The sequence below is a fragment of the Callorhinchus milii genome, unplaced genomic scaffold (genome assembly GCF_018977255.1).
Source record: "Callorhinchus milii isolate IMCB2004 unplaced genomic scaffold, IMCB_Cmil_1.0 Scaffold7, whole genome shotgun sequence".
Lineage (NCBI taxonomy): Eukaryota > Metazoa > Chordata > Chondrichthyes > Chimaeriformes > Callorhinchidae > Callorhinchus > Callorhinchus milii.
The window spans coordinates 6,064,336-6,136,424 of record NW_024704748.1 but is presented as its reverse complement, the minus strand read 5'-3'; the positions used below and the strand labels follow the sequence as shown (position 1 = coordinate 6,136,424).

Sequence of the window (72,089 nt, the reverse complement as noted above, 5' to 3'; positions counted from 1 at the left end):
TTGATATTCTGGCCCAGGGTTGGAATCAACATGGTTAAACAAAAAGAAAAGAAGCCAACTGCTACATTGTGGAAATCCAGAATTGGTCTATACACGTTTTTTTTTTGTTGTTTTTTTTTTTGGCTTTGACTCATTTTAAGAACATCTTAAGTTTTTTTGTACAGTTTTTTGGGGAGCGGCCTGATTGACCTCAGTGGCCCTTTTTCTGTCTGGTTCCTTATGTACAGATTGTAGCCGCTTTCTGATCATATGGTAGATCCAACCTCTTCCGAGGTGTGAGGATAAGGTCCACAATCAAGTGATCAACAGTGTCTTTTACTACAGTCCGGGCTCCGTCTTGCTCCCCCTCATACGTTCCTTTCCGTTTCCATCTTTTCTTTGGGGTGGCTTGGCTTCTCCTGGTTGATGTCCATAGGGGGCTTGGGTCCTGGGGCAGGGCTGACAATGGCTGTAGGAAGGAGGTTGGCAGACTGAAGCACTGCCTCTGAGTGTTCCCGTGCTTTCATGCGCAGTGCGGCAACGCTGGCTGTGCGATTACTCTGACAACCATACGGCGGTAAGAAAGACAGGCCCATTGGATCTGGCACACAGCAAGAGCAAAGAGGATTTCCTGAAACAAAGGCAGAAATCTCAATAGCAATTTTTTTTTAAAATGCATTCAGCAAACACGTAATATTCATACAATGTATATTAATAATCTAAATATGTAATCCTTGCATCTGATATAGCACCTTATCACCTCTTTGAGACGTCTCAAAGCGCTTCATAGAATATACTGTCAAGTGAATTTACTGTACATTTCGTGGGTGAAACGTGGCAGCTAATTATGGACAGGAGGTGCATAATTATGCACAAACATTCGTGGATCGAGTGACTAATTTATTATTTTTTTTAAATTACTATCCCCAGAAAAGCGATCCACCAATCGACTAACAGCGGTTTTTGATTTACTGCTCGGTAAACTGAGGCGTGTGGAGTAAGGAAACTTGCCCAACTTTGCGCCCTGCCGAGAATCGAACCCAGGTCTCTCACTTGCAAGGTGAATGCTCTAACCACTGAGCTACAGAGCTCCACATTGGGACAACAAGATGTTTTCTTCTGATTAGGTAGGTTTAGCTGAGCTGGTCGATTTGTATTTCAAACTGGTATTTTGCAGGCAAACACAGCAGCCATTTTGCACACAACAACAACAACAACAAATGACATTTGTATAGAGCCTTTCATGCTGGGAGGACGTCCCAAGACGCTGGGTGCAGCAATGTCCCACAAACAGCCCACAGAGTGAATGACCAACGTGAAAAGTGCTATACCAAAAGCAAGGATTATTATAACATTATTATTCTATCAGTTGTATCCCAGATGAGAGTGCAATCTGAATGTGCGCCAACTCATCATTTTCAAGGTTGCATCTCAATGCACAATGCAACTCACCTATATTGTTATTGTTTTAGATAATGGAGCTGTTTCTTTCAGGTTGGAAACTTCCAGAAATGATTCAAGGATGCAAACATTTGTAAATGTCTTCTTTTAATTGTTTCTATTTTACTGCAATAGAAATATTTTACTGCAATTTTCCCCCCTAAGATACAACTCGCCTACAAGCACACAGTCACTACATTTACAGTAAATCCTGTCAAGTGCTTTGAGATTTCTCAACAACATGATAATACACTACAATTTGCAATACAATAAAGGGATAAGGCACTATATCAAATAGAAGGATTATTATTGCAATAAACACACCGTAGGAAAATATGTTCTTTAAACGCACCGTTATATTAAAGAAAGTCAATCCCTGCACAAATGTGCGTGAAGCCTAAATTCACACTGAACTGAGGCTTGCCAGATATACATATTTCTGTACGCACTTAAAGGGAACATATTCAAGACTGAGATTGATAGATTTCTAAATAGAGGGATTAAGGGATATGAGGAGGGGGCGGGTAAATGGAATTAGGTTAGAAGATCAGCCATGATCTTATTAAATGGCGGGGCAGGCTCAAGGGCCGAATGGTCTACTCCTGCTCCTACTTCTTATAGTCTTATGATCTAGGTTAGACAAAACTGCTGATGATTAAAATCTATGTAAAGGAACACTGATCTATTGCACACACATCTTCTTCCTTGCCACTTTCAGTTGCCTGGTGTGAGCACCAGGATTACTTTAATTAAAAAGAGGATAATATCCTTTCAAATTCCTCAGTTAGGTGTAATCATAAATAATTCCTGCATTTGATATAGCATCTTTGAAAACATCCCGAGACATCTCAAAGAGCTTCACTGTAAGTATTTTGAAGGCAAAAATAAAGTAAAGTGCAAAGGGCCTCAAAGATTTACTATAAAGTGTAGTAACTGTGTATTTGTAATCAAATGTGCAGCCAATTTGTCCCACAAACAGTCAATGAATCATCAATTTTATCTAGGACAATTGCTGGTCAGGAAACTGGGAGAAACCCCCTTTTCTTTTCAAATTGTGTCATGGGATCTTTGATGTACACCTGAACAGGCAGACGGGATCTCGGTTTCAAAGTCTCACCTAAAGGACGGCTCATCCGACAATACAACGCTCCAGCCTCAGCATTGCATTGGAGTGGCAGCCTAGACTCAAAGTCCTGAGGTGGGGTTTATAACTGGGCGGAGGGATGATTTTGCCAGCTATAAAGCAGAAAGAACACTTGAAAAATCTTCCATTTTGTGTCAAATTATTGCACTGAACTGAACTATAACAAACTTCTAGCACCCACTGAGGCAGGTATGAATTCTGTTCCCTCCCCAACCAAACATATATATAATTATATATAATAATAATTATTTGGTCACTCCATCCACGACTGTTTGTGGGACACTGCCGTGCGCAATTGGCTGCTGCGTTTCACCCTCAAAATATTCAGTCAATTTACAGTATATTCTGTGAAGCTCTTTGGGACATCTCAACGACGTGATAAGGCTTTATATCAAATGCAAGGATTATTGTTTATTATTATCAATTTCTCTCAGTTTCTCCATCGAGGCTGAAGTTGGCAATCTTTTGTGGGAATGCTAGTTATTTTGAAAATACTGTAATACTACTGTGTGGAAAACAGAGAGGAAGCCAACTGGAATCTTGATCCCAATTTCCATCAATTTGTTTGTCAAACATGGCAGTGCAGATATTTAGAAGCATCTTGTAATTCATTTCAGAGTTTTTTGGAAGCTTTAATGAAAGGAACTAAATATTCTGTCCTGTCTGGTCAAATAATCTAATACTGGGATCCTCAAACAAAACGATCTCTGATGGCTGGACTCTGTACCTGTCGCTTTCCTCAGATTTGGGGCAGTTTGGGATATTGTGAAGTGACCACAGAGTCAGTGTGTGTTTTGAATGTTCAGCTGTCCAGAGTGCGGGGCACTGTGGGCTTTGAATCAATCTGTTCATTTGAGAACATCAGGGTCGAGCTAAATTTGGCTGATTAAACTCCCCTCTTCCCCAAATCAGAAATCTGATAGATGGTCCACAGGAGTTACTTGTTTAAAAGTTTGCTATTCAAAGAAAGGTTCTGAGAACTGGGGGTTTCATTGTCCATAGAATTTAAACACAATGATCCAATGGGCAATGCATTGGAAGCAACAACCACGACAGATCCTGTTTCATGTTTCATTGCCGTTTGAGTTTATATTATTAAACCAAAAGTGAGTGTATCTCTAAATACATATATATATGTATATATACATATCACATATACATATTTAAAAAAATCCAAATTATAGCTAATATGAAGCGAAGAAAATGCACCCTTAGAAAGCATCTAAATATTATCTCAATTTGGTTTATTTCTCTTTGTCTTTGTATTGGATGAGTACAGAAAATTAAACCAGACTACTGTCACATCTATGGTCTGCTGGAATTGAACATGCAGCGGTCAATTCAGATTCCTTTGCATGGGGAATGTTATCTAATTCCCCAAGTCTAATAAAGCTCATAGTTCAAACTACCGTGCCTGTTTTAGATAAAGTTCAAATTCAATGGACGAGTAAGACTAACTAAACATAAATTCCAAACCAGAGAACATTGGGTATGTCATCGGTTGAACATTATATAAACATAGCATAATTGAGAATTAGTACGAAAACTGCTTGTACAAATTCAACAATTCATTCTGTGACAATTTGCTAAAATTAGTTCACCACCTGTGGCTTTTCTGGTACTATTGTTCCTTATTATTAATACTTTACTGGATCTTTGCTAAAATGCCAATATATAGACCATATGTTTCCACCTTGAAACATAACATGGCATTAGCTAAGTTGCTGTTATTCATTCTCGCTGTTATTTACCTAAATCAAAGTGTTTCTGCTTTAAAACAAAAACAGTGACACTTCAGACTGGAATGTTTACTTCTACAATTAATTGGGGGTTTAAATTACTCAGTATAGTTATAGTTTAGGCATATATATTATATACACATATATATATTATGTACATTCAATTTCTGTTGCAATTTGTTACAACATCCTCAGGATATTGCATTATAGAGTTACATAAAACAATATGTAATAATATAAACTCAACAGGCAATACTCTGTATTGGTGTTTATACTCTACACAAGCCCACTTCTCCCACCCAGCTCCATTTCCTTCTCCTTCAAGTACACCTCAAGTTTTCTCTTAAATACATTGCTGCTACATGATTTAACCACAGCTTCCCGCAATGAGTTCCACATTCTCATCCTCTGCATGAAGAAGTTCTTCCTAGATTCCCTATTATATCTTCCACTGATACACCCTCTTCTTTTGGGCTCATCAACAATCTATCAAAATCCACTTTATCGAATGCTTTCATAATTGTATACACAAGACTGCTTTGTCTGGTACTTCTTCCTTCGCTAATTTCATACAGTTTCAAACCGAAACATTCCCCACAACAACAACTTACATTTATATAGTGGCCTTTATGCGGGTAACATTTCACAACAAGCCACATAATTACTGTATTGAAAACTTTTACACTCCAAAACAAAATCTTCTGCGTACTCAAGGTGGATAGATGTGTGACATTTATAAAGAAAACCACACCAGAGGAGGAGTAGTCAATTATTCATGATATTAATCATAATCATAACAATAATCCAAGAATTTGATATAGTGCCTTACCACATTGTTGAGACGTCTCAAAGCGTTTCACAGAAAATACTGTAAAGTGAATTGACTGTGTTTTTGAGGTCAAAATAAACTGGATGCAGAATCCTTTCCTGTTTGTACTGAGCTAGGAATTTTGGACACCTTCTTGTTTCCAAAAAGTTAACCTGAGTTACTCCATTGGGTTTTTGATCTTTACTTTAGCTATAGCCTGATCTTGAGCAATAAGCTTAGACAATAACTTCCCATTTCCATCTCTTCCCTATCTCCCAAGATCCATCTAGTCTTAGCCTGTGAGACCATTTTTACTCTTACATTTTTAAGACAGCATAATTTGTGATTTTTCAAATAACAGGTTTAATTTTAAGATAAGAAAATTGTGGAAAATACTTAATTTCATTCTTTATGGAAAGCGGAAATAAATGTCCATGGGTAGGTGGCATACATCTGTTAGGGTGACTACTCTTAAGCATGGTGATAGATTTCTGATCCAACTAGCTTCTCTAGTACTGCCAGCATCAGAAATTGTGGTGAATTCAATTTCTTGTTATATGTGTGCCCTGATTTGATTCACAAAATATGATCTGGTTTGGATACTCTTTAAAGCTTGGTGATGGGTTTCTGCACGTGTCAGACCCCAAGCCTGATCAAAAAAAATATTAATCGGGAAGTCACTTTTGCAATTTTGGTTCTTTATAAAAAGAATTGTCTTCTGAATTAAGACCGGATTTGAGAATGTCCCACATTTCAACTGGGTCTCAAATTTTAAACCAAAATAGTCTTATAAGCTAGGAAGAGGTGGGATTTCTGGCTTAAGCCATGCCATGACTGTTTTAAGGATGCAATTATTGTTCTGCTGAACAAGTAGAACAAGACAAACCATTATATTACATCACCAGTAGCTGGAGTATAAATACCTAATGAATAAAATATAAATCTGCCTTTATCTTTATGGCACACTCAATCGACAAGAAAACTTGGCAAAACTTACTTAAACTGCAGCTATTACAGTAGTCTTTCAACAAAATGTTAACTTCTAATTCCACCTGGATCCTTTAAACTTTCAAGTGAGATAATCTAGAACCTTGGGTGTCTGTGTGTGGGTGGGTGGGTGAGGGGGGTGGAGGGGGGTGGGGGTCCTTGAATCTTGACTCAGTGCTTACACTTTCTGTTTATAAATCGTAATGGTTTAACTGTGAGTGTGTGAGGCAGCATCCTTCCACACAGAGTGGTACCGAAGTGCAACCGGTGCAGCGTTTGTACACATCGAATTCCCATTGATTTGGGAAATAATAATAATAAGCTTTGCATTTGATATAGTGCTTTATCATGTTGTCCATTACTGCCCAGATAAGCAGGCGTGTGGAGCACGGTTTGGAAATCGGAGTGTTAGCATCAGATCTGCAATCCCAATCCTTACTGCAACACCCCAGCCCCAAACAGCAACACACCATGTGCTGTGACTGCAAGTCAATTAGCCAGTGACACCCCCAACTATGTTTTTGATTGGAGATCACTACCAGCAAGTACATGACACAGCTCTGAGCCAAAAAATATGAGTAGCTGTTACCTGCCACCCCCCCACACACACACACACACATACACAAACGTGCAAAAGACACGGTTGCTACAGATTTGCACTTGAACAACTTGAGTGAGATAACCAGAGCCAAGGTCTCCCTCACCTTTTAACGTGGCGACTTGGGTCAGCGCCTGTGCGTAAGTGGCGGTGTTGAGCAGCGTGCTGGGTAGGCAGGAGGGGAAGAAGGGAGCTGTTGGCCCCACAGACCTGTTCAGACTGAGAACACAAGTTGCAACATGAGTTGAGAGCAATTTTGAAATCCACTTTTTTTTGTTGTTGAGATTTCTTTGTTTTTGGGTCTCACTTCCCTCCCCACCATCCAATTAATCCAATTTAAAGTGCATTGCTCCAAAGATTGTCATCAGACCATCACTTACCCTTGCATGTCCACAGACTCCTTTTTGTTCCTGTTCTGTTCTACCTGAGAAGGAGAGTTTAAGTTCCTGACTGGCGGAGATCCATCTGCTCCAGTTTCTTTGCCTCCTTCCTGGTCACAATTGCCTCTCTCAGTCTTTCTCCATTTGGCTCTGCGGTTTTGAAACCACACCTGCCCATCGCATCAAGTCACCAAGCAAACCAAGTGTATTAGTAGTATTGCTATTATTAATAATAATAATAATAATAATAATAAAAGAAATACATGAAAACAATATTCACGTTCATTCCAAATTCCAAGTTCGTTTCTTTCTCTTTCTCTCTCCCTCTCTCCCAAACCCACATGGCAATGAATCCTGATTTAAATACCCGTCCCCCCCCCCGCCCCAACCCCACCCCCTCCAGCTCAGCAATCTCACTGACACCACCACAACCTAATGCTTTCCAACCAGAAATCTTGTAGACACATCAGTACAAAAGTCACCTGAACGGAATGATATTTCGACTGAACGCTGTTTGCACCCAATATCATGCGTCGAAATGGGCAATGAAAGCATTGCATTTGAAACCTTTTTTTTTAATTTCTGTTGAATCTCCCCACTAACTTCTCAGCCCACATCCACCCGCAGTGTTTTGAGTGTCACCTCTGGGGCTGCCTTCTTCTTTTCCTCTTTGGAAAGTAGACCTGAGCGCTTATCTGAGGAGCGATGGGCGTGGGTTTAATAGTCACTGGGTACACATTGCGACCGAAAGCAATAAATACATATCAGAATTATACGTATTAATTTAATCTATTTCCCCACCACCACCCCCCCCCCCCCTAATTCTGCCCGGATCCCAGAGCGCTGAGAGACAGACCACTCTCTCCCCATCTCTATGTGCGCGATTTTAAATTGCAAGGCAGCTTCACAAAGATATTAATGACTTTATAATCATGTAAACTTGGGTCAGTTAAGTGTAGACCAGATGCAGACAACTGCTTGCATCATAATTGAATGAAGGTCATTGGATATAACAACATTTAATTGAGCAATTTTTCATTATCATATTTTAATGACTTTCCGCTGACAGTTAGCCTACTACCGAGTAACATGCATGATGAAGTCGTTTATTTCCTATTTAGTGATTGTTTGACAACATCAGCTTCGATTAAGGCTCGGCTTTCTAACGCATTAATCATATTTTAGTGGCAAAGGCTTTCTTTCGCCTGCAGATGTCTGCCATGCATTTTGTGTGTGTGTATTTCTGTCTGTTTTGTGTGTGTTTTGTGTGTGTTGTGTGTGTGTGATTGGGGTTGGGGGGGTGGGGGTGGGAGGGGGGGAAAAGGAGGAGAGAGAAAATGAGAGTGCTTTTGTCTCACAGGGGGTGGGGGGGGGGGGGAGAAAAGGTTTAAAAAAAAATTAAAATAGTCATTCAAAAAAAAATCAGGCTGTAATGTTCGCAGGTAATTGTCTCCATTTGCTATCTCACCCCTGCACCTTCCAGCACAAAGTCGTGATCTACCCATCCTGAATGTCTGTCTAATTGCTACATTTATCTTAATTTGCAGTGGGGGGTTTTTTAAGGCACGGGGGACCAGGCGACGTTGAGTGAGCACTTAAAAATACGTCTAAAAACAGGATTTCATTCGAAAATAATCATATGCCTCTGTGCGAACGCCGATTCATGTCCAAGATTTAATAAGAGCAATCCCCCTAATCCGTTTACAGAAGAATAATATGTTTACAATCCCTAATTTAGAGCTATGAATTCCATTATCTCTCCGCATTCATTGGGTTTTAAACGATAGCGACCGCGACCCCAGAGGAACTGAAGGCAAACTGTTATAATTCGTACAATTAGATCTCACCTCAAGCAATTCCGAAAGGCTTTATAAATGTACATGCTTATTAAAAAAAAAGTCCCAATTTAAATGTCCATCCTTTGTGCTAAAGAGGAGGGGGTTGGGGATGGGATGGGGGGAGGGGGGGTCTATAATAAACCAGCAACTCGATTTAAGATAGATTGATACTGACTGACTGCGTTCAGCAAAAATAGCCATTGGATTTGGTTCAGGTTGTAAGAACCAGTTTGGAAAGGTTTTTTTTTCCAAGGCAAGGAAATGGATGTACATCGATGTAATTCAGTGCCTTAGAGACGCGGACAAATTAGTGTAGAACATTATCACTAGTTAATTATGAATGACCGATTAATCAACCTAATCTAATATTCCACATTATGTTGACGTTATTAAAGTGCATCACATAAATGACAGATAGTCTTTCATTTGTTTTTTTTTATCTCCGGCCAAATGTGCACTTTGCACTGATGGCATCAAAATAAAAAAAAACCCCTCGATGGTTTAAGTCTCTCTGTGCATCTCTTGTTAAAAGAAAATTTACCTGAACCCGCGCTTCCGTGAGGTTAATCTTCATAGCAAGTTCTTCCCTGGTGAATACATCCGGATAGTGTGTCTGTGCAAACACAGCTTCTAAAGCTTCTAACTAGAGGAGAAAGAAATATATATATACACATATATATATATAAAAGAACTTTATGCACATCACTAAATCAACACGCAACGAGAAAGCAGAGTTGCCAGACCTTATTCTCTACACAGTGCGTATAATAAGTATAATATATTATAATAAATATAATATTTGTTATACCGTATCTTGTATTTACTTCGTTAAAATCTCTGCACGTTTCATCGAGAAGCACTGTATATTGGCAATGGTCAGACATTGACCCTAATCGCCTGAGCTTTCAAACATTAGCCGTCAAAGTTCGAAGAGGACCTGGAAAACTTTCACCGACTGAATTGTTAGATTGCAATGTGAATTGTTAGACTGTAATCTCAATGGTTAGACTGTATTAGATTGTATTGTACTGAATTAGATTGTATTGTACTGAATTAGATTGTAATGTAAATGGTTGGATGATAATGTGAATTGTCAGACTGTGATATGAATTGTTAGACTGTGATCTAAATTGTTTGACTTTAATACGAATTATTAGGCGGTAATATGCATTAGATTGTAACGTGAATGGTGAGCTGATAATGTGAATTGTTTGATTATAATATGAATTGTTGGACTGTAATATGAATTGTTAGATTATAATGTGGATTGCTAGATTGTACCATGAAATAGATTGCAATGCGAATTATTAGACTCGAATGCTCCTTTAAGGACCAATTGCCCTGCAATGGGCCTCGTTAATGCAAATGCCCTTTGAATAAAAATCACTTTGAACGACACGATTCAGTGACAGCAGAAAGCAAAAGCAAGGAGCAACCGACCTGCTGAAGGGTGAACGTTGTCCTGTTTCTGCGCTGTTTCCTGCGTAGAAAACCATCATCGAAATCACTGGTGCTGTGGCCACCAAAGTTACCAGAATTCACTTGGAGAAAAGGAAGAAAGAAAGTCGCAGAGAAAAGAGACAATCTGATCAAATGAAAACAAGATTTGTTCAATCGCACCTTCAAAAAATATGTGTTTGTACAGTGTATATATATATATATACTGTGTTTGTACTGTGCAATTTTTAATAATAAAATAATAAAAAAGTCCTGATTTTTCAGCCACTGGTACCATGTTGGCCACAAGCCATTATGTGCATTGTGAGCTTCATAATAATAATTATGAAAATAATGATAATAATAATAATAATAATAATCCTTGCATTTGAGATAGCGCCTTATCATGTTGTTGAGACATCTCAGAACGTATGAAGTGGATTGACTGTGTGTTTTGTGGGGAAAGGCACGAGCTAATATTATTATTCCCCCCAAAAAGCTAGTATTATTTTTTTTAAAAAAAGGAAAGAATCGCTTCCATCTGCCAATATGCACAAGTAGATCGCCTGAACTTTTCACCTTGTGTTGGACACCTTAACCTTAGAATATGTTTGACTTAATGTCAAAATCGTGGGTGCAATTTTGCTTGAAAGAGTGAAATAACCTGCAGAAAAGATCATCGGTCGAAGTAAAACGCACACACGCACACACACAGAGGAGATCATTTAAAAAAAATGTTTGTCCTCATACAAGTGGAAATAAATCTTCATCACCTATGTCAAAACCCGGCCGTCTGGTACAGGCGAGTCAAAGGGCTTTCATTCAAACGCTCTCTGTCCCTCAATCTCTTGTTGTTTTGCAATTTGTTTGCAAAATAACATAAAAGATTAATGCGGGCCGTTTGGCGAAGGGAGGAGCGTGACGACGTTTTTAAAGCGTTGATTTGAAGCATGACACTAAACATCTGCGATGGCAAAAGAAAAGTCTCCTTTTACCCTCAGGCAAAAGTAAGGGTTTCTTTTCTCTCTCTCTCTCTCTATCCACAGAGGGGAAGCAGGTGGCAAAATGCTGCCGGGAGTGTCAGTTTCTAACACACACACACACAAACACACACACACACATACACACACACTCACTCATACCCAACACACCCAAACACACACACACACATATACACACAAATATAAACAAACACACAAATATAAACAAACACACACACACACACAGACAACACACATACACAAACCCACACTTGCAAACACCTACAGACACGCAGACACACAATCTTACTCAGTAGACCATTTGTATTGGGAACTCTATTGGCGACTATCTCTTTCGAATGACTCAAATAGCCCTCGAGATACATTTTCGGCAACTGGTCAACGGTTTCCTCTCAAGTGTTCAAATACGTTAAACTGAAGTATTCGGTGACCATTTCGGCAAAAGTCGTAAATGGACAAATTGAAGCATTGAATGCAACGCATTGCACGGTCCTCTGCAAAGGGGGTGAAGAGCAGTCCCTCAATTCTACAGTCAGCTAACACTGCCCTGTGGATCAAAGGTTATTCAGTGACATCTGAGACCAGATAGAAATAGTGAAGGAGATCTTCTGTGTATGTGGTGGTGGGGAGGGTGGTGGTGGTGGTGGGTGGGGGTGGGGGGGGGGGGGGGGGTAGTGCTTGAAGCAGGTTTTTTTTTGCTTTAAGGTGTGCTGCACCTTAAATAATGATGTAACGATCTGACAGAGTTTAGCAGAGCGTGAGGAGGAAAGAGTGGTTTGCTGTTCCAAATTCCGACGTTTGCGGGTCTGATTTAATTCCCAGGCACCGAGGCAGAGTCTAGACCGAAATATAACTAAGATTCATATAAGTGTGGTGCGTGTGTGTGTGTGTGAAAATGCATTGCACGGAGTCAGTCGTTTGCATGCGTTAAGAGAGACATAAATCTTACTTACAGGTATTAGTACGACAGCACTCCCCATCCACCTGCGGAGGACAGTGGAAATAAAACATCGTGGAAGAGAGGGCAGCAAAACCAGGAAAAATGCACTGCGTATTCTAGGGGTGTGGGGGGGGAGAAAATGGTCATATTTAGCCTTTTTAACACACACACACTCACACGCACACACACGCACACACACAAACCCACGCACACACTCGTACGTTACTGCAAACTGCGCTTCATTTTGTGTGTGTGTCCCCCTGTGCTGAAAATGCGTTCCATTGGCAAAAAAAAATAAATGTGCAACCATCACATCGAATCAAATCAAATCACAAGTGTCGTGCTCCATACCTGCGTGTAAAACTGAAGCCAAGAAAAGTGAATTGAAAGAGAGAGAGAGAGAGAGAGAGAGAGTGAGAGTGAGAGAGAGAGAGAGAGAGAGAGAGAAATGAGAGAGAGACGTGTGTACAGGGAGACTTGGAGCTCTTACTGGCAGCGATGGTCCAACCCTCAGCGTGTAAGTGACCAGATGTCTTTATCTGTCTGCAGCATGTTCAGCCTCTCAGCAACTTGCCTTTATAATCTCACGCATAATTGGCCTTAATCTAATTATTTCCAGCATTGTCTTCTGTGAGTAACTTGGATAGACCCCCTCCGGGTCTATTTTTTTTTTGCCAAAGTGCACACGTGGTCTGGAGCGTCATTTCTGAGCAATATAATTTATTGTCCACCTCCCCCCCCACCCTCCACACACACACACACACATGCACACAATATCCCACACACAATTTTGTTCTGGAGATAGTTATTATGCATCCTCCTGGACCATCCTCTGGCGGGTGGGACCACTTTGTGTGCATAAGGCAGCCCCTTCCTTTCCTCTCTCCCCCCCCCCCCACACCACTTCCATACCTGGCACGATTATACATACTATTGTCATATTTAAAATCAATACACACCCCCCCCCCGATTGCACATCACAGGCTCCAGCAAAGCGCTGGGGGAAAAGTGGCTTCAATACCCCCGCTGTCGTACAAGCAGATTTTGATTTTGCTCACAGTAAGGGGTACTTCGATTAATGCCGCATTTCCCCTCGCAAACGGCGTGCGAGGGGGGCACTTAAATTACTTTTTAAAACACATTAGAGACCCAGAGCAGACAGATCGAGCTCTGGTCGCTGCCTCCTGCAAATTAGCCTTTAAGTACTCGGTGAAAATTTCAAATCAGGGGCGCGGGAATGGGCTAATTCGCGCAAACTGCAAAGAAAAGGGAAGCATAACGGTGCGTAATTGGTTCTGTAATAGCATTACACAAGGATAATAGCCCGTTACGGCCCCCTGCACTATTAAGTGTTTCCCCAGCGTAAAGCTTTTATGATATTAGGGGGGGAATATAATGATATTTTGGTTATTAAATGCGTGTAATTAATTTATGCATCACTGAAAATAAAGTTGGTATTATGACCTCTGCAAAAAGGCTTAGCGCAGAGCTTAAGATTCGAGTCAGACAACTGTTGATGGAGTAGAGAAGCGGATGTGTGTGTGTGTGTGTGTGTGTGTGTGAAGAGGGTTTATTATTTTCTCTGGTTGGGATGCACATTTTGAAGTTTATGGTTCGTCGGTTGAACAGAAGCCTCGTCAGTGTTTTTTGTTCACAGTGGAATATCAGACAGGGAAGCGTCCAGTGGATGTGTACAGTGGAGCAGTGGCCCCGGAGTTTGCTTGCACTTAGGCTCATGAATCTTTACCTAATTCACGCTGTTATTGACTTACCAATCAGCAAGCTTTAACGAGAAGTACAGCATGATTTACAGCTCAATTTTATTTTCCCAGTCGAAACGAAGAAAATGATGTTTCATCGTGGAAGTGATAATTAAATAACAATAACGATTCCCTTATTTTTCCCCCTTCCACTAGTGCTCCAGAACACACACACACATAAAACACCACACACACACACATAAAACACCAGTCAATGCAACCAGCCTCGGAGTCTTAACAGCAAACAAACTGGGAGAGCCCCAACCCAATCCCTTACCTGATCAGACGAGATATCATCCCCGGCAAACGGAGTGGCTTATTCTCTGCTGGTGCCAGAGTGTGATGGTCTCATCAAAATAAACGTTGGCAGCGACAGCTTACCAGTCTGGTAAACGTTATCTCGTTAATGCTTTAGTTCCCGAAATGTTATCTGAGGCGGTCAAGTACTTTATTCGTTCAGCAAAAAAAAAGGTGCGATTGATTGCCAAATTATACCAGGTGACTGCTTTCAATTCCTGCCCTGGATGCTCTCCAGAGGGAGAATGTCCCTCCAGAGGGAGAATGTTAATTGCTTCAGAGAACAATGATCAGCACTTTAAAAGAGTCGCCGAATAGAATGGTGTTGGGGGTTTTTCCCCCCCCCTTTCTTGTTCTTTCTCTCCTTCTCTCTTTCTCTCTCCCTCGCTCTCTTTGGCGCAGAAAGTTAGTGTTGGGAGTGCATGCAAATCGCTTTTAATTTAACCAGTGTCGGGAATGAAGTGGCGCATCCCCAGTCTGGACAACTTTTGAATGGACCTGTGATGCTTCCAACGCAGTGTTGGGACTGACCTCCTTTTGATAAAGCACTGTATCCTCAAACCCGCTATAGTTAAGGAGGAATCTCATGGACAGTCGCCTGCATTGCGCTTTGCACAGAACCAATGCAATGTTTCTCGTTCGAGTCCGAATCGTGTGTCTGTCCTGACAGAAAGTGTCCCCCACACCCCCCACACGCCCCCCACCCCCACAATAATATAATTCCCAAAAGGCACACAGATGCCGAGTCCATTCAAATTTTGGAGACTGGGGTGGATGGATGTCTGTTAGGTAACGGTATCAAGGGATATATGGGGCAAAGGGGGGTAACTGGAGTTGAGGTACAGCTCAGCCATGATCTAATAGAACGGCGGAACAGGCTCGAGGGGCTGAATGGCCTCCTTTTGTTCCTGTGTTCCTATTGACAGCACTCGGATGAACTAAGAGACGCAGCGACGTTGTGGAAGAGCTGCGAAAGCGTTTGGCACAACGGCAGAACGAGTTCTGAAAATGTCACCTTTAAATTCAATTGATTTCCCTGCCCTTTTTCTCCAGCAAAAGCAGATCAACTTATTCCAGGATTCCGAAACATATTTCTTCCTGACTATATAAAACATAGAAACTGATATTAGCTCTGGGTTTTTTTTTTAACCCCCCCCCCTCCCCCCCACCAAAAAAAAATGAGGAATGATAGTGGTGGAGACAGGTGGTGCCTGATGTTAGTGAACAGTAACATATGCTGCGGTGGTTTGTCTATGTTTAGCATCGTTCATATCAGTGCATCGTTGGGGGGGGGGGGTGTGGAGTGGGAGGTGGGGGGTGGAGGGGGGGAGGGTTCCCTTTAAATGTCCAATATCATCAGTCACACACACACACACACAGACTGGCACTTTTTTACTCCACACCACTTGCCGGGGAAAGGCAGGATCAGAGAATTAAAGAGTGTTCACAGAGTCGGGTACTGTGCCAGCAGTGAATGAGCCAACACAAAGACAGCCACCAACCAGCCTGCAGCTCAGATCTGGAGCCTCAACTCAACTGACACCCAACTGGACTGGACTGGACTGGACTGAGTGACTGACTGAGCCCGCCCCGGGCTTGCACAGCATCTCGCCCAGCGAAGGAAGAACGCGTCGCCTTGCTATGTGTTGTCTGCACCATGGTTTCTTATCCTTTCGCTTCGTTTCCACTGGAAAACACCAAGTTGCCTTTGACACGCACTTTTTTTCTCTCTCTCTCGCGTGGGAACATTGCATATGACAGTCAACAGACAGCAAAAGCCGAATAAAAGTCCCCCCCCCCCCCCAAAAAAAAAAAAAAAAAATCCCGACTAAGTTATACACCATGTAAGTATGGGAAGCTTTCACGTACCGATTGTGTGTGTGTGTGTGTGTGTGTGTGCATTTATTTTGCTGCAGATACATTTCCCTCAAGTTTTACGTCGTGTTGTTTTAATTGAATTAACATTGCATCCATCCACCCTTGCTGCACAGTTCAGGGGCTTCAATAATAAATAAGCGATGACCTCATGTTACTTTATTGTGATTTGTTAATCCGGTAGTTCAATTCTGTTCTAATAAATAAATCATATTTTTTTTTCCTTGACAGTGCGAAATAATTAATTAGTGCCGGAGTCAGCCTTGCCCAGTGTATCCGAGCAGGATAAACCCAAAGTGAATGAACAAGCATCAGTTTAAGATCCAAGGATTGATTGGGTTCCTTTTTTTTCGTTGCTGCTCTGAAAATAAAATCTGTCTGCAAAAGTTTCTTCTAAGTCATGCAAGGGACTGATCAGGGCTAACTTTGGATACAGATTCAAAAATTTCTAGATTCAGAGTAATGTAATAGTAATAATAATAATAATTGTTATTACAATAATCCTTGCATTTCATGTCACGGTGTTGAGATGTTTCAAAGCGCTTCACGGAGTATATTCTTGTAACGTGAATTAATTGCGTATTTTGTGGGCGAAACGATTTTTACTTTGTTTTTTTAAAACAAAATGCATTCTTTTTCTGGGTTTTTTTTTGTTGCATAACTTCGCACAATGAAGTTTTGTCTTTAGAAAATAAAAATGCCAGAAAGCTGAACTCTAAGGAGATTTGACTCGGCAGTCGAGAGATGCTGAGCATCACCTGAGGAATTCGCTTCGGGTGTTGAGTTGGCAAATTATTTGATTTGTTTTAAAATTTAAAATTTTTAAAAATGTTTACCTGGTAAGTGTGTGCCCTATATTATTAATGTCCGTGTATCTGTAGGGAATGGGTTCTGGATTAAGGAATGCTTCGATCTATTGAAGGAAACATCTTCTCTATCACAAGATAAATGATGAAATCTGCCAAAACAAGGTTCCAAACATGTTTATAGTCCACGGTTCCTGCAATGGCTGAAGCCAAAGGCATGTGGCTTTGGAAGTTGAGACCATATAATACATTTACAAGGGAACTGGATAAATATTTGAAGAGGTAGACTGTAAAGGGGTCTGAGGAGAAAGCGGGGAATTGGGATGAGAGTGGTTGAGTTAGCAGCAGATTGGGCGAGAAGGGCTGAATAGGTCTTCTCTTTCGCTGTGGTTCTGAAAATAAAATCCCCATGCCATGTTGTGATAAAAGTCTGTATGAAAACTTTCTTCTAAGATGTAAAAGAACGTGATCTCCATGATTAGGATGCATGTTACATTTCCTGAGGTCTCAAATCTGGTTGGCACTGTGGAGAAACAAGTGATATCTGGTTGACAGAATTGTCCTCTTCTAAACAGTGCTTTGTGTGAGCGAAATAACTTGATTTTCTGTTAGTTCACAGAAGAAACGGTCTAATTCATTCCATCAACAATCCTTTTGTGTCGAGGCGACCTGAGAGAGAAGGGTCCTATTTATTTACTTTTCTGCATCTAATACTAGATAGTGCGGGGAATAAGCTGTGGAAGGCTGAGGAGAAAATATAAAGGGTAAAAAAATCACTCGGTTAGTTAAGAGTTACAACAATTCCTGCAAAGTGGTATTGTCAGTCGGGTCCATCAATTTGGAATCTGATTAACTCTTTCCTCCAGGTCAGGGCTCACAGTAAACTTGCACCTCAACTCCCACAGAAGAAATAAACGCCCAATTCTCGTTGCTGTGTGCTAAGTGCACTCCTTTTTATCCGGTGGGCTACGAACACCACTGGAGATGACAATGAAGACCACATCTGTGGCAAATATCCGCCCCAAGTAGATTGACTGAGCAGTTGTTATTCATTATTGATAACGCCAGTTGATCTTAATTGAGGATATCTCATTGATGCTACATTGGTTGTTTTCGTGGGATCAGTAGCTACATGATGTGTTAGGGGCTTCTTATACAGAAAAGACCTGGAATATTTACTGGGGGGGGGGAGAACAACAAATAGAGGGTTTGTGTTGTCTTGCCAAACCGAATGCAAACTGGATGATTGACCACACTGATCTTTGCCCTTATTCTCCAAGCATCCGGCTCTCCTCAGTTGGCTCACATGGCAATGTGTAGACATCCATTACTTCTTAATTAATTATGGATAAACAATTAGATCATCATCTCTTCAAAATGAGAATTAATTCCTGTCCACCCCCGTCCACCCCCCTCTGATTTTTTCATGATTTAAAAGGGAAAAAATGATTTGATGTCCAATACAGACGTTAGGCGACTGTTACATGCGGACTCTGTAGGAGTGAAGTGTTATTGGAAAATATGTTTATCATCCAAATGAGTTCATTGCCGGTTGGCGAACCATCGCTTTCCCAACGTTACAAGAGGTGCAACTGAGATTCAGAGAATTCAGTTCGGAAATGGAGGAGTGAATTGAAATCTCCCCCTTTTTTTTGGCTACGTTTCCCACACTCAGATTTATTATTAAAAGCTAAACCCTGGAGAAAGAACAGGCGCACATGAACAAAATTATAATTAGGAATGACAGATCAATAAACGGTAAAGACATCCCGGATTTCATATAAAAAAAAAGATTTTATTGCTCAATAATAAATTTGCATGTGCTCTTTAATACAGAATGTGTTGGGTGGAAAATACTTCAAGAGATAATTTATTAATTTAATTAACAGTAAGATATATTCAACTCATATTCAACTAAATTGATACCGGATAATATCTGCATAATGACCGCTTGTGCATTACACAGTTCCACAAAGAACCTGAAGAAAGAAAGAGTATTAACTGATGTATTATACCGTTCTACAGATATGAGATGTAGTGCAGAAGAATCTTCCTTCACTTCATATTCATCATGAGAATTTAATGATGAGCCCTGGTTAGTGGCAGTCCATAGCAAGGGTCTGTCTCTATGGCACCCATTTACTCTCTTGCTCTCTGTGCCTGTAAGGAAAATATCTTTCTTTTAGGTAAAAGCACTCTCATATTTCCTCTTTTGGTTTCTCATTATTTCTCTTTGGCTCGGTCCCTTTTCCATCTCCTGGCTGCACTCCCACTATTAATATATCTTGGGTCAGCTTACTGGCACTGACATGTAGGCTACCAGACTCTTGCAACATTAGAGTAATGACTGCTCTTTCTCCCAGTGTTACAATAGTGCAAGTCCAGAAATCATTATCAGTTTAGAATTGACCTTGTAAGTAGCAGGAGTGCACTGATAGAATCCACCTAATTAAGAAATATATTTACACCTTATTTTTCCTGTCTCAACAATCTCCACTTGTCATTCATGTCATGGTTCTTTGTGGGACATTGCAAATTGACTGCAAAATACACAGTCACTACAATGTGAAATAAATCAGGTGAAGCATTTTGAGGCATCTGGACAATGTGATAAGGCGATATATCAAATGCAATGATTATTATTGTGGTTAAACTTCATTTTAACCTGTGATTAAACTAACTGCACATTTGAATATAAGGAAATTGGGAAAATAAAACAGTCTTTATTCTGCTTAATTTCCAACTACAACTATAAAAGAGTAACAAGATATCACCTGCTATTTTACTATCAACTTGTGTGTCAGTTTCGTGTTTGGTTTGCAATTTTATTTAACCTGACAAATAAATTATTTGTTTAACCTGAAATCTGTGCTCAGTAATAATTTTTGTTGACTGTGATGGATTGACAAATTAATAGGCGACTGACTATTGCTTCATCTGATAACATCCGTCCGTCCATCCAGTCAAACCCATGCAGGGCAATGACCCATATACAAAGATGCCTTTGCATTGAATAGGACACAATCTGCCTATGGGTTGTGCGGGCTAGCCAATATCTAATATGAGAATTGGTTTAAGTGACACCGATACTGTCACAGCCTCCTAACACCAATTCTCTGGCAGAAATGTCCAGATGGTGTGTGTCCATTACGGAACAATTGCTGGAGTTATTGCCAATTATTCTGGGGATATGCCAATAAAGTGTTCACCCTGCAGCTTTCTTGTCCATTTTTGAGGGAGCTGAATGGTGGATTGGATGCTGGTAGATGAAAGGTTGCCTCCAATACCAAGGCTATTGGGATCAAGGCAAAACCGTAATGAGCTGAACAATTCTTCAAAAAATGGTGATCATTCCAAGGAAGTTGGCCAGGTCTGTTGCAGAAGTGCCTACCCAGTCTTCTTTTCAAGGATTGAGCTTCCAGAACCCCAGAGCCATTGGAAATACAGTTCAACGTTTTTGCAGATGGTGATAAAGAAGGGTGCATGTATTAACTCCCAGATAGTGCAAGACCTAACAAACATGCAGAGCAACCATACATTGATTCAATCTGACTCGATTTGTTTCCCATTCCTGTTTGGTTTATACCATTATTGGACCACAGTTTCAATTTCCATTGCAATCCAAGTCATGGACGTTTATCTGCATAAGGATTTCAATAGGCAAGCGCCTATTGATATACATTCAATTCACTTTACAGTATATTCTGTGAAGTGCTTTGAGACATCTAAAGACGTGATAAGGCACTATGTCAAATACAAGGACTATTATTATTGGAAGTACTTACTTATACGTGGCTATATTAATAGTTGAATATGATTATATGTCGTAATTATATTATATGATTATATTTTTGTAACAGAAGGTGCAAATTGTTCTTCATTTATTAATTTTACACAGAATATGTTTTCTTTTCCCAATAACCTGCTCTTGATTTACAATTCAAATATAAATTATATTACCATTGTATGGAAAGTTATTTTACTTTATACAGTGTTTATATTCAAGTTGTACAGTTAAAACGTTTGTTCCATCTTTTCTGATCTTCTCTTCAACCTACTAATCCTAAACTCTGATTCAAACTCTTAACAAAGAACATTTTATTCAGGTGATTTATTGTTAATTTTCCCCAGATTTTGGACCTGGATACGATAAGACTGATCTGTGCATATTAGAAAATCAGTGTATATATGTAAATCAAGACTTACAATCACACAGTTTAGTTAGTGCATTGGAAGCCACAAGTGATCTTGCAGAACGTAATAAACAATAGACATGAACAACCGATAGGAATCTGACATTCTATTAGAAAACACTGTTGATTGGCATGAGAAAACCAGATCATTCAACCCCAGATGGAGGTCGGTCATTCACTAAAGTCCAATGCATTGCATGGACTCCATTTATCGTCCAACTCAGTGTTATGACTTTAATAAGTGATACACCACTACAGGATAGGTCTTGGTCTATACCCTGAACGTATTCAATTATGGTGCTATTCTGACTGATCTTGGGACCATGGGGTTTATAAGGTTAGCCCCGGATACATAATAATAATCGGCAATGTTTTCTCCTCTGAATAAATAAGAGTGATTGGTACATTAACATCTTAAAACGGCGTGTAGGAAACTGGCTAACGCACCAGAAGGGAATTAACAAGCACTTAGTCCGAGTTTTGAAGTACAATAATATGGTCTATAGTAGACATTTATTTAAAACCAACAACTGTGTTAAACTTGTGTGACATTAATTCCACTTCATAGGAGTTTTACAAACTACAGTATAATAAAGATCTGGGTCTGGCTCTAATAAAAAAAATCAGTTGAACCTTGGTGCTGTCAAAAGAATGGTTGAGTTAAAGAGTTGACTTAAGATATTCAAAGGTGATTTGAATGTGGATCTTATAATAAACATCCTCAGCTCATCTTTAAAGCAGCCTTTCCTCGCTACTCACTGAAGTTACGTTGAAGTACAAATATGTCTGGTGGTTACAACAGAGGAAAATACACTCCAGTGTCAGTCACTGTGGGCTTTTTTTTCCCCCCCAGGGTCTGTCTCTGAGTGTCAGTATCCATCACATTTCATTTAAGAGAGAAAAAAAATCTCGAGCTACCCTAATTCATTTTGATATCATCATTTGATATAGCTGAATGGTCCATGAAATACCAGCCCCCATATTAATAATTGAACGGTCTATAATTCAGATGTATCACACATTCTAATTACAGTGTATCACAATATAGTGGGGACCTACCATGTCTGCCTCAGTGCGACTCACTCCAGGTTACACCCCATTGTGCAAGTCATTCATCTAACTTTGCATCAGAGAATGCAAACGCCCACCTCAACGGATGTGTAGGTGTTTGCAATTTTCCGCAAGATTTCGATTGACTGGTTTACGAATCCCCTCCCACCCCCATCTCTCGCCGACACAAGTTCAGAATCCAATGTGATTCCGAGTTAACTTATTTATTTGCACGATTGACTTCCCCGGTGCCAAATCAGTTCAAAAAGTTGCCTAAATGCGATTTCGATCAGCCGCATGTAAAGTGCCCATCCCTGGGTTGATAAGGATCAACGTTTGTTTTATGTTATCAGTGCATAAAAACTTTATTTTTTAATCACGCAAACCTTTGGGGTCAAAGCTTTGAACAAGGTTTCCTTCTATCAGTCCGAGGGTCTTGGTAATGTCATTGGTATCTGTCACTGCGTTTTGAAGAGCTCCAGTGTGTGTCTCAGGCGGATTGACATTCAATGGGGAATCTCCCACCTCAAAGCCCCCACGTAATCTCTCACTTTTCCTCTCACTAAATCTTCCAGTGAGGGAGCCCTGAAAGGCACAATCAAAAGCAATATGCAACCCAATGCCAAATAAAGCCCAGGCTTTGGTGGCCTGGTATCACAGTAACAGTTGCGAGATAACACACTTTCTGTAGCACAACACAGATCAATGGCTGATGTCTTCTGATGTCCAAATAACAGGGGACCAGTCACCAGTCAGACCCCTATGAAGACTCGGGTCGCTGCTCAAACCCTATGAGAACAATGCGTGCCTTTTAAAGCAAACTATTTTGACGACGTGGGGTAAATGAACAAAACACGAGGTGCCCAGTGGGACTTGAATGAACACCATTAACTCAGAGGTAATAAGGCTGACTAAACAAAAGACTTTGCGGTTTGAGGTGCTGACGTTGAACATCATTGTGAATGGGAGAGAGAGCTGTGGCAATCTTCCCCAGGTTAAAAGTATTTTTTTTAAAAAATGTTGAGGCAAATACTATTCCTTGTGGAAAAATTCTGTGTATCCCGAATCGTGTATCTTTTACTCAGAATTTTGCATCTACCATGGATAATAATAATCTTATCAATCTTCGGATTTGAAACCTGTGCCTTATCACGTGTCTGAAAGCACTTCACGGGATTTTACTGCAAAGTGTAGTTACCGTAGCCATCCTGACACATGGGAGCACTCTCGCCTTTGAGCTAGAAGGTAGCGGGCTTAAGGCCCACGTCGGGACTTGGAATCACATAGTCTAAGATGCTACTGCAATGCAGTGCTGGGGGTGTGCTGTGTTATCAGAGGTACCATCCTTTGAATGAGATGTTAAACCGAGGTCCCGTGCTTGTTAAAGATCCCATGGCACTATTCAAAAAGAGAAGGGAGTTTCTCCCGGTGTTTTGGCCAACAATCCCTCAAATAAGATTGGTCACTCAATCCATGGCTGTTTGTGGGACATTGCTGTGCTTGCCAACTGGCTGCCATACTTCGCCGACAAAATACTCAGTCAAAATCACTTTACAGTATATCATGTGAAACGCTTTGAGACATCTGGGCGATTTATTAAGGTCCAAATCAAATGCAAGGATTGTTATTATTAAGATTTATTACCGTCAAACACGCAGAAGTTCTGCTTACTTTGCAGCTAACTTTGTACCCATCCATTCTTTCTCACTGAAAAGAAGACAACAATAAATTAAGTCTCCAGTGAAAGGCTTGTTTTTGAAAGCAGGCACCTGCAGTTTATCACAGTGCACGGAGCAGAGGTGAACCAAGACATGTACCGGAACAAAGCATCTGGTTTATTAACATTTGTTGCTTTTTTTCCTGCATGCAGCACTTTAATAATAATAATAATCCTTGCATTTGATATAGCATCTTATCATGTCATTGTCACAGAATATATTGTAAAGTGGATTGACTGTGTATTTTGTGGGCAAAACACAGCAGTCAATTGTGCTCAGCAGTGTCCCACAAACAGCTATGAAGTGGTGAGTGACCAATTTTTTTTAAGGGATTATTACTCCCAGAAAGCAATCCGCCAATCGACTAACAACCGATATACAATATACATTTAACCAAATATACTGTAAAGTGGATTGACTATATTTTGTGGGTGAAACTTTAACACTGCACCTGTCTGGTTGAAACAGACGCAATCATTTGTCAGCATGAATAAAAATCTGAAGCCGCGCAGTGAATATTTGCAACAGCTCCGCTGGAATCATTGTCCAAGAGAAATATCCAAACCGGTTCATTGTTTCACCGCCTCAGTACAATGTACCTCAACCTGATTTTTACATAGAGATGATGCTTTGCATTAAACGTACACAGAACCAGTTTTTGTCTCGATCACTGTGCTGACATTATTGACTTAATATTGTGTGCAGCACTATATGGATCTTAGTGTACCCTGGCCAGATATTAGTGTGTGCAATCTATTTCAATGTTATAGCAGTTTGTTACACTGAGGATCTGACATAGATTGTAAAGGAGAAAAAATGATAACGGTAAATGGTTGATATAATTGTCAAAGAGGCTGTTTACAGACATTATTCCTATTGGGATGCATATGCCCCGGTTAATTTTTTTTGCTCATCTCGTTTCCCAGGGAACCTGATAGTGTTATCTGTGAACTGCCAGCCCAGCCTTTCTTTATAAGAGAAAGCAAACAAGAGAACCTCATCGCTGATGCCGATTAAAATACAAATCTGACACTTGCTGCTGTGTGTTTTTTTAAAAGGTAAAAACAAATCTGCTTTTCACGTCAGATTAAGCATCCGCTTTCACTTACAATAAAAGCTATTACAAACTCATCAACATTTGTGCTGAAAAGATTTGATGGTATCTTAATAATATCCATACAAATTCACACAATAATAATAATTCTTGCATTTGATACAGCGCTTTTCACGTCTTCTCGACATCTCAAAGCGCTTCACAGAATAGACTGTAAAGTGAATTGACTGTATATTTGTGGGCGAAACGCGGCAGCCAATTGCACACAGCAGTGTCCCACAAACAGTCGTGGATTGAAAATGACCAATTTATTATTGTTTTCTGTTTTTGAGGGATTATTATTAGGCGTGTGGAGTAAGGAAACTTGCCCCAGGTTTCGCCCTGACCTGCCTGGAATTGAACCCAGGTCTCTCGCTTGCCAGGCGAGTGCTCTAACGACTGAGCTACAGGACTCCTATTTAGTTATTTGAGTTTGATTTTTTTTGTGTGTGTGTGGGGGGGGGGAGGGGGGGTGGGTGTTAATCCAATAATTTGTGGAGTCCTGTAATGTATTGGTTAAAGCACTCCCCTCACAAGTGAGAGGACCTGGATTCGATTCCTGGGAAGGGCAAAATCTTTCCTTATCCACACACCTCTGTTTACCTACCAGTAAGAAGGAATCTGGTTGTTAGTCGATTGGCGGATCATTTTTCCAGGAATAATAATCCCTTCAAAATTTAAAAAAATGGTAATTTGGTCACTCAATCCATGACTGTTTGTGGGACACTGCTGCGTGCAATTGGCTGCTGCATTTTAACCACAAAATATACAGCCAATTCACTTTACAGTATATTCTGTGAAGCTCTTCAAGATGTCTCAAAGACGTGATAAGGCACTATATCAAATGCAAGGATCATTATTTTTATAATTTATCAGCATTTTAATTTGAATAATGAAGAATTGTGTGTTATCACATGCAAGGCAAAACAGGTCTCATGTCTTAAGTAAAGGCTTCAAACAGCCAGTGCTCCTGTTAGAGTGGATAGTGGTTTAGTACCTTTACAGTGGTAACCTATAGGCAAACACAGCAAGAAAACAAAGGGGTCAAACTGAGATCTATGCTAAAGAGCAACTCTTCTGCCCTGAGCCATTACCTTGACAATGATTCTTTGAAATGATTATTGAACTCCTATTTCACACTGTTTTTGATTATCTTCCTGAGAGGTACATAGGTCTGGATCATTTTGTGTTTCAACAGAACGAGAGGTTAAGCAGAAAATAGCAATAAGAGCAAATTAAGTTCAAATTCTGTGCTTGTTTAAATCGGAGTAATAAAAGTTCTTACATATATAGGTACAAGTTGTTATTAAAAGTTTCCAAACAAAATTCAATGCACTGGCAAAGATATATAATAATAATCCTTGCATTTGATATAATCCTTGCATGAATAATCCTTGCATTTGATAAAGCCCCTTATCACTTCTTTGAAATGTCTCAAAGCGATTCACAGAATACACTCTAAAGTGAATCGATTGAATATTTTGTAGGAGAGACATGGCAGCCAATTGCGCACAGCAGTGTCCCACAAACAGTCGTGGATTGAAGTGACTAATTTTTTTATATAGCGCCTTATCGCCTTTTATAGCCACGACGCCCCGAGGGTCTGGAACTCCCTTCCTCACTCCCTTCGCCTCGCCCCCCCTCCCTTCCTATTTTCAGGTCTCGGCCAAAGACCTTTCTTTTCAACTGCGCCTTTGATTACCTTCCTCCCCCTCCCCCTGGCTCGGCCCCGGGATCCATCACCGTGAAGCGTTCTGAGATGCCATCCAGTGTGGAGGGCGCTATATAAATCCAAGTTGTTGTTATCATGTTTGGAAACGTCTCAAAGTGCTTCACAGAATATACTGTAAAGTGTGTGTTTTGTGCGTGGTCTTGCAAAAAGAGAGCGATTTTAAATGAACATACTCAGGCGACATAATAATAACAGGAAATATATTCACTGCACTAAAATCTGGACTTGAGGTCAGATTTTCATTTACCACGTTTTTTTTCCAATCATCTTGACACTGGCAACCAGAGATTGATATTGGAGGGTGCAAATTGCAGACTTGCAAGTTGGAACTCAAGCAAATGTCCAAGGCATTGAGTTGCAGTGATCTGTCCATGTGGCTTAGTGGCTTAGGATGTGATTTTCTTACTATAAAATAAAGGCAAAGGATTTTTGATTATGTTGCCGAAGAGGTAAAAGGAATCCGAGGAAATAATTCAAACATTCAATACTTACAGAACTGCCAAGCCAGAAACCATGTATGTGGCATGTTAGTTCTGAATTAGTTTTTACACCCCTGAAAAGACGTTTATTTTAAATAAAAGTGGTAATGAGTGTGTATTAACTGAACTGTGCCCAATTATCCAAATATCAAAGGAACATTTTATTCAATTAGTGCCCCAGTCCAAGTGTATTGTTTAAAATAATTTTTTAATAAAAAAAATCTGATTTTTATTTAGCTGCTGAATGTTTCTGTTCAAATCTTTATCAGTGTCTGAATTCAAAGGGGCAGACTAAAAAGTGAATTTAATTTCATGCTAAACTTTTATTTCACAACAGATTCATTAACTAAAGGGCCCATTATATGATTATAAAGCATTATTTAATGTGTGTGTGGTGTGGTGTGGGTAATGAAGCCCCATATTTTCATTAGTGTTATCTCATGGGACACACCTTAGAAAAGCCTCATAGGCACGCTATTGTTTTTCATTAGGACATAACAATTCCGCTGACGTACTTATCTATTTCAATTCCATTCCTCTTAGCTCCCAGTTTTGGAGAAATGTTTAGAGGTTAGATCTTGGTGGTGTAATGAGCGTAATGTAATTGATAAGTTCTGACAAAATGTAATTACACAGCTTCATATTAATGCATATGCTGTATGTTTCTAGAGGATACAGCGATTGTGAAAGATTTCATTGAGATTAAAAGCAACAACTTGCATTTATACAGCGCCCTTCACGTGGGTTAATGTCCCGGAGCACTTCACAGTGACATGATTTTCTTTATGCCTTAAAACCGACCACTTTAACCAGCCTATGGTCACCTCCCACCCCGTCTTACCTCAGTGCCAGTGCTGGAGACGTGCTGTTAAATTGAGGTTCTATATGCCTGTTCAGGTGGATATTAAAAGATCCCATGAGATTTGAGAAAATCGCCCAGGTAAAATCGGTCATTCACTTCATGGCTGTGTGCAAAATTGGCTGTTGCATTCAACTACAAATAATTCAGGAAAGTGTTGTCTTGACGATGTATTAAGTGCTATCTATATCAAATGCCAGAATCATTTTATATTATCAGAGTCACTGTCCTTTGGATGAGATATTAAATCAGGCAGTGTTCTGCTTGCCCAGGTGAAAGTTAAAAGATTCCACATACCTATGTTATAGTTCCAGCATTCTAGACACTATTTCTTCTTTACCTAATTTGATGATTTAATGCATTTGCTATTTGAGATTTGTTGCTGGTGTAGATTAGCTGCCTCATTTGCCTAAACAAAAATAGTCACCAAACATTAAAATAATTCACTAAAATGTTAAGTGCTTTGATATGTTTTGAGACATAAAGCCATATAAAATGCAAAACTCATTGTTGCACTACAGTATTACTGTATCCATCTCCTCAAATAACCCCTGTAGATTTATTACATGACACATTCCTTCCAAAGTTATGCCAACTGCTTCTTATGGCTTCTGAACTTTTTACACTGCAGATCGATAAGTTTTCCCAGGCTAAACCACCCACCCCCAAACACTAATATAGAAGGGAAAATCAAATCATATTATATTTTAACACAAAAATCAAAATATGAAAAAAATACAATTGAACACCACTTTTGTCAACATTTTATCATGTTTTATTACTGAACAGTGAGAGTTTGGTCATGAGATTCACAAGCATTGCAAAAAAAAGTGCTCACACTTCCCACCAATAACTGTGCGTCCCCTACAAAATTGATTCCTTATCTGTATTTAAAAGCAAAAGGCCTACGCAGTTGTGGTTTGCAGGGTTAACAGGAGCCAAGTGGGAAGAATCCCTGCAACCAGTTTGAATAAAACGAGAGGATTGCTGAGAGGAAGTGAAGGGTTTTGTTGGAGAAAGGAATGAGTTAATACATTACAAGGTCAGTCTGGCTCAGTCACTCTCTCTCACACCTCTGAGTCAGAAGGTTGTGGGTTAAAGCCCCATATGGTGATCTGACTTCATAGTCCAGGCTGACAATCCAATAGAGTGCTCTCAGAGTTTGGAGGTCCTTTGCATGAGACTGAGGTTCTGTCTCCCTGTTTAGGTAGACATTAATGATCTAGCGGCACTAATTGAAAGGAGAACAGAGTTCCTCCCAGTGCCCTAGCCAACAATCCCTCCTGGATAAAATGGGTCATTCACTTCATGGTTGTTTATGGGACACTGCTATGTGAAATTTGGATCCCACATTTGCTTCCAAAATATATAGTCACTACATTTTACAATAAATCCTCTATGAACCGCTTTGAGACATTCTTCAAAGTAAACAATGCTACATCAAATTTGTTATTACATTGTGTAGATCCCAGTACAATTTATAATCGGGCATGGAATTGTACAAGGCCAACATCACAATGAGATGAGTGACTTGTTTTGAAGGAACTTTTCTGAAATATTAGCCCATTTGTATTTGAATCATACAGTACCGATTGTACAATGATAAAGCAAGCAGTACTTTTGACAGTACCCATGTTTTGGTGCGATGGGTCTGGAGTGTCAACCTTTCAGCTACATTCTAACACTAATGTTCGAACTAAATTCTATCTCCAACTGTTATTTGGCCTAACAAATAAATTGGAGTGAATAATGGTTTGTAAGTTTAGGTTAAAAACTAGATATGCAATGGAGTATAAGTTCCATATTCCCAATACCCAACAGAAAGATGCAGAGTTTTATAATGAGGAGTTTCACAATGCTGATAAGAGTTTAATTCACAAGGTTTACAGCACATGAGCTGCCTCATAATTCTTTCCAGTCGGGCAGCCATCGCCTTGAAAATCTCCTCAGTGTTGAGGCAGTAAATGCCAAGACCGTGCTAAACGCAGCACACTGCAGCCCCAAGGCATAGCTAAGGATTTCGCTCCATGACACAAAGCTTACCAATGTGAATCACTGGGAGTGAGATTATGCCCCAAAGATACAGTGATCAGCAAGATAAGCTGGTCAACCATGCCTTTCACTATTGGGTACATCTCCCTGCCTTTGTTAGTTGAGCCCCAAGGAGATTGTGTTTACCTCGTACACTTCTCCACAGGTGAATATTTTTGACCGGGTGAAGGAACAAATGGGACCTACTAGGATTCACACTAAGATCTTCTGGTCCCGAGTCAATCGCCTGAGTTCCCTGAGACGTTGTTATAAAGACTAAGCAAACTTTGAACAAATGCTTTAAACTAGAATTGGATCAGTGCACTGAAGTGAGGACTTGTTCACCACTCTGCACCAGGAACTGCACAGCTCACAACTCAATTGATAAAGAGCAGGAAAGTGCAAAAATTGGAACGTGAATTTTGTTTTGATCCAACGTATTGCTAGAAAAAAAAAGAAAAATTACACCACTAGTGTCGGTAAAATCACTTGTGGCACAATTACAATTTTCCAAAAGTCACTGGCTTCAGTCAGTTAACCTGACCACAGAACCGCACCTGATTTGCCATTTGAAATTTGGAATGTCTCCCTTTTCATCCTGTCCTGTAGAATTGGAAGACGTGTCCTTTTGAGCTAGCTGTCTCAAGTATTTAACTGGAGTCTTAACGCTTAATTCCAGTTTTCATTCAATTGGAAACCAGAGTTTGCATGTTAGTTTCCTTACAGGAACCAGATGAAGCATACATCATTCGAACAATAAATTAACTTTATTTAAAAGGTGCAGTGCCCCCACATTAAAATCTGTAATTTAAATGAATTTTCTGAACTAATTTGTCTTTCTCCTTCCCACCCAAAAAAAATCTGATTCAATGCTGATATTATTTTAAATTTATATAACTTTTGGTTTATCGAAGTTGATGGATAATTGAGCCTATTTTAACTCTGTCAAATATGTCAGTTTGCAAATGAACCCAAAGGCCAAAAGTTCAGTGCTGTGGTTTTAAAAAAAAAGGATATTCAGATAAACCAAAAATATTAATCTTGGAGGAAAAGTTTTGAAGTACAAAGGGTGTCCACAAAATCCTGTTAGCCCTATTACAATACAGAGATACAAGACTACGGAGGAGCTAAAACAAGCTGTCAGAGATGCATTTCACCTTGTCCATCTTATGGCGACAGATCATTATGGCGACAGATCATTATCTGTCATGAAAATGATGGCGCTCACTCACACCTATCCTCCGGACATCTAGATATAGTTAAACACTTCCGAATAGAATTAAGTATTTCTAAATACAATTATCGTCCATCTTCCACAAGTTTCAGTGGTTGGTCTGTGCACTGTCGAGAAAACACCATGGGGGTAACAGGACTTTGTGAACACCCTGTACCTTGAATCACAGATTTAAATCTTGGTGCACTGCACTTTTGTAATTCTCTGTTCTGTTTGAGGTAGGCAAAATATTTTCTCAACTCTAAATCACAACGATCATAATTTTATAACTTACGATAACCTCCCGTTTGGTCTGTCACACTGTCTGAAAAAGGACAAATACATCTGAGAATCCTTTTGCTTTTCGGCTAATTCTAATCACCACAGGAATAAACGGGGAGTTGCAGTTTTTTTTCCAAGATAGTTTCTCTTCTTTTTTTTTAAAAAAAACACTGTCCTGGGTAATTTAAGTTGCGGTTTAAGATATATTAAAACTATTGCATAATTTAGAGAATTGGAGAATTGATCGATTACGTTCTACGCTATGTGTCGAGGAGGTTCATCGAAATGCTGGCTTTAGTTTCCAGGTCCCTTCTCCAGATGCGGTTCTGTGAAAAGTGCACAGGTTAATGAGAAGTTCTCGGAAAATCACTGTCTGTGCAGTTGATAACTTTGCCTGAAACTCTTGTAACAGCTCCTGAGTTGTGGCTTGTCCATCGATACTAGCCTGGAATGCTATGAAGTTCCGCATTTCCACCAGCAGCTCATCGTGCTCGGTCGAGATGGGAGGTGGCCCTGCTGTTGGCTCAGAGTCCTCCTCTTCATCCTCAAGCTTTTGGAAAAGGGTCAAGTAGTTTCGAGCTCTCATCTTGGCTAGCAGCGAGGAGGATGATGGCAATGCAGGGCCCACTTCCGTTTCGGTCGGATCACCGCTGAAATGAGATCTGGCAGCCTTGCTCCTTTCGTCAACTTTTTTCACAATGGCAGCGTCCTAGCAGAAAACAAGATCATCAAAGCAACGTAATCTCTCCGAATTCATGAACAGACGTGCCAGTCAATAAATTAAGCACGTGCATAGAACAGGGTTCAGACTTGAGTACATGAATATTTCTAAATGCTTGAATAGGTTATTCGGAAAACTTTCCACCAACAGTAAGGAAACAAGAGGCATTTCTAATAGGTGAACTGACACTGGAAGCGGAGGTAACCTGGTGCTTCTAAACTGACTCCAGTGTTGTAAACGTCCCAGCAGTAATTTCAGCAAACTTGGGAATTATAGTTTGCTGACCTTGAATCCAAGGAGCTAAAGCTGTAGCTCACGGTACAATAGAGTTGAACAATATGCTGAGTGATTACCAATGTAATTCTAGCAACAACAACAACAACAACAAGATTCCATTTATAAAGCGCCTTTCACGTCAGGAGGACGTCCCAAGGCGCTGCACAGTTGGGTCATGACCCGAGCAGGGGGAAATGGTCAGGGTGAGGGGAGGGGAGGGAGCGAGGAGGGGGAAATGGTCAGGGTGAGGGGAGGGATGGGAGGGAGCGAGAAGGGGAAGAGAGTCGAGAGGGGAGCTGAAGGCTCGGTCAAAGAGAAAGGTTTTGAGACCGGCCTTGAAGGAGGAGAGGGAGGAAGCAAGGCGAAGACACTGGGGGATAGAGTTCCAGAGCCTCGGGGCTGAGAGGCTGAAGGCCCGACCACCGATGGTAGGGCGATTGGGGCGGGGGACGTGGAGCAGACCGGAGCCGGAGGAACGGAGGGTACGGGCAGGTAGGTAGGGGGATAGTAGGTTGGAGAGGTAGGAGGGAGCGATATACACTATATAGTATAGTGGCTCTCTGTACTTGGGTGGTAGAGGTGCTAAACATGGCCTCAGCCACATGTTCATGTATGTTCATATCATCTGAACATCCAGGTATTTAGTACTTGGTACAGTCTAAATATAAAAGCAAACATTGGAGATTGTTCAAATGTTTTTTTGAATCATACCTTGCATTTTTCGGGAGTAGATCTAGAGGAGGGATTGCTGACAGCCACGAGTGGATTTTTCTTCTGACCAAATCTCAATCTGGGATAAGAAAAAAAATGCATCATGAGGTTGGACATTCAAATAGATACAAACATGTGGTCAAATAAAGCTCCAGGGAGTTACCACAGAACTTCTAGCTCTAAGTTGAATCTAACATTATAATTTCATTTTTGCAGCGTGTTCGAAACACTGTTCATTCAGAGATATTCCTGCACTGTACGTTTACTCACAATAAAGTCCTCTCATTGTTATAAAATACGTGCATGGATATCAAGTAGCTTAGGACATTACACAGATAATGATAGGAGGACGACAAAATAATCAAACGGTGTCATAAATCACGAGGGCGCGACAGCCTTCATTATAGTCACATTTTGTTTCCATTCGACTTAATGGGAGAAACAATACAATTGACATTTATGCAGCACCTTTCTTGTCGGGAGGGCGTGTCAAAGCGAGAAGTGCTGAATAAGCACTCACTTAATGTACAAATAAAAATGAGTTTACAGTCCGACCACCAAAGGGCTGTTCAGCTGCATCCACAAGCGGTTGAGTGCAGCACAATGAAATATGACGTTTGACTAAGCAAGGCAAAATGGAAACAAAAAAATGGCACGAGTGAAACAAAAGCTACCCTCCTGTGTAAGCGTTGTGCTGTTGCCAATATCTTACTTTAAAGCAGCTGGTGCTGCTGTCAGCCGACTACTGTGTGTCCTGGTTGGCACGGCAGAAGAGGCACCCAGGCAACGCTGTCTTGAGGCTTTCAGCGCTTTCAAAGCCTCTTGAGCAACTCGATTAGCTTCTGCTTCAACTAATACATAATCAGGGTTGGATGACTCCATAATAACATCATGCTTCATCACACTGTGGATTCCTTTATAAACAAGAAAATAGCACCATTATTACAGCTTTATTATTGCTTTCATCGCCGTTACTGACTCTGCCTTTGAGCGAAGCTGCATTGCAGGTCGCAAATTCCGCACATGTGAGCGGTGCATTCTTCTCAATCATTGATACAATAATGTTAAATACCGGAAAGTAGGTGACCAGGAAACTGCATGAAGTAGCCAAACACCAGATACTAATTGCTCTTTGGGTCACCTTATATTCTATGAAATGCAGTCACAGTAACAGCGCTAAATGGCATAATTACATAATAAGCAGCTCATCTACATTTGAAATCCGATTTCTACATTTTAACTCGTTTAGCTGTAAATTACTACCCAGTTGTTACAAAATGGAAATCTCATGGCTAAACTATAACCGCTTCACTTTTTAACTCTTAAACTACCAACAGACAGACACAAGGCATTGACCACCCCCTCAAAGTTTTCAGTATGCATATTTATCCCATTTATCTCCATTCTCTCTGCCCTAGAATTTAATTTATTTCACGTAATCTACCATTATCTTGCATTTCCTAAACCCTCCTCATTTTGGAATTGGAAACAAGTTGAGAAAAGTCGGCTTTACAGTGACGTGAAAGGCTTTTCTCCCTCAGTCAAATTGGAAGTTCAGACATAGAGCAAAGAGGTCAATTTTCAAATTATTTCATGCATCAAAAGACATTGCTATCCTGACAGCACTCGGGAGTAAATGTATTCACATGGCTGGGACATCAGAAAACCACTTGATGCAATGCGCAGGACATATGTATGATAAATACATGAAAAACATTACCAGACTTCTTGAAAAGCTTTTCCAACACATAATCATCAGTCTGTCTCCTGCCTTCCTTCTTGGCTTTTTCTTCGTCACTGTCCTCCTTTTTCATTTTTTGCTTCTTTAGCAAGTACGGGATGCGTTCACCTTCGAAGAAGGCATCTTTGCCGCCCTTATGCTTTTTGCGCCTCTCCTTTGGCTCACCCTTATTGTGGCGGGCTGACAGAGCTGCGTCCTGCTTGTTACCAGTTATTTGATGTTTTGTTTTGGAACGGTGTTTATGATGGGGTTGACCACCATCTCTCTCATTTCTACTTTCAGCCACGGCAGTGTCAGCGCAATTCTGCAGTATTCCTGAATCCCAAGCAAGGTCTCTTCGATTGTCTCCCGTTACGTTCCATCCCAGCCCAAGGTCTTGCTCAGATATTCCAGCTCGGTCCATGGACGCGGGCGATGCTCGGGCCTCGTGTTCAGCATGATTGGAATCGTAGTTCGCTTCCTGACATGTAGAATCTCCAAAATGTCCCTCAGTGGAGGAAAAATTCAAGCCATTATTTTCTGTATCAGTCTCCGATCCAGTCAGAAGCCAAGCTATTTTGACTTCTGGTGGTATCCGAGATGTTTCAGACTTTCTTTTATGATCCTCTTTGGTTATGTTTTGTGAACTGAGAGACAGCTTTCCTGACTTGACTTTGCCTGACGAACACTGGGAAGATAGCACCTTGAGATGTTTAGTGGACTCTTGATTTGACAAAGGCACTTTTCTCCTTTGGGAACAACCAGAGCTGGCAGTAACTTTCCTTTTATGAGAGGTGGGCACTTGAACATCCGAGCCTGTGCCTAACAGTGAACAAAAATAAATCTCAAATTAATGAAACTTATGTCTCATTGACAGTGCACTCTTGATACCAAGTTACTGTAAAATAGTAAATTCTCAGATGAATACCAGTCACCTGAACTTATGTTAAAACTGGCTTCAATTTCTGTTGCTTGGGAATGTAACTGAAACTTGCGATTGTGGTCACTCTTCCCCATAACCTTTGATTGAACAACACATAATAATCCTTACATTTGTTATAATGTCTTAGCACGTCACTGGGATTCTCAAAGTGCTTCACTGGATTTACTGTAAGGTGTAGCGACTGTATGCCTCATTCTCATCCAAAGGATGTCTCATCTGAACGACAGCATCTCCAACAATGCAGCACATCCCTAGTACTGCATTAGAGTGTCAGCCCGGGTGGTGAGTTCATAGTCCTGACGTGGGGCTTGAACCCATAACCTCCTGACTCAGAGGCGAGAGTCGGATTGCCTGAGCCAGCCAGACATCAGGAACACATGTATGCGCTGAAGTCAGTTAATTGGGAGTAGCTTGGACCTAATGCGTAAATAGGTATGTTTCATTTTGGGGAAAAATATGAAAAATCAAACCAATTGCTCCTTCTGCCTTTTCAGTTTATACTGAGAAACATCCTTGATATATTCCCCAGAAAATTACTGATGCCACGCAATGTTCCAAGGTCCGAAGGTGGGTTATAACTGGATACTTCCCTTACACCCAAGAACTAGTTGGCAGGCGATATACGGGGAGTGAGGAGGAAACACACAAAGGTTCTACTCTGTACACCCTCTGTCTCAGAAACAAGACCAAGAATTTACCACTTGATGAACTACAGGTGCTGAGCTACATCCTAGTGCAGCAGTGCACAATGCATTGAAGTGCCAGCTCTCTGATTCTCTGTCAGTTTGGATACCTGCAAAAATGGCACTGGTTTCGGTCCCCTGAGAACCATCCGGGCTGCTTAGTGTAAAAAGCTCACAAAGATCATTAGACTTGAAAAACCGTCTCTGCTTAGGATCCTTCAATACTCGATTGGTCAGAAACTGCTTGAAGATTTGCCTGTAATCAAATGAGAATTACACAATTCATTTAAAGAATGTGTACGTAAATGCAGAGAATTACAACTTTGTGAATTAATTTAATAATATTTTTTTAAAATTAAAATCAAATGGTTGTTAGTAGGATTAATCTGTGGATTCCTTAGAAATTACTTTGGAGCAGAACAAAGTAACTGCATTCTATGCATCTTAATTATAGGCATAGAACTTTTTTTCAACTCAATAATACTAATATACCCTGGCCATAGTATAACTATATAGCACTTAAATAATCAAATGTCCTCATCTCCCAATGTTAATTTAACTTTAATTTCCAATAAAACAATGAAAACACTAATATTACCATAGATTACAACTAAATAATCAGGTAGAAGCAGTTTCACATTTTCCATAGTGGTCACCAAGATTTATTCTGCCTGACCAATTTAACACATCCCCCTACAAATAACATGGCATCTGGGTCTCACAGATATTGTCCGATGACACAACACTGCTGTTGCACTGAGAGATTTCTGCAATTAGTTCACTGCTAGGACTTCCACAAAACAGGATAGACAACTTGTGAACAGTAAGTCAACAGAAATTTCAGTCTCAAAATGCTTTACTGGATGTGAGGGGGTTGGGCGCTCACTGTTTATGTGAACATAAGTGAAACGGTTATTTGACAGTAAAATGAGAGTCTTAGCATGGCATCAGATTGAACACTGAGTAATGCAATATTTTTACTGCGCTGTTTGAAACTCACTAATTTATTTTTCAAATAATTCTAAACCAATGCTCATTTAACCTCCATTTAATCTGTATCAAGTCAAACTCTAGGGTAAAAGTTGCACAAGGCGGCTGAAACGAAATTATAACGTAATAAAAATACAGCGTTAGTTACAAAATGAAAAAAAATACTGAAAAAAATTGCCAGAATGATCACCCAGTGTGAGATTTAGTCGTCTGGCATGGGAAATAAGAATTTTGCTCGCTTATCTTATTAAAACATTGCTGTCTCGCTATTGCTAGGAAGATAACTGACGCGTAGTTTCTAATTTCAACAGTACAGGAAGTGCTAGGCATCTGCACATTACACAGATGTTCCCCCCCTTGTGGACAGACCTGTGGTAGATCTTCTCTTCAATTGTTCCAGCTGTCAGTAACCGGTAAATAGTAACTTGCTTTTTTTGGCCTATTCTCCAGGCACGCTCCCGGGCCTAAGAGAACAACAGTTTAATGATCACCTCAACATTCTCCTCTTCCAAATCCAAATCCCTTCAAGCCTTGGCACCTCCCTATCTTTCTGACCTGTTTTCTTCTCCCCATTCCACTAACCGCTGCCTCCGCTTGGCTGCCTCTGGTCTCCTGCTTGTCCCTTGTCCCCTCCACCATCGGCGGCTGCGCCTTCAGCGACTAAGCCCCGAAATTTTGGAACTCTCCCTCCCAACCCCTTTGCCTTGCACCCACCTTCCCTTCTTTTAGATCACGACTGAAGACCTTCCTCTTCAACTGTGCTCCGCCACTGTTAAGCGCTCCGAGACGCTGCCCCGCGTGAAGGCCGCTATATAAATGCAAGCTACTGTTGTTGTTCCTCTACCCTTCCCCACTGCAGAGCAAAATGCATCCAAATCAAATGCCAAGAACAAAAAGTGCAAACACAATTCATTTTCATTAAATAATTATACTTCTAAAGTTGTATATTTTATTGGAAATGCTGAGTGTTTATTGCTTGGAAGCATCCGACAAGTGGGGCAAAGGCTCACAGACGGATTACATCTTAGTACAGTGTTGCCGCAGCCCCACTTGCACAAAGCAGTCATATTGCTCGAGTTCCAGCAGTTTTTAATTAAGTTTTCTACAAGCTTACAATCGCTGTAATCGCACATAGCTAGAGCCACACTGCAGTACACACAAATAAATGAGTGGGGTTAACTTGTAGGCAACATTGTGTTGTCCGCCAATACTCATAACAACAATGCACAAAGTATTCAATGTCAGCTTCAGGTCAGACAATTCAAAACCATTAAGATTATTTCAATATTTTGTGGTTTTTACCTAGACTTGAAAGCTAACACACTCTCCCTCCCATTACCAAAAGAGTCGAAACAAATTGAAAACAGCAATGTTAAGAGTAGCAATGTCGTAATAAATTGCACGCAATGCAGAACTTGGTTGTTGGTCTAATGCAACACACATTGCGAAAACATAAATGCTTAATAACAACCATATATGTGTGTGTGCATATACATGTATTATACACACACACGCACACATATACACACGCGAGTTTATGGTGCTTTTTGTTTAATAGTTCAGGGATGAAAGTAGAATTGGTTTGTTCTGACACAAAGGGAAACATGCCTAACCTGAGTATCCGTGCTTGGGTTCCAGTCAGGATCGTAGATAATGACCCTGTTTGCTCCTGTCAAGTTAATGCCCAACCCACCAACTCTGGTGGTGAGAAGGAAGAGAAAAATGGAGGCATTCTAAGACATAAAAGCACATGTTCAGTAAAAATTGCTTTCAGGAAATATGAGGCACAAATGCTGATGTAGAGGCAAAAATATTGACATACAATAATGAATCAAACACGAATTACAAGCTAATGTACAGCAAAGCATTCCCGACAATTGTGCAAATCATCTCTACCTCATTGTATTTAGAAATAAGTGGCTGTCTAGAAGCCACTGCGGTCGTCCCATCCATTTTGACATAGGAATACCCTAGATTTCGTACAAACATTTCCATGATGTTCAGCAGCTGGAATAAAGAAAAGTCAAACCAATTTGTGCTTTGCTAATTTATGGTTACATTTACCTTTCAAGCAAAATGAATAAATGTAAGTGCATGATGCCCTTTCTTTTTAATGTAATATGCATTAAAATATAAGATAGATGGGGCTTATCATAGTGCACAATTTAGTATTTACTATCCACCTGAAAGATTTATTGAGCATAAAGCCAGGGCCTATATTCACTGAGCATCAACAAGACTACTTTTGAGTAAATCCCAGTTTCTTAGGAGTAAATCAAATAAATGCACATCACGTGATTCCAATTCACAAACACAAAACAGAATACAGCATGATGATCTAATGTAGCCAGTGTACCAACTGCGGCAGGAAAATAGAGTTCACAGCACGTCAGAATGAGAATATGGGAATGTAACACACAATTTTTATCTGCAACTTTTCCAAGCTTTCATGACAAGAGACAGGTTGACGACAATCATTAGACTATGGCTGAAATATCTGTATAAATGAGGCTGTATTATATTTTGTAAAAGCATTGTGCTCTGCATCTTTTATTGTGCTATGTGCATAAGATAGAGTGGTAGCTTACCACTCTATCTTATGCACATAGCACAATAAAAGATGTACCCCAGGCTTCTGTTTTCTACCACATCCCAACTCCTCCGTCCCCCCCGCCACCCCGCACAGGTCATCTCCTCCAACTTTCACTGCGAGGAGATGCTGGATTTCCTTGAATCCAAAATCAAGGGAATCCGCTCCGCGGTCACTCCCCCTCCAACTTCCACCCACCCCCCCATTCCTTCCCTCCCACACTCCGACTCCTACCCATCCTCCCCTACACACCTTCGTACCCGTTTCCCCACCCTCTGTCACCAAACTCATCCTGTCCCTGAAACCCACCACCTGCTCCCTTGACCCCATCCCCACTCCACTCCTTATCTCCCAGCTCCACCTCCTTGCCCCACTTATCACAGACATCATCAACCTGTCCCTCTCCTCTGGCTCTGTTCCCATTCCCCTAAAAACTGCCATCATCACTCCCACTTTGAAAAAACCCTCCCTTGATGCGTCGCAGCTATCAAGCTACCGGCCCATCTCCAACCTCCCCTTCCTGTCCAAGGTCCTTGAAAGAGTTGTCGCCTCCCAGCTGCGCTCTTTCCTCTCCACCCATGCATTATTCGAACCCCTTCAGTCGGGTTTCCGTGCTGCCCATAGCACAGAAACCGCCCTGGTCAAGGTCACCAATGACATCTTGACCATCTGCGACCAGGGCTCCCTCTGCCTCCTCGACCTATCGGCAGCATTCGAAACGGTCGACCACGCTATCCTTCTCCACCACTTGTCCTCCCACCTCAACCTTCAAGGCCCTGTCCTTGAGTGGTTTAGGTCGTACCTCTCCCACCGTCTTCATTTTGTTTCCACAAACGGCTTTTCCTCCAGCCCCCGCACTGTCTCGTGCGGTGTCCCTCAGGGCTCTGTCCTCGGTCCCCTCCTCTTCACCCTCTATATGCTCCCCCTTGGTGACATCATCCGCAGACATGGAGTTAACTTCCACATGTATGCGGATGACACCCAACTCTACCTTTCCTCCTCTACCCTCAACTCCACGACCCCCGATGTCCTGACAGCTGCCTGTCCGACATCGAGTCCTGGACGAGAGACAACTTTCTTCAGCTCAACGTGCGTAAAACTGAGGCCCTCCTGATTGGCTCGCGTCAGCGCCTCCGCACCTCAGGCGCTGACAGCATCAGCATCCAAGGCTGCACTCTCCACCTCTCAAAGCCAGTCAGGAACCTCGGTGTTCTGTTCGACCCTGAGCTGTCCTTTCTTCCTCATATCCGCGCCACAACTGGCACCGCCTTCCATCACCTCCGAAACATCGCCAGACTACGGCACTACCTCACCCCTCACGCTGCTGAAACTCTGGTCCACGCCTTTATCACCTCAAGGCTGGACTATGGGAACTCTCTCCTCGCCGACCTTCCCTGCACCTCCCTCCACAAGCTGCAGGTCATTCAGAACTCTGCAGCTCGTGTGCTGTCCCGCACCAGGCTTCGCGACCACATCACTCCCACCCTCGCTCGCCTCCACTGGCTCCCTATCCCTCATCCTCACCTACAAGGCCATTCACGGCCTTGCACCCTCCTACCTCTCCGACCTACTATCTCCCTACTTACCTGCCCGTACCCTCCGTTCTTCTGGCTCCGGTCTGCTCCACATCCCCCGCCCCAACCGCCCGACCATCGGTGGCCGGGCCTTCAGCCTCTCAATCCCTCAGCTCTGGAACTCCATCCCCCTGTGCCTTCGCCTTGCTTTCTCCCTTTCCTCCTTCAAGGCCGGTCTCAAGACCTTTCTCTTCGACCGTACCTTCAGCTCCCCTCTCGACTCTCTACCCCCTCCTCGCTCCCTCCCTTCCCTCCCCTCACCCTGATCATTCCCCCCCTGCTCGGGTCCTGACCCAACTGTCCAGCGCCTTGGGACGTCCTCCCGACATGAAAGGCGCTCTATAAATGGAATCTTGTTGTTGTTGTATGTTGAGCTAATATTCAAGACCCATTAAATCCTGGTGTGGAATACTTTACTGAAATAAAGGTAGTGGGGCACAGATTACAGGAAACTTTTGATAAATTGACCCTGGCTTAAACTGTCACTACCACTTAAGTCATTGTGTTGTCAATATTCAGGCCACATTTATTCATGTACTGCTACATATTACTAAATCATCACTCCAGATAACTCTTCACTGAAACCTTTTCCCTTTGAGTGGCAAGTTATCAGGAGTTTACTGTATACACAAATGTAGTGAGCAGATGGTACAGTGTAAACAATTCCCTCAAAGTCAGAGAGGTTGTGAATTCTATAGTAAGATGACAAAAGGCTAATGTGCATTGGACCTTTTTTGGGTGGTGATGGGGATTGATTTTATTCTCAGAATAAGATAAGTCCTCTGAAAGCATGCTGACCTGTCGTGACTGTGAGAAAAGCAGTACTCGATGCCCTTGTTTGTGCCACAGGCGTAGCAAAGCCTCAACTACGATCATCTTTCCGGAGCGCGTCCAATGCCCAAAGTGTTCTTCCTCAGTCAGATGATCGTCCGTCATTCCCTTCAGGATCTTGGGACCACCGGAGAAGAGGTCAGGGTGATTGCAGATCTTCCTCAGGGAGATCAGACCAGTGAAAATCTGTGTTTGGGTGGCGAGAGTAGGGCAAATGAAAAGACTGGTGATCAGCACCCGGAGGGTTTATTTAATTGTCACAAGGTTAGTACATCTTTGCAAGGACGTAAGAACATGTGCACAACACAACACAATGCAATACTGGATTGTGTGAGTGGGTGGATGTGGCATATTTAAACTACATTTGTGACTAGCATTGATAATAGGCAGCTAGGCCCTACATCACAGCAATGAATGGATGCCCCTTAATTATTAACCAAACACTTGAAGTCCCATTTGGTATCCTTCTGTCAGCAACAGGGAATCATATTAGAATGAAAGAAAAGCTCGCCCCAGCTTCAGAACAAAGAAAGTTTCCAGTTCATAGTTCCTTGTCAAATCTAATCCACGTTAAAAAAAAACAATTTCTAGTTGCATTAATAGGATTAAAAGTCTCTTGACTAAACATACAAGCAAAAAGCCAGACCTGCATTTCTCCATTGAGAATCTGGTAGACTTCCTTGGAATCTATAAAGGTTTGATACACTTGACGCTGTTCCTCTGTCAAGCGACAAAACAGCACCTGAAAAACAAAGCGTCCAAAATGACCAAGAATCCTTGCATTTGATACAAGTTCTGTGTCGAGAGGCTATCTCAAAGGGCTCACTGTAAAGTGACCATTTAATAAACTTTTGATTGTAAATAATCATTTTACAAATCTATATTTTGTGGCTCTGGTATGAACAGCTTTCTGGTATGCACGGATTCTTGTTTCAACATGCTGTCACAAAATGTAACAGTCAACTCTCCTCCCAGAAATATAAGAGCTAACTAGCAGTTAATGTCAGCTCCTGAAGATACTGTCTGCCAGTACTTGAGGTGAGGAAGGGTAAGGATGCGGAGATATTTTTCTTGACCCATCCAGAATGTAGCAAATAAAATTGTCAATCACCAAAATATAAATTCAAACAGCTGGAAAGAAACTGAACTGCCCAATACTTGCATTTTTGAATAATTACAGCATTGGTTTTACATGCGGCAAAAACCACTTCCACGACTACTCTTGAGCAACTCAGGGAGAGTCATTTTGGATTGTGTGAGGATAACACATGAGCATTATTGGACCACATAACTTCTCAGAAAACACTCATAAAACTTTGCATAAAGTTATGATGAACGTTATATCCACGGCATAATGCAGCAGCACTAATGAAAGAGATGATTGTACATTATTGATGAACATTCCACTTCACGATTAGTTCAGTCTATCTTCAGCTGATGCTTTTAAACTAATTATTAGAAAAAAGGCAACCTCTTCAGTACGTGCCCCAGTGGAGTGTGGGTTTGTTGAAAGCGAGTGGGAGTCTAAAGTGAAAGCTCGCTACACCTGGCTTCTGGCGCTCACTAGCCATATTCTGGCACTAAAACAAAAGTTTGCCTTCTGGGTTGACAGATCCTGTGTGCTGCAACGCTGTGGACATCGTTCGCAAAAGATCTTTTGGATCCGAGACTGTTTTGTCATGGGGTTGCGCTGCATTTCAGACACTAATATCTATGGTTGTATGAAAATGAACATTGCTCAGCTAATAAACTAGGAAACGCAGGCACAATTTTACTTGAGATTGCAAGACTCCCACCTGTTCACTTTTATCTGGCAGTGCCAGATTCATCTTTACATCTGCCTTCATTCTTCGCAGCAGGTATGGATTTATAGTGTCCCGTAAAACACAAGCACACTTGTAAGCTGTTTGCACCTGAGAAAAGGTAAGAATAATATTTGGAAGGACACGATAAGTTAGGTTAAATTTCTATCATCACAAACTTAATAGAAAACCTGAATCACTTGATCAGTAATCATTGCGTTCATTCATCGTAACATCAAGCACATTGTATGACTTTTGAAAACTATCTGACAATTAATAGAAATCTTCAAATTGTACCATGTGTAAAAAAATGAATCAAGCTTGCTTCCTGTTGGATATTTTGTTGGCCGAATAAAACTAAGAGATCACAAGAGAGGTTTGGATAAAAATGCTCCTTTGATCTCATCCTTCCAGAATACAAATCGTACTGTCTTCCCATTAGAGCAACAAGCCGATTCTTAAATGTTAGAAAAGTAATTAAAATTACTGTGATATTACAATTAACTAAAATAATCTATATGTACTACTGCTGCTTCTATGCTAAAATTGGCTTTTACCTTTGCTACATAATGCTACTGGATCTCCTTTAAACTACTAATGTTTTGGTGTAATGGGTTATCTTGAAAATAGAACATAGCTGTGATCTCTCAGGAGGATGTGAAATGTAAGTTTTATTAGCTGGGCAAGTCCTACCCTTAGGGAAACAGGCCTTTCATCGTGGTGCAGTGTCTAATCCTGTATCAGCCCAAATGCCATTCATTGCTAATCTGAGTGCTCTAGAGATCAAAAGGGAACCTGCAGGAGGCCTACAACATGCCACACAATACTAAAGATTAGTGGCCACTTGACATTACGAAAGTAGGCTTTAAAGAAAAAAAATTGATCACATAAACTGAAAGTTGTTTTGCGTTTGACTGAACATATGGCAAAGTAATGGATCAGTTGCACAAAGGCAGGTATTAGTGTTCATGGTGCAGCTACTGACTCGATCTACCCAAAGCATTAACAAACAATATCTATGACTCAAATAAGAGCTCATTTATTATGCCGCCAATGAATAGCAACAGCAAATATTGTAGCTACAATTACTGAAATAATTTAAGGCTACAATACTGGGGCACTCTGCATTATGGTCTCAGTCTACAGCTGTTGGCAACAGAACCATGCACTCTAATAGAGTTAGTCGTGTGGTCGGTATGGCAGAAATGCACCATTTTTAAAGCTATCAACAATACTGTGTGTATAGTGGTGCAAGGAGGTTACATGCCTGACATATTGTTTCTTTTCAAAAAATATTTCCCCATTTCTTCAGATTCATCCACCCCTCTTAAGCAGTTGAAATGTGTTTAGAACATGCACCCTTTGGATTCACAACTCCTGACTCTTGTTACTTAAAGCTTCAGAGTAACACTTTTAAAATCTACACCCAACTCGTACCTGAACAGGGGAGGCATTCTGATAGCCTCCCATTGTAATTGGAACAGAAAATTGCTCCATAAAAACTTGTAGCGTTCCTAACTTTCCAGGAAAAACAAAGTCGAACAAAGACCAAAGCTCCTTCAGATTGTTCTGCATTGGCGAGCCCGACAGGATAATACGATGTGGGGTTTGGAACTGCAAATGTTAAAAAGATAAAAATCATTAAACCCTGGAAAACAGCAAAACAAATGTGACAAATAAAGTTTAGGGATTTTAAAATAACTTGTTGAGGCAAAAGAAGCGTTTTCCTATTTAGTTCTAAAATGGGGTCTAACTTGCGAGTTGTTTACTCAGACCCCAATATAGATCCAAACAAATGCGAAAACATTGTTTAAAGGCAACAGCCCCGGAGCTATTTGGTAATACAAATACAATTTCAAAATTAAGGGGAATTAGCATGGTCTTTCTTCATTCTTTCTATTGTGGTCAGCATTTTTGGCCACAACACGATCGCATATTTAGTTCATGCAAGAAATCAGAATACACATGATCTTGGCGCTGAAGTACTGAGCCATTTTCCTGAATCTGGTTGGACGTGATACTGTTCGCAATCCCATCAAGTTGTGTGATTCACATCAACAAATAAAGCAACAATTATAAACAGTCAAAGGGAAAATTGTGCACAATTAAAGGAGACAATTACCGAGTGCAATTACTGTTGCGTTTTGCCAAAATCTGCTGCATGGCATGAAACAATTAACAAGACCCTACTCACACAAGGAAAACGGGACTTTTTTTTTTAATAGGGCCTTAACATGTGTCAACTTCTCATAGTGCTTCACAGGTAATTACTGTCAGGTGTAGTGACTGTTTGTTGGCAATATTGGCACATTAATGCACAGAAAGGTGAGGCAAACAGGAATGAGGTTAATGCCTGCCTAATTGGTCAGGACACCAGGAAGAACGGGTTTCCCTTTTTGAATAGTGTTACAGGGACTGTTAACAGTCAGACTGGACCACAGTTTATCGTTTCATCCATCCGACAATGCAGCGCTCGCTCCCCAGTTCTCTCGCGCACCCTGAACAACCAGTGCTTCCATTGCAATTTTTTATATATAAAACATTGGATATCAGTGCTTTGTCAGTGGCATTTAAACAGTGGAGATTAAAAAGATACAAGTCATAGGGCAAACTCTCCGTGTGCAGCTCACTGGAGATTAACAGTGAACTCGTGTTCACTACTGAAATCTCCAGCGTTCACCACTTGGAGTTCACCAGTGGAGAGAAACTGTTCATTTCATTGCAGCAAGGTAACTTTATATTTTAGATTTGTTGGCTCTCTGGTGAGTTTAAAGTAGCTGCACAGTACACATTAGCAGCATAGAGAACTGCGACAATCACAATGAATAAATCTCTTTAATTATTAATCTGCACAGAAATGTATTGTGACTCAATAAGGCAACGCCAAAATTAAGTTTGCAAAGCCCTGCTCATTCCTTAAACTATGGTGATTACAAGATGGATGATTCACGCAAATGCAGTGCAACTACAGTTGGTTTTGCACAAATTGACCACCGTTTTCACCAACAAAATACAGTCATGGTATTTTACAGTAAAATCCAGTGAAACTCTTGGAGGCATTGACGATGTGATAAGGCACTACATCAAATGCAAGGATTATTATAACTATAACACGTCAGAAATTATAAAGTGGAATGTTCAAAGCCCCTAAATATATACATCAATCTTGCGTAATTTACCCTGAGGTCAACAGAACGTTCCACTTGTAGGGTTATGAGCCGACTCTGAGCCATGATCCTTTAATTATCTGATATAACTCACAACATCATCCAATGGAGTACTTTATGTAAACCGAGCAACATGATTTCAACAAAGTGTAACGTTCAGTTACATTTGTTGACACAAGGTCCTTATAAACCCAGGGATTTCTTTGAACCTTCTGGCTGAAGTTCGCTAAACACATAACTTTGATGTCTGGAAATCTTACATTTTTTAAAAAAAAGTTCATAACACGTTTCACGAAAATCAACCACGCATCAAAGGCACCATTTTTACTACAGTACTAAATTGTTTTTTTTAAACTAAAACTAGAACACAAAATGTTCTCTTTACCTACGCTCTCTTTCTTACCCTACTTTTATCTCTTCTACATTATCGACTTTATGCATGTGCTAATTTGCAAAACTGATTCACATTGTATGTGAACATGTCATTTTCATACACAGCAAACACTTTAATCTGGGAAGTGGGATTTTGATGCATTTGGGAAAAATAACATTAATAGGATACCTGTTTACATGCAACAGTAACGCCAGCATTTGGGTTTCGGATTTTGTGCCCCTCATCTAGAATTGCGTAATGCCATTTGTACTGCCCAATGGACTCCTGCATAATCCGGATGTACGAGTAAGAGGTGACAAGGATCCCGTTACATGCCGCGATTTCTCGAATAAGCCTTTCCTGCAAGAACAAAAGGCTTAGTGTTACAACGGAACATGGACCAAGAGATGCACACAGAATTCTCACTGTTTTGTAATGCACACAGTGATCACAAAAGTGATTATAAATTGTACCAAGACCTCGATCAGCACATGCAATACTCAAATCATCTCCCGCGATTTCAAATTAAGTGCTTGTAAAATATGTAACCTCTCCTAGTTTTTGCAATTAATAAGGGACGTCTGCAATTAGCCTAATTCGATGAACACAGTTCTGCTATCATTAAAAGACATTTTGTGAAAGTGCTGCTGTTATTATTGATGCTCTGGAGACCATTCCCTCCTAGAGGGCAAACAGTGGACTGTTAGAAAACAACAGTCATAAATCACACTGTCAGGTACCAACAAAACAGGTCTTAAACGCAGGCACATGAAGGCCATTCACAGCAAAGAGAGCACAGGAGGTGCACAGTCATGATTTGCTGAACCTGTAATTAATTTAAATTTCCTTCAAGCAAAATTTTAAATAAACAGCGTCTTGTGCTGACAAGCAAGAAAATACAAAAAAAGGAAGCTTCACATTAAATATAAAGGAAGCTGCTCTCTACTATATATAATCTATATTTAAAAAAAGCATTATATGAACATAGCAACCTAAATGGTCCAGCAAGTTCAGTTTTTGCTGATTGTGTGACATTTTTCCTTGACAACTGGAAAGATTCAAGGATGATAGCTTCGGGTATTATTTACAAAGATAGAAAATAGCCAGTAGTAGATCTAAAAAGGGAGTTTAGGAGAAACTTCTTTACTTAGAGGATGGTGAGAATGTGGAACTCACTGCTGGAAACTGCGGTTGAAGCAGAGAGCATCAATGCATTTAAAAGGCAACTTGATGTGTACACGAGGGAGAAGGGAAGAGAGAGGAATGGGAGAAGGGATTAGGATGGATGGAGGCTCATGTGGAGTATAAACATTGGCATGGACTAGTTGGGCTGAAAGTCCTATTACCATACTGTAACAACAACAAAATCACATACGTATAGCGCCTTTCACATCAGGAGGACGTCCCAAGGCCCTGCAGTATATAATTCCATGATCTTTACAATAATCTGAGCACATTACCTCATTCTCGCTATTTAGTTTAAGATCAGTCAAATCGACTATTAACTGAAGGTAATCAGACTTCATCTATACATGAGGTTACCTCAATGATATAAAATATATTTTCTCTGGCATAAGGAATCAGAGCTTGCACTATAGCCACACAATTGGTATGTTTGGAATCCAGATTTCAACAGTTCATCTCATGCTGCTGAAAGTTTGAACTTCAAAAAAGGCCAAGAAATCAAACAAAGTTAATACGAATTAGTGGTCATGAGCATGTTACAAAAGGACTTTCTCACGAGTAGAGTAAATCTGGTTCACATTTCTCTGCTGTTCTTTATTCCTTTTAGATCACAGATAGACACATCACAAAGCTACTTTTTGGAGGGCTGCGAACAATGAAGGTAGTTAAGTTGCTTTATGTTAGCATAACCGTGGCAAGGTCAGTTATTGTGACAAAGAGTGGGTTCATCTAGGATCTGTGCTTAAGAACATTTATCCAAACGGTACACGTCAAGGTATCCCTCTCACTTTGTTCGGTTGTTCCTGAATTCTTACTATAAGATAAAATACCAACGAAGAACTCCAGGTCCCATAACAGGCATCAACAATGACACGACCAACAAAAAGTCAACCAAAATTCTGCTGCCACTGCAGGAAAGACCTTTCACCATATTAACCTTGTGAGAGTGACTGTGCAATTGATCGTTGATCTCTGAAAAGCCTTTTTCAATAATCGATGTAGGTTCCTGGACATCGATTGAAGTGCTAGTTTGCTAAAGGCTGATCATTTTATTCCATTATACCAATGGAATACATTTAAAATAATGGCTGGAGTGGGAAAGAAAGGCAAGATTTTTGATGCCATCATAGGAAGAAAAAATAGTAACAAAAAACAAAAAAACTGAAAATGAAAGATAGAGAAATGTGCAGCTTAAATCTGGAGGAGCAGCTACTATGTGAGAAAGGGTTAACCCGCCAATAAAGACCCGTTTTGATTTAGCGGAGGTAATAAGTGCACTTGGTGGGGTCAGCAGGTGTTTAAATAAAATCTTCCACATTTAACAATATTGTAGGATGTAATTACTATTCACTGCTCATAAGAGCATACAGTACTTCCTTTCCAACCAGCCAATTGCTATTTTCTTATAGTGTCTGCTTTAAAATATTGCAACTTCTATATAAAGTGCAGAACCAAAATTAACTGCGTTCATTCTCCAAAAATTGTGCAAAGAGCCCATTCACAACAAGAACTTGCATTTATATAACGCCCTTCAACCGGGGCAGCATCTCGGAGTGCTTGGACATATTAGAAATCATCTGTTTCCTTCTCCTGTGCTCACTATAAGACTGACAAGTTTAATGTGCTCTGACAATCACCCTAATCTGGACAGATCTCCACCACAAAATCTTAGTTGTCAATTGTGCAGTAGAGAACTGCAGTCTACTTGTATGGGCTGTGAGAAAATAATAGGAAGGCATTATGAATCACTGCACTTGAGAAGATGGCTTCTGAATGTGTGATATTCCTAAGTCTTTAGGCTTCAGGGACAAGATAGTCAGTGTGCACATCTGTTTAACCTTCATAAAGCCAATACAGAAACAATTTGGCATTCAGGATTACATTTCACAAATATTAACATGCTCAAGTTCTACAATTTTATATGAAATTAATATTCTTCTGAAATTTGACAGCACTATGTAAGTAGTTCACCCTTTACAAACACCTGCACCCAACTCTAGGGAACTCATCCATCCAAGTCGCCCCTCCCCACTTTTAAGACTTATCGCTTTGACCGTGTTTTCAGTTATCTTTTCCCCCTCCCACAAATCTCTTCAGTTACCCCTTCAATTCCCTGGCTTGGATAGCCAGATGCCTCGTCAGCTGCGTAATGTGCTTTGAGACGTCCTCCCGACTTGAAAGGCATTGCGTAAACCTAAATTCCGCAGAACCCAGATTCCGACCACCCAAAATACCAACCTTCCTGGTGGTGAACGAACCCGATTCATGAAGAATTGCCACTCTGAATGGTGGCCACCAGGTGTGGAATTCTTTCACCCATTGGTGCATCACGGTCGCTGGACAGACAATTACCACAGGCCCCAATCCCTCGTACCTTTAAATCAAAAGAAATAAAGATGACCCATTCACCTTTAACAATCTAATGCATCACAAGATGATATGCTATGGCAAGAGTGCGAGCTTTACTTTTTTTAATATAAAAAAAAACTTGCTAAATTAAGATATGCCCTATTTTATACATGCCATTGCAGTTTGGTGTAAAGCATCAGTCATATTCAATTGGAAACACGAGATTTGCATACAGACAAAAGTCGCCGCTCTCCAAAGCAGCTCAAGATTCTCCTGGGCAGGACGGAATACGCTCCTAAGATAAACCTAACAGCTTGCAGAAGCAAAAAAAACCTCACAGAGGTACAAGTCTGTAGAGGAACTAAAGTACATCTGCATAATGCAGTCTTTTTAAGCCCTGACTGACAACATCCAAAGATATTCATTACTGCATTATAAGCTGCGGACACGGTGTGCTGCCAAAGGAGACTTTAATGTAAGATTTAATAAACTGGGCTGACTATTCATATGTAATTTGAAATTCTGTTAGCAGAAGCTATTGATATTGAGGCATAAGTGAGTTTGCAAACAACGCTACTGTGATGAGTAACTTCATACAACTTATCGACCCACAGTATCACAAGCTTCGCTTCTATAAAGTGAAGTTTCAATGTTTTGCCATTCATTAAATGTGTTACATGTTTAATTTCCCTTGCCCTTCAGCTCCTATGTCTCGTAAAAATTCCCTTTGATGGCCCTACTAAAAGAATTAAAGGAATATTGTAATTGAAATGTCATTAAAAATTCACGATTCCCTCCTACAACAGCAATACAACTGATGAAATATTAATTGAGCTACACAGACTGACAGTCTGCAGAGGGGCACTTGCCTGTAATTTAAGCCTCGTGTCCTTATCTTGCTGTAGCTCAGGCCTGCCAAGAAGGCAATTATCTGGATGGTCTTGCCCAGTCCCATTTCGTCTCCTAGAATCCCCCCCGCCTGCTGGCAGTGCAATTCCCAAAGCCACCTAACACCTGTCTGCTGATACCTGGAAATAATCAAATGGGGATGTTTTACAAAACAAACATAATGGAAAACATTCATAAATGAATCATCGAGCCTAATTTCAAAGTCAAAGCAGAAAGAGAACATGCTGTAAGGCTGTCTGTCCTGCATTAGGACAATACCCATGTACATCATGCAATTTTGATGTGCCCAGACAGCAAAAAGCACAAATTATGAATTGTCTGAAAACAAAAAAAACACTACAATGCTTGAAAAGCACTTAATTTTACAGATGAATATACTAGACAGAAATCGGTTTCGCAGGCTTTCTATTTTAGAGTTTAATTTATCAATACTTTAAAGCAAATTATGGATCTGGTAATCTTACATGGAGTATTTTCAAACTTCAAATGTCTTAATAGGTTTGAAAACTAACCATCGAATTTTGGATCTGAATATTGCACAATCCATTTCCATTCCACTCTGAAACGATTATTAATAGGTTCTGCATCAATAAAAGGACTGAGCAGAACTCAAAAGCTCTGCAGAGTTCTTTCCCCACAGTTACACGAGATGTGCAGCTCTGTGTGCAGTGATAACAGATATGTGCTGAAAAACACCATCCTGGGATGAAACTCTATGTCATCAATTGACCCAGACCACATACTATATTTGCATATGTAAACTAATTAACTCAAACACCTCCCTCCCCTTCCCAAAGGCAATCACTCTATAACTTCTAACAAGTACATATATGCCAGGCAAATTATAACAGTTCTGGTTGTTTTGCATGAAGCCAGTGGAACGTCCTAGTCATTCTTTTAACATAAGTTTCACATACTTGTACAACTTTCTCCAAAGAAAACCGGGGACCTTGAACCCCTCATCAAACTCTGCGTCGCTCTCATCTGACCCACCATTTTCTTCGCTGGCTCGGCATTCCTCCTTTGCTTTCAGTCGCTTCTTCCTCCAGCTCCTGTGTAACAAGAGACTGGGTTACCGTGATTCAGGAATTATATGAAAGCTGTCAGTACAGCAATGCCCTCTGCAGTTCACAACCTGTTACCTTGCCAAAGAAAAGACAACTCGTTTAGCTTTAAAAATAGCTTTTCCTAAAGGTGCCTACCCTTCACTGAGGGCTAGCCGCCAAACTGGTATGAGAGTAATTAGGCCGTGGACATCTCTATGGCCTTCCACTGCCTTTTGTGCTTTGGTGCTTTAGCAGAATCCATTTTCAAATGAATGGATCACAGCTTCCTCTACTCAGTGGCAAATTAAGTTACTAACTTTGAAAATCTCTTTCAACCATCAGAACAGATACATGGCTATCCAGAAGCAACTCTGCATAGCTTTGCTGGAGTTGCAAATCTACTTTCTTCATCTGAGATATTCTCAATTCCCTTTCAGACTGCGGACACCGAATTTCAACATTATCTTATCTCACACAGATCTATGCTTCGATAACGGACAGAGCGGAAAAAAATATTTTTAGCCCACAGGGTAATTGACTCCAGTGACACAGCATTTACTGCAGAAGCACGTTAATGCCTCACAACTGGGCGATACAGTGCCTCACAAACTTCAGCTGTGAGTCAATGAATTCACAGCTCCATTAGTAAAATACAATGCATTTCAATGGCCAGGGGAGAGAGGAGTGTTCCTCCTCTGTAAGTAACACAGTATTCTGCACTCAGAGCACTGGAGAATTCACTCAAGTGGCTATTTTTCATTTGTGAGCTTCGGCAATGAGTGTCAATTGGTTAGTCAACAGTGGGGTTCATTACAGCAAGGTTACTGAAGTGTGAATACGAGCGGAAACATTGGCTTATTTTACCTGCATAATTTTGAAATGATTTAAGTACAGGCAACTCAAATAGGAATTTAATTTATTATCAGTTGTTTATAAATGAGAATCATGATTTAAAGGTCGCTGCTGAAGTCACTCTCACTGAAGCTTTCACCTATTCCAGGACATTACAATTATGAATAATTTTCCTTACGAAAACAAAGCGAAAATACGTATTACAGTGTCAATTCTGCCATCCTCAACTTCGATCTCAAATAGACTGGTTAGGCACTTTTAAGTCAGAATAAGAATTAAGGTTACTTTGACATCAGCTAATGTTCGAAACTGTGAAACAGTAACGTATTACCCAGAATTTGAGGCTTCCCCTATGCAGTTCTTTCAGTAAGAGTGTGGGTTTAATTTCCCTTGTCATGTCATTTCTAGTTTGTGTTGCGTGCTCAGTGAATATCTTTGTGTGAATGGTCAATAAATTGCCAAGGATCATACTATACTTTTTTTTAAGCCTGTCCATGTTTTATTATGCATTCAAAACCATCAGATTAACTTGTAATTAACTTTAGTGCTGTTTTATAGAGCCATAGAACTTTACAGCACAGAAGGCGGCCATTTGGCCCACCGTGTCTGCACTGGGCCTTTGGAAAAGCAATCCATTCAACCTCATTTATCTGCCTCTCACCCCCTCCCGCTCCCTATACCCCTGTAAATTCCTCCTTTTTTAAGATATCTAGCTCCCTCATAAAAGGTGGATGTGGATTTAGTCTTGACCACTGTTCCCAGCAGGACATTCCACATGCCAACAACCCTCTGTGTGAAAACAAAATCCTCCTAATCTCCCTTTTGGCTTTTTGGGGAATTATTCTAAATTGAGGCCTTGTTTTACAGAAAGATCACAAACAACATGACAAGTGGTTACACACACACAAAATGGTTATTAACATAGATGCTTTCAATGGTCTTTCATAAACAGTAGCACAATTTGCTGCTGCGTTTCGCCCACAAAATACAGTCAATTCACTTTACAGTATATTCTGTGAAGCGCTTTGAGACGTCTCAAAGACGTGATAAGGCTCTCTATCAAATGCAAGGATTATTATCATTATTACAGCGTACTGTGCTATTTGTTAATATTTAACAAGAACTGGATTCTGCTTCCAATGTTAGTCAGAAAAGTTGGAACCAGGCTGAAGGTGGCGTTAGAGTAACAGATCTATTCTCTATGCTGCTCAGTCATCTCTGTCCAACAACAGCCCCATCTCCAGGCAGTGGACTGGTGTTCAATGCTTGGTCAGACTGTTCATATTTACTGCATTTTCCTTATTGCATACTTTACAGTCACTGCACTTTACAGTAAAGCATGTGAAGCGCTTTCAGATGTCTCAACGAAATGAAAGGTGCTATATCAAATGAAGAATGGTATTAATCTGGCGCCTTACAGATAGTCAACAAGTAATATGCTGGAATCATCTGTTCTAATATTCATTTGATTTAGGTGTTACATTTACAAGACCAAGACTACAGTATCTAAATCAGTTTGTTGTGAATTCATCAGTTTAATAATAATAATCACCTTATAAGCACCTTATCACTTATTCGAGACGTCTCAAAGCACTTCACAGAATATATTGTAAAGTGAATTAACTGTATATTTTGAGGAAAACGTGGCAACCAATTGCTAGATTCGTAGCATGAGTGGTTTAAAATGTCAGGCTGAACAGCACCCCTAGGTGTCAGTGCCTGGGTAGGACACTTCATCAAATCTTAGGCTCTGTGCTCTTCTATTTAAGACAAAGGGACAAAACTGAGTGTGACACATGTAGAAACTCAGCACCATGGTTAAGGGTATCCAAATCAAACTAAACCGAGAATTCCATGCATCCCACCCGACACACAGAAATCCCAGTGATAGATTGTTTGAATGGAATACACCCTCTCTGCCTCGAGGGAAGCATCCTGCGTTCCTAATTCTGAAAAATTCTACTAATAACCCTTGCATTTGATATAGCGTCTTAACACGTCTTCAAGATGTCTCAAAAGGCGCTGGTTGGCAAGAGCCAAGGCTTGGGGATCCCAGAGTGTGCGTTGGGGTACTGCTGGAGTCTAACCAGTTAAACCTGCATAGCTTGCCACTGATATGACAGCCAAAATATGGTATTGAGCTACAGCAATGAAGAACTAAAAAAAGACACAAATGGAGGATCTAAATTAATAAGGCAGTAAGGTAAATAGAATTACCACTTTGAATCTGTTGGCAAAATCGCAGTCTGCATATTTTATTACTCATCACTAATTACTTATTACTAATGAAAGAGGAACAGAGTAAAGCTTTTTAAAAAAACAGCGCCAAACAAGTAGACTCCTAAAAGACCAATAAGCATCAACTTACACCAGCGAAGCTAATCATTTTGCTTCATTTGCATTGTCTGTTGCTTTAAGAGTGTAATCTTCTAACATTCATTAACAGAAACTGCACCACTACAAAAAGGATAAGCACCGAAATTTGATTTCTAAAATATTAGATTTGTGGATCCACACAGCACTGTTAATATAGTTAGCATGTTAAGGCAATATCGCATCCATTTGAAACAACAGTGTTCTCAACTGATTTCACTAATTCAGTATATTAGGATATGCAATGCAATTTCATTTCCACCTTAACTTTTATGGCATATCGGAGTGGGTTTAATTGATGAGTCTTAACTGCCGTAATACACCCGTCGGGCGGCACTGGGATCATCTAACAAATTAAGATTGATCAAGGTAACTGCACACTTGAGAAAAGAATTAAAGGTGTGCAGAGTGAGTTTAAGACAGCTATGCTCATCCAAATCCCAATGTTATCATTAGAATGAAGATGCACTTTGATTATTTTTGACCTGCTTTGCACAATTATTTCCGAGAGAACAAATAAATATCCAGCAAATAGTTTGGTCTGGAAGGATGGAAAAAAGAAAAAGAAAAAAGCATTATTTTAGTAATAGACTCTATGCCGTCATAGAAAAGTAAAACTGTAAGTTGCGATCTTAGCAGATGATTTTCACACATTAATATGTTTTGTTATGAGGTGCTGCAGATAGCAGATAAACCAGCAAGTTGTGCTTCTCATTGACCACACTAGACTGCATCCAGTGTAACCACACAGCACGAGTAACTAGCAACGGCAGTGTACATACAAGGCCAGCAGAAGGCACTAAAGTATAAAAGTGACCCTGCTGCGAGAGGAGTTGGGCAGATAATTTTGTTTATATAAACGCAAGTGCAACTCTTAACAGCTACCACAGTGTACTAATGTAAAGAAATGGCTGAACTCGAAAACAACTCATATCGAGCCAATTTTGTGGTCTAAAATGTGGTGGTGATTTTGTATCAGGGACTCCAGGTTGCAAATGGGGATTCCTCCCAGTAACCACAAGTACACCGTGCCGATCAGCAGCAATTCTGTTCCCGAGCGATTTACTTTAACAGAGGAGTTCCTGTGACTTGGCATCAAAGTCCTTATTGCAAAATCTCATTAGAAATTGCAGCACTTTAGACTCATTATCAGAAACACAATGAAGTGCGCTGTATCAGCACCACAGGAACAATGCTGCGTTTCAATTATTAATGCAATCTTATAGAGATGACAGAACATTAAGGCGATTGTTCATATTGCTGTTTGCTCACAACTTGAGTTAATTTAAAGGGTTCCGTTCCTAGGAGGGCCAAACAGATCAATGGGAGTGATTTTTCTTCTTTCTTTCAAGTTGTTAAATGCAGTTTTATTCCAGTGTTCACTGTCCGTTTGTGTCTGTGTGTGTGTGTGTGTCTGTGTGTAAATTTTAAACTTTTGGAAGTCCAGAATGTTATATTTCCTTTAACAAAGCTATCACTTCAACAAATTCATTTGGAAGCTCAGTATTAAGAATCAAAACATGTGATTAGGGAATAAAAGGTACATCATTTATTTTAATGTAACATTTCATCCTCATCACAGTTAATGTGGATAAACAGTGCCTTAATTACAATGCATAAAACCTTGAGTGAAGAAGGAAAGTACGCAGCTGGGATTCCGAACAAATTGCAGCCACTTTGAAAATGTGCATTTTCAACAGTTTCACTGTTAAAAAGCCCACAACATCAAAGTCACTAACCTTAGCAGGAAGAGAAATGTTACATTTGGATTTTATTGATGTTGTTTATTGAATTGCATTGCTTATGGTATTAAGTTACAAGACATGTGTTACTTTACAACAACTTGCATTTATAAAGTTAAATATAATGCATATAAAATCTCTATTTTTTATATGTAATACATATAAAAATAAAATTATAATTTTATATACTTAACATTTTAATGTTATATGATTTATACTTTAGTAAACTTCTTAAATCAGTTCATAGGCACCATTGTGATTGAGTCCTGAACAGTGACATTTCGCAGCAGCACCAAAATAAAGGTGATTGGCAATGAGAAAATTCTAAACTCGTCTTTCTGATGACCTTTTGTGCTGATAAATTGTATGAGAATTGCTACCAAAATTGGTACTGTTGTTACTGTGAAGGTCACAGATTGATTACATGCATGCTCACATACAATATTCCTGTAAAATTATGAAAAATATAACAAGTTTGTAGCAGCAATAGTCACATGCTCACAACAAAATTGCTCACAAAAAAAATTGCTCACTCAATCAACGTCTGTTTTTGGGACACTGTTGTGCACAACTGGATGCTCCATTTCGCCTACAAAATATAGTTGATTCAGTTTACAATATGTTCTGTGAAGCGCTTTGAGATGTCTCAAAGATGTGATAAGGCGCTATATCAAATGCAAGGATAATATTATATATTATTATTATCCTTCAGACAATTATATCCCCTGCAGAACAGGATGTTACAATGTAGTCTGAAGGAGTGATAAGAGTCCCTCAATGTGGTTAGTCCTAACAGTGAGTTTATGTATACTTATTTAAGTGTAAGTAAAATCGTTCAAAATCTGGATTGTAGATCAAATACAATACAATCAAAGGCTATAAGTTCATTCTCAAAGTATTGATGAAGTTTATAAGCTACTCATGCTTCCGTCTCATCAATGGCTTATAAATTCTTCCTCTGGTGCCTGTTCCTGTTTCCGTCAGATTGCAGATCCAGCCACTGCAAAAGTGTACTGTAATTTCATCAGAAATACAAGAGTTTTGAATGTTTTCACTGCTAATCACTAATATTAAACCGCTTTCACAAAATCCATCTTTTAGGTCACTAAGTGGCAGAAATCTATTAACTCAAGATATAACACAAAACCTAATAGAAATATCTGCTAGAGATGGCTTCTTTCAGAACATTACATTGTCTATTGATCTGCACAAAATGAGGGTTTATCATGAGATATTGCATGGGTCATTTCACAGTACTACTTGATAGTACATTTATGGCATTTTAATGGGTACACGCATCGACCGCTCAACCAAATATCTTTAGATCCTGAAGCCCAGGTACTCATGAAACCAAAGTTAAAGCCGAGGGCACAGGTTTCCCTGGAATGCCAAGGTAAATACGAACATATGATCACCATGGGCTCAACACACTGCAGCCAACGTATTCCCTTTGTCCATCACTTTGGACCAGTAAGAATGCAAAAGACGAGCCAAACCCTAAACTGTCAGGAACGAGACATTTTATACCCACTAGACTATCGAGCCTGAAAATAAATGTTACAAATATGTTTTAGCGTAAGACAGTTCAGACACTGTTACCGTGCCTCCAGCCAGACATTACATACCAGCAAGGTCCTCATTGCAGGACCACAAATTGCGCACATGGGGATATTTCGGCGCTGTACATATGGCTGAAGTTATCAGATTACCCACTAAAGGAGTTCCCTTGAGAACCACTCTGGGAATTTGGAAAGTTTAACCCAAGCGAGTGAACCCTGCTTGATTTTTATATTAAACTCTTCTCTCACAGATGCGTATCATAATCCTAATAGGAAGATTTATTACACCTGCCACTGTCCAACCATGAAACCATTTGCTGTTTCCCGCATGATATTCTGCTCACTTCTTATTTGCAGAGTGTAATAACTCCACTAGTTACACCTCTACCATTCATAAGGCAGGTCTCTCTTGGGCTGCAATAGTATCTTAATAGATTTCTTCAGATTCAAGTATTATGAGCTTCTTTACTTATAATGCTGTACACTGTCCAGCGCCTTGGGACGTCTTCCCGATGTGAAAGGCGCTATACAAATGTAATCTTGTTGTTGTTGTTGTTGTTGTTGTAGTAGTATAATAATCCCTGCATTTGATATAGCTCTTTCTCATGTTGGCGAGACGTCTCAAAGCGCTTTGTAGGATTTTACTGTGAAGTGTAGTGACGATGCCTCTGCAGGTAAATGCGGCAGAAAATGTGGGCATAGCAATGTCCCATAAACAGGCATGAAGCCAATGACCTCAATTTCACAATTTCACAAATCTAGAAAGTTTCTTCAGCACAATGTTCCAGTGATGTTCCAGGATGAACTTATTTTGAACTAAAAATAATGGGAAATCTCTCTACACAAACACTTCTATCAGAATTAGTGGAATAGTAAAGTCGCACTTCTTTAGTGAGTTGCAAAGACCAGATGAACAAAGTTATTATTTTCCCCGGTTTTCACATGAAACTTCAACCTTTCCCTGGTGCGCCCCGCTTCCCAACCCCCCCCCCCCCCCCCCACCCAAAACCATCCATCTAGCTCACCATTACACTGCGCAGTTAAATTGTAAATGAGAGATTAATTCACCAGTGAATCAACATTAACTTGTGACTGGCTCTCTTGTAAAGCCACAACGTACTCACTCAGAATGCTGGTTTTATGTTGCTAACTGTGTCCTCAGCATGTCCCTGCATAAAGATCGAGCCTGCTGCTGGTGCGAGTGACTGCAATTGCAATTTGAAACTCGGTTTGACAACCATTTAATCTGCATGATGTATTTTATTTCACTTTTAAACAGAAAAGCCTGAAATGCTTCAGTTTAGTAACTCCAAACCTGAGGCCTGAAATTCCACTTCTTCTTAGCCTGCAGGACCTTTTTCATCTTGAAGATAGATTTTTTTTAAAAAAACTGAGGAAATTCGTCTTGCAAATTAAGATTGAAATTAAGAATTGTCCACAATTCTGTCTTAAATTTGAAGGCAGAAGCGTTTACAACAAGATTACATTTGTATCGCGCCTTTCACATCAGGTTAAGGCTAGGTCAACCTACTCATCAATAATTAGCATCTTACCCCTCTCCCGCACCTCTCTCCTCAGATATATATTTAATAATAATAATATTTGCCTCTGATATAGCGCCTTATCACGTCCTCAAGACATCTCAAAGTAGTTGAGTTCACTATAGTCTATTAATTGACCATCAAAGTAACCATTATAGACTTAACATGCTGGCTCTGATCATCCAAAATCTGTTCGACATTAGATTGGTCATATGCAGATACTAGGAATAACCTTGAAATCTGTCTCCTGTGCTCAGTTTAGCAGCTGCACAGTTTATTGGACGAGAATAAGATGCATGACAATCAAAGTAGTCATGCTGTACAACACAGTAGATTTACCTACCAGGAGCTCGCTATCTTGCACACTCTCACACTAAAACAAAATAGCTGATTTCCCGGTTATCAGACAACATCACTCAGTGTGTCACTAGAGGTGATGTTGGTGACCACCTGATAACCTGGATTTCAGATATTTCTAGCTCAGTTAGGACAGTGAATGAACCGGTACCATACCAGGGCTGCACTGTAGCCAACGTTGGAACGCTTACACTCAAAGGGAATTTTACGGCAACTCGACTGGAACCTGACCGACGGGTTCCGCTCACCTGAGCCTTTTCTTGTAAAAATCCTCATTTCCATCATCCCGGCATATGTTCACCTTGCGACCCTTTGGTTCATCTTCTTCTGAGCTGGATAAGAAATCTATGTCCTCACTGAGGGAGGGTTGCGCTTTGAGTTGCGCCTTTTTTTTACGCAACGGATTGAGCTGGTGACGATCCAGGAATCCATCTCCCTCGTCATCCTCGTACTCAATTTCATCTGGGTCGAAAAGCTCCTCCTCAGGCACGTACAGCGACTCACCACTGTCGGAACCATCGCCCTCCCGCCACGTCTTTGGACCTTGGGGCCAACTCTTCTCCACGGGAACCCCAGCTTTAAACTTACTCTTGAGAGCTTTGCCCTGCAGTTTCCGCAAGTACTTTTTCAGTTTCTGCTCCCCTCGCGACACAGGGCTCTCTGTCTTACTGGCACTGGTCTGATTTTGATCCTTTCCTGTAGCAGTCATAGCCTTGCCTTGGTTCTTGGCCCCTGCCCTCTTTTTCTTGGTCCCTTTACGAGGAAATGATTTTCTTTTGTTTTCGGTCATCTTGGCCTGGTCAGCTAGATACTTCTCGAAGTCCGATGTATCATTCAGCATTATCTTGCGAGGTTCCTTCCTCTCTTGTTTCTGGGGGATCTTCGTGCCAAAGGGGGTCATCTGACCTGTGCGAATCAACGTCTCCCACTCTGTTTCCTGCACCGGCATCAACATGCTCCCTAAAGACGAAGGGCCTGGTTCTGTTGAAGAGACAATGGGAAACTGATGGATCAAACCCCAAAAAACCCAATCACAACCACTTCACTTTGATCCTTCTGTACAGATATAAAAGGTTCAAGATACTAGCTATGATTCAAATAAACTTTTACACTTTGAATTCCCTGACTAACTATTCATTTTCGTATGCATGTACATAGGGACTGGTCGTATTTCAGTGCTGCATTGAGACTTAGGCTGGCTGGATCAGTTATAAATTACACCATTCTTTTAGTATTTATTCCTGCCTTGGACATTTTACTACCATTAACTACATTATTGTCTAGTGATCACAGGTAGCCATTTCATTGTCGAGTGACCACTCTTTAGGAACAAAAATCAATAGTCAGAAGTTACAATTAGCTTTTTCGTTCCTCGGGAAAATACAATGGGTTCAATGTCGGATTCCCAGCCCATTGATCCAGCTACTAGAGATTTTAAAATTTAAAAGTGGCAGAACAGATCTGCTGAAATGTTGGTAAAAAATTACCACTTTTTAAAAAAAAATTACACTGTGGCAGTTAAATGTAGAATTCAAAATCAATCTTCATCTTACCTTCTTCATAAGGCTCCAGTTCAGTCTCAAGCTTCTGGACGCCATCATCACCGAGTATTGCCTGCAGACGTTTCTGTTTGGCAGTGATCTTCTTCAACTGTTTCTCCTTAAAGAGGGAAACAGAACAAAATGATGACATAACTGGAAAATAGAGCGACTCATAAAAGCCTCCTTCCAACAGCGAAACATTCAGTCTTAATACTGCTCTTCAGAATGATTTGCATCAAATAATAACCCTTATATTTGATGCAGCGCCTTTTAAATCAGGAGGAAGTCTCAAAGCGCTTCACAGAATTTACTGTAAAGTGTAAAGACCAAGCGTTTTGTAGGTGAATGCAGTACCAATTTGCACACAGCAATGTCCCACAACCAGCCATGCATGAAATGAATGACTAATTTTAACTGGGGGTTTATTGGCCTGGACACCGGGAGAAATTCCCTTTTCAAATAGATTGTCAGTGTTCCCCTAAACAGGCAGATGGGACCTCAATTTAACATTGGTACCTCCAACAATGCAACACACCCACAGCACTACACTGGAGTGTCAGCTGAGACTACCCGAGGTCAAAATCCCAACGTGGGGCTTGACTCAGAGGCTTGTCTGCTACCAGCTTAGCCAGGCTGATACATGAAAATAAGGGCAGAAACAGGAATAAAATAGCACGAGAACTAATGTGCTATGGCCGGACAGGTCAGCAAAGCTTTTGCAACAAAAGGTTAAAAAGAATCTAGAGCATACTGTGATCACCAAATTTGGGAATTGGTGCATGATGCTCTAAGATAAGGGGGAAAAATAATAAAAAGGGGAGAAAAATAAGCAAACTCATTTGCACTGGGAAAATGCTTAAAAGTCACAAAATTTTAAAATGTTTAAGATGCATAGAGAGGAGCTGTACCTTGTTTTCCTTCTGTCTTTTCACAGACTCCATCTTTCTGCTCACTTCCTTGCTTGTCGTACATTGAGGGGTTAACTGTTCAATGATTTGATTTATGTGTTTGAGAGACGTTGTACAGGACCTAAAGCAAAGGTAAAGACCACGGTCACTCAATTTCACAACACACGATACGAATGTTTCGGCTTTTGGCTTTGTCAAACTGAAAGCGGTTGTTAAGGATTTATTAAATGTTAAAGTCTCAAAAACAGAGCTGTTCTCTCACACAGAGCTTGTCAACCACTGTGGACTTTATCAATTTAAATTAATCATAACCAATAAATTCTAAAACACTCAAATACTGCGTTAATCTCCATGTAATTTCTCTTTGTTGGCATCCAAATAGATTGCGCTTTCAGTTATGATAAAGAAACATCAGCCTTCCTTTACATACATGCACATGTGTCAACAGCTTTATGTTAAGGGTAAGCTTCATAATAAACAAAATACTGAAAGCCCCTTAGATTTTCGTTTGACCTTCACACTTATTTGAGAATCCTTCTATTTGAGTACAATTACTACCATTTTTCAGGTCTCATTTATAGTTTTCACAGTCTAACAGTACATCTGTATTTCATTTCCTTCAATTTTTATTAAACTTTGACTTACATTTATTGTTACGAGCTTACTTCAAATGAAAAACCTAATGAACTGTAATAGGTATATCAGAATATAATGTAAAACAAAGTGCTCCTCATTTTAAATGTGAAATCAAGGAATAATACAGAATGTAGTGAGAATTTTATGGTTTTTTTGCACATTTCGGTGCTAGCAATACGCATTCAGTAAACACAAATGATTTGTAATACAATAATTTTTGCATTTGATATTGCACCTCATCACTCCTTCAAGACGTCTCAAAGCGCTTTGACTGTATTTTGTGGGCAAATATGGAAGTCAATTTGTGCACAGCAATGTTGCACAAATAGTCATGGAGTAAATGACCAATTTTATTTGGGCAGTTGTTGGCCAGGACACAAGGTGAAACTCCCTCCTCTTTTTGAAGGGGAGGCAGATGGGATCTTGGTTAGTCTTATTGGATCGCCGGTACCTCTGACAATGCAGCACACGCCCAGTGCTGCACTGGAGTATCAGTGTAGATTATATTGGTTCTACGTCCCAAGTATTGTCGGGTATTTTATTGCCATTTACTCATGGCAATATGACAACCTGGTATGATCCAAATATATCGCCAACATTGCTCACAGCGCTTGTGGATACGACATGCTTTCAGGGCCAGTTACTGAGTTTGTCAAGTTATCCTGCTTTCACAAAATTAAACTGGCAGAGTAGGTAAGAACAGCAAAAAGCCTGTTCTGAGTGGAAATAAAGCAATGTGCACCGCAGACATCTGTTCATTATTTAGGTTGTGTCACTCGTGATAGACGTTTGATTTAAAACAAATATATTTTTCTACATTTAGTATTTTTGGGGGGCTGAGAAACAATGAGTTGCCTTGTGGTGTCCTGCTTCACCACAACTCCAGTGTGGACATATGATATTTCCAAAAGGGAAGAACCACAAGGGTACATGATGCGTATAATACTGGTTAGCAAGTTTATTCCATGTGTAAGAAAGACCTAACTGAATTCATAAGAGGAACCAACTTAACATTCCCCCCACCCCCCCATAAGTGTATCCTTTGTCTAACCCAAGTAAGAAAAATAAACTAAGAATATTTAATTTATTTTTACTTGGGAGCGTAATCCAAAACAGGATTATTCACTAACATTTTGTTGGAAGGCTACAATTCAAAGAGGTGTCTGAAATGCTCCAATACGCTGTGCCACAGAATGAAGGGAGATACGGAGGTATAAAAGGATGTACTGTTGTATATAGTGTGCTCTGAAGTTCAAATGATTTATTCCAGATGGGATATAGGTATACTGCCACAATTTTTCAATTTTCCAATCTGTTAGATACACTGCGAGCTGGGTAGAAATGCCCCCAACTAATTTTACTTAAAGCTCTTATAAATAGCCAAGAGGATGAGATATTCATTACGAATATAAAATCGAGGTTCTATTTGTTTGAAACCATTATATCACAGTCCCATGTAACTCATTTGGTAACTAATTTTTAACCACAGTGAAACACTTCAACATATCTTCACTAAATCATGTCATTCAGACATCTGTAAGTTAATAGCCATCACTTGCATTCTTTCTTCCTCTGTTATGTTACCAGCAAACTTTTCTTACCTGAGGTCATCCAATACGGAATGGTACTCTTTCTCTGCATCTGTCCTTTTGGTTGCTTGACTGGCTTCACTAATGGCTCTGTCCACTTGCTGTAAAACTCCTTGCTCCAGCACATCTTGGTCATAGACATCAACCCCCAAGCCTTGCAGCTCCATAGCCTGGGCACTCTGCTCCACAGCCTGAATCTGCTGTCGGTCAATCTGGACCATCTTTTGCCCTCTCCGCCCATCAACAGGAGGGAAAGCATTATGCATATTGGCAGGAGGGAAAGCATTAGATGTTGATGGCTTGCTGTAGTCAGTGTCAGAAGTGACAGAAGCCAGTGATGTGTCCAGACAATTAGCATGAAATCCATTTTCTTCAACAGTCTTCGGGCTAGACGGTGCTTCATTAGCTAGCAGGTCTGCCACAGATGAAGGACTTTGATGGTGCCCAGCATTTGAGGGGCCTGCCTCTGCAAGCATTTTTTATTCAATCTGTTAAGAACAAAATTATACCAATAAGCTGCATGAAACCAATATAGATTGCAAAGTTCACAATAGTTATCTCAAATTTGCACTGAACAAACTATTGTTCAGTGCAAATTTAACCGTCCAGCACCTTGGGACATCCTTCCGATGTGAAAGGTGCTTTATTAAATGTAATTTGTTGCTTTGTTATTCGCAACACCTTTTGGCCATGCGAGTCAACAATTTTTATTTTAAAAGAAAATAAGTATTGACTTATCTCTTACACGCACTGCTGACGCACATGACACCCATAAGCAGAAGCCAAGCACGAGAAAAATATTGCAAATGTACTCGGTACGATCAATCAGTCAGCTACAGTTAATCAGTCACTTAGTTGATCAGTGAGTAATCCCAGAGTCAAGAGCTACATCTGGGCTAAAGCAGGTGGAAGTTGGTTTTAAAAAAAATGTTTTACCATTGATATGAATAGCAATAAGATCAATCATTTTGCAGTTCGGGGTCATAATGGCCCTTCACTGGTGTGGGAGGCAGAGAAGCAAAAATAAAACATCACTCCCGTTGGCTGCATCACAATGCACTTGAGGCAACACTGTACTCTGATGGTATATCTGTAGTTAATGGCAGCACAAGACTCTGCCCACTGAAATGAAATAACTCTCAAACCACGTCATACATCCTCAATTACATAAGTCTGCCAAATACTCACAATGTATTAAAAACGAAGCCTACTCCTCAAAGATAATATTATGTTGTTGCACTCTAAACCAATTGAGCACCTGTGTTTGGTTTGTATTTCTTCATTTACATAAGATGTTTACTGCTTCATTCCTTATTGGTTCCAAATACTTTTATTTTTGTTTTACTAAGTAAGCTACATGGAACATCCATTTTAGCAAATGTTTTCGACATTGTTACTTAAACAGAAAATATTTCATTGGTGGCTGAGGAATTCAAGCTGCACTTTATTCAGTATTGCGTGCATCAATTTTGATCAGCAAAATGTAATTCATTGTGACACAGTCTGAAACTTATTGTAACCAATGTACTATGCAGACAAATATTAACTTTGCATTGCTCACACCTAACGACAAATCTTACACCGAATACTTTATCCGACGTTGACAACTAATAATAATAATAATCCTTGCATTTGATATAGCGCTTTTCACGTTGGGAGGACATCCCAAAGCGCTTCACAGAACACACTGTAAAGTGAATTGACTGTATATTTGTGGGCGAAAGCGGCAGCCAATTGCGCACAGCAATGTCCCACAAACAGTCGTAGATTGAAAAAAAGTACCAAAAGAAAAACCCTGTCAGCCAAATTAACACGGTTCTCACAACAACAACAACAACAAGATTCCATTTATTGAGCGCCTTTCACGTCGGGAGGACGTCCCAAGGCGCTGTACAGTTGGGTCATGACCCGAGCATTGAGGGGAAATGGTCAGGGTGAGGGGAGGGAAGGGAGGGAGCGAGGAGGGGGGAAATGGTCAGGGTGAGGGGAGGGAAGGGAGGGAGCGAAGAGGGGGTAAATGGTCAGGGTGAGGGAGGGAAGGGAGGGAGCGAGGAGGGGAAGAGAGTCGAGAGGGGAGCTGAAGGCACGGTCAAAGAGAAAGGTCATGAGACCGGCCTTGAAGGAGGAAAGGGAGGAGGCGGTGAAGGCACTGGGGGATAGAGTTCCAGAGCCTCGGGGCTGAGAGGCTGAAGGCCCGACCACCGATGGTAGGGCGGTTGGGGCGGGGGATGTGGAGCAGACCGGAGCCAGAGGAACGGAGGGTACGGGCGAGTAGGGGGATAGTAGGTCGGAGAGGTAGGAGGGAGCAAGGCCGTGAATGGCCTTGTAGGTGAGGGTGAGGATCTTGAATTCGATAATTCAAGATAGATGACTTCGTCAACACCTACTGCTATTACAGCTTCGCACTGGATTATTTAATAAAACTTGCATTTTCAACGTGGAAGCTTGTTGAGTCTAAAAAACTTCACACAAAACAACACTGAAGTTCAGTGACCTGCTGAGGTGTAGACAAAGGCAGCCACGTCACCAGCACCTTACAAGAACCATTACATCACCAGCTTTGGGCTGATTTATTACAATTTATTTTAACAGCCGTACATTTAACAACAGTTTCTTAACACATCAAACATTTTGCAAGGCGTCAAGTGTAGTGACTGCGGACAAACACCTAATTTATGCCAACAGCAGAGACAATGACCAGTTAATATTTGTGTGTGGGGGGGGGGGGGGGTGGGGGGGGGGGCGTAGAGGTAGATAAAAGATTTATTTTTGATGAATTCAGATAATAAAGACTACAATTTGAAAACACACAAACACCACCGTAACACATCAAGAGGCTACAAAGCGTTAGTGACCGGGAAAACACAGAGGCTAATTTGCGCCAAACAGCAAGGAGTGAATGATGGGGGCAATAACCTCAATAACAACAATCCGTGCATTCGATATAGCGCCTTATCACAGCTTCGCGACGTCTCAAAGCGCTTCACAGACTATATTGTAAAGTGAACTGACAGTATGTGCTAATGGGCGAAATGTGGCAGCCAATTGCGCACAGCGGCGTCCCACAAACAGTCGTGTGTGTGTGTGTGTCGGGGGGAGGTTAATTTTTGACACATTTGGATATAATAAGATCTGCAATCCATCTGCAAACCAAGCCCTGGCCTGGCCTGGCTTGCCCTGTCCTGTCCTGCCCTGGCCTGGCCTGGCCTGGCCTGCCCTGCCCTGCCCTGCCCTGGCCTGCCCTGCCCTGGCCGCCCTGCCCTGCCCTGGCCTGCCCTGCCCTGCCCTGGCCTGCCCTGCCCTGCCCTGGCCTGCCCTGGCCACCCTGCCCCGCCCTGGCCACCCTGCCCCGGCCTGGCCACCCTGCCCTGGCCTGCCCTGGCCGCCCTGCCCTGCCCTGCCCTGGCCGCCCTGCCCTGCCCTGCCCGCCCTGCCCTGGCCGCCCTGCCCTGGCCACCCTGGCCTGCCCTGCCCTGCCCTGGCCGCCCTGCCCTGCCCTGGCCGCCCTGCCCTGCCCTGCCCTGCCCTGGCCGCCCTGCCCTGCCCTGCCCTGCCCTGCCCTGGCCGCCCTGCCCTGCCCTGCCCTGCCCTGCCCGAGGACACTTTGCCCAGTGGCACTGGGCAGGTGACTGGATGCCTCCTGGGCTTGTGTGAAGCGGCTGCAGCCACAACAACAACAACATTACATCTGTATCGTGGCTTTCACGTCAGATGGACGTCCCCAGCGCCCCCCCCCTCAGCCCCCCCCCCCCCCACCCTCAGCCCCCGCCCCCCCACCCTCAGCCCCCGCCGCCCCTCAGCCCCCCCTTCAGCCCCCGCCCCACCCTCAGCCCCCGCCGCCTCCCACCTCAGCCCCCACCGCTGCCCCTCAGCCCCCGCCTCCCCCCGAACCTCAGCCCCCACCCCCTCACCATCCTCAGCCCCCGCCTCCCCCTCAGCCCCCACCCCCTCACAATCCTCGGCCCCGCCTCCCCCTCAGCCCACACCTTCACCCTCAGCCCCAGGCCTCAGCTCCCGCCTCGCCCCCACACCCTCAGCCCCGGCCTCTCCCCCCACACCCTCAGCCCCGGCCTCTCCCCCACACACCCTCAGCCCCGGCCTCTCCCCCACACACCCTCAGCCCCAGGCCTCAGCTCCCGCCTCGCCCCACACCCTCAGCCCCGGCCTCTCCCCCACACCCTCAGCCCCGGCCTCTCCCCCCACACCCTCAGCCCCGGCCTCTCCCCCCACACCCTCAGCCCCGGCCTCTCCCCCCACACCCTCAGCCCCGGCCTCTCCCCCCACACCCCACCCCGGCCTCTCCCCCACACCCCCGGCCTCTCCCCCCCCCCACCCCCCGGCCTCTCCCCCCACACCCTCAGCCCCGGCCTCTCCCCACACCCTCAGCCCCGGCCTCTCCCCCCACACCCCCCGGCCTCTCCCCCCCCACCCCCGGCCTCTCCCCCCCCACCCCCGGCCTCTCCCCCCCCCACCCCCGGCCTCTCCCCCCCCCACCCCGGCCTCTCCCCCCCCACCCCCGGCCTCTCCCCCCCCACCCCCGGCCTCTCCCCCCCCCACCCCCGGCCTCTCCCCCCCCCCACCCCCGGCCTCTCCCCCCCCCACCCCCGGCCTCTCCCCCCCCACCCCCGGCCTCTCCCCCCCCACCCCCGGCCTCTCCCCCCCCCACCCCCGGCCTCTCCCCCCCCCACCCCGGCCTCTCCCCCCCCCACCCCCGGCCTCTCCCCCCCCCACCCCCGGCCTCTCCCCCCGACCCCCGGCCTCTCCCCCCTGACCCCCGGCCTCTCCCCCCCCACCCCCGGCCTCTCCCCCCCCCACCCCCGGCCTCTCCCCCCCCACCCCCGGCCTCTCCCCCCCCCACCCCCGGCCTCTCCCCCCCCCACCCCCGGCCTCTCCCCCCCCCCACCCCCGGCCTCTCCCCCCCCCACCCCCGGCCTCTCCCCCCCCCCACCCCCGGCCTCTCCCCCCCCACCCCCGGCCTCTCCCCCCCCCACCCCCGGCCTCTCACACTCGCGGCTCCGGGTCACCGTCAGCTCCAGCAGCCGCACACGGTCCAAGCGAGAAAGGCCGGTGGTCCTCCTCCCGGCCCCGGGCCGCGCACTCCCTCTGCCGGCGGGAGGTCGGCGGTGGTGGTGGCGGCGGCGGCGGCGCTGCGCAATTCCCAGCTCCAGGCGATGTGGCGACAGCCTCTGTGTCTGTCTCTGTCGGTGTGACCCACACCCCATCCCTGGGGTTGTCCAACAATTCCCCCAAACACCATTGGCCATTCACCTCGTGGCTGTTTGTGGGACGTTGGTGACTGCAAAATTGACTGCCGGGTTTGATTTTGCAAATCCACAGTCACTACACTTTAAGAGTGAACCGCTTTCGAGGACGCACTCTTGACGCAGCGCCATTGGTAGTGGAGTCCCGTAGCGTAGTGGTTAGCGCAAAGCGCGCGCGCTC

The 72,089-nt window shown here is 41.7% G+C and overlaps 2 protein-coding genes across 2 annotated transcripts; both read right to left on the bottom strand.

Moving 5' to 3' along the window:
- Positions 1-154: 154 nt before the first annotated feature.
- drgx (dorsal root ganglia homeobox) lies at positions 155-12,362 on the bottom strand. Its single transcript, XM_007904568.2, has 6 exons — positions 12,305-12,362; positions 10,354-10,454; positions 9,455-9,556; positions 7,076-7,245; positions 6,802-6,914; positions 155-610 (listed from the first exon to the last, which is right to left on the bottom strand). Exons 1-6 carry the CDS (start codon positions 12,360-12,362, stop codon positions 348-350), a joined length of 807 nt encoding a protein of 268 aa, XP_007902759.1. The 3' UTR covers positions 155-347.
- Positions 12,363-28,905: 16,543 nt separating this feature from the next.
- On the bottom strand, positions 28,906-71,716 carry ercc6 (excision repair cross-complementation group 6). The gene is made up of 21 exons (XM_042336692.1): positions 71,653-71,716; positions 66,660-67,135; positions 64,423-64,543; positions 63,527-63,632; positions 62,222-62,954; positions 53,421-53,555; positions 52,464-52,622; positions 51,484-51,619; positions 48,250-48,420; positions 45,958-46,134; positions 44,515-44,631; positions 43,365-43,460; positions 42,686-42,904; positions 39,620-39,730; positions 39,337-39,456; positions 38,093-38,187; positions 36,844-36,989; positions 35,108-35,929; positions 34,100-34,301; positions 33,388-33,466; positions 28,906-32,388 (listed from the first exon to the last, which is right to left on the bottom strand). Exons 2-21 carry the CDS (start codon positions 67,121-67,123, stop codon positions 31,957-31,959), a joined length of 4,641 nt encoding a protein of 1,546 aa, XP_042192626.1. The 5' UTR covers positions 67,124-67,135; positions 71,653-71,716; the 3' UTR covers positions 28,906-31,956.
- Between the last annotated feature and the right edge of the window lie 373 nt (positions 71,717-72,089).

Bases quoted from the DNA above. Each gene is read 5' to 3' on its own strand.
- ercc6 (XM_042336692.1), bottom strand. From the start codon at position 67,123: ATGCTTGCAGAGGCAGGCCCCTCAAATGCTGGGCACCATCAAAGTCCT. The intron at 52,623-53,420 runs GTATGTGAAACT...GATTATTTCCAG, and splicing joins CTTTGGAGAAAGTTGTACAA to GTATCAGCAGACAGGTGTTA. The intron at 43,461-44,514 runs GTGGGAGTCTTG...TTTGTTTTTCAG, and splicing joins TGCCAGATAAAAGTGAACAG to GTGCTGTTTTGTCGCTTGAC.
- drgx (XM_007904568.2), bottom strand. From the start codon at position 12,362: ATGTTTTATTTCCACTGTCCTCCGCAGGTGGATGGGGAGTGCTGTCGT. The intron at 9,557-10,353 runs GTCGGTTGCTCC...TTTCTCCTCTAG, and splicing joins CAACGTTCACCCTTCAGCAG to TTAGAAGCTTTAGAAGCTGT. The intron at 7,246-9,454 runs GTAAATTTTCTT...TGCGATGGGCAG, and splicing joins TCACGGAAGCGCGGGTTCAG to GTGTGGTTTCAAAACCGCAG.